The sequence below is a fragment of the Podarcis raffonei genome, chromosome 14 (genome assembly GCF_027172205.1).
Source record: "Podarcis raffonei isolate rPodRaf1 chromosome 14, rPodRaf1.pri, whole genome shotgun sequence".
Taxonomy (NCBI): domain Eukaryota; kingdom Metazoa; phylum Chordata; class Lepidosauria; order Squamata; family Lacertidae; genus Podarcis; species Podarcis raffonei.
The window spans coordinates 39,544,711-39,610,385 of NC_070615.1; the positions used below are offsets into that span (position 1 = coordinate 39,544,711).

General features: G+C 44.5%; 2 protein-coding genes across 8 annotated transcripts; both read right to left on the bottom strand.

Moving 5' to 3' along the window:
• Positions 1 to 647: 647 nt before the first annotated feature.
• CLEC19A (C-type lectin domain containing 19A) lies at positions 648 to 12,588 on the bottom strand. Its single transcript, XM_053364910.1, has 5 exons — positions 11,544 to 12,588; positions 6,438 to 6,603; positions 4,875 to 4,968; positions 3,644 to 3,776; positions 648 to 2,559 (listed from the first exon to the last, which is right to left on the bottom strand). The coding sequence occupies exons 1-5, from the start codon at positions 11,632 to 11,634 to the stop codon at positions 2,480 to 2,482; spliced, it is 564 nt and encodes a 187-aa protein (XP_053220885.1). The 5' UTR covers positions 11,635 to 12,588; the 3' UTR covers positions 648 to 2,479.
• Positions 12,589 to 19,158: 6,570 nt separating this feature from the next.
• SYT17 (synaptotagmin 17) lies at positions 19,159 to 55,496 on the bottom strand. Of its 7 annotated transcripts, none has more exons than XM_053364836.1 (8): positions 55,015 to 55,496; positions 40,032 to 40,049; positions 36,870 to 37,018; positions 31,887 to 32,038; positions 30,786 to 31,405; positions 28,687 to 28,807; positions 26,206 to 26,361; positions 19,159 to 20,653 (listed from the first exon to the last, which is right to left on the bottom strand). In XM_053364836.1, exons 1-8 carry the CDS (start codon positions 55,108 to 55,110, stop codon positions 20,457 to 20,459), a joined length of 1,509 nt encoding a protein of 502 aa, XP_053220811.1. In that variant the 5' UTR covers positions 55,111 to 55,496; the 3' UTR covers positions 19,159 to 20,456. The 7 variants fall into 7 exon arrangements, with proteins under 7 accessions (XP_053220811.1, XP_053220812.1, XP_053220817.1 ...); XM_053364837.1 differs by lacking the exon at positions 55,015 to 55,496 and adding an exon at positions 53,576 to 53,738; XM_053364842.1 differs by lacking the exon at positions 55,015 to 55,496 and adding an exon at positions 53,576 to 53,738 and having other exon boundaries at positions 36,870 to 36,980; positions 40,032 to 40,054.
• Positions 55,497 to 65,675: the final 10,179 nt, after the last annotated feature.

Below are 65,675 nucleotides of genomic sequence, written 5' to 3' on the forward strand. Positions count from 1 at the left end.
GAAAACAGCATATGAAATACATTGCTTGCAAAAAAATGTATACATGCGGCCAAAACTGCTTACAAAAGTGTGTTTATTAGGAGGAATTTGCACGGAAATGCTGGTGATTTTTCATGAGGATTTGTTGCCGTTGTTGCAGATTGCTGCAGAAATGTGGAGAAACAGAGAGAACTGAAATTGACAGGTCCTCCCACCCCTACCTGGAGAGAGTCTTGAGGGCCCGAAAGAAATGCCCAGAGGGCCACATTTGGCCCCCAACCATGGGGTTTTCCCACTCCTGGAGCAGATTTGCCATTGGTCTGGTTAAGCAGTCTTCTTATATCCCCGCCACCCAAAGTTTTCCCCGTTGTCATTAGGTGACCTCTCCCTTTCTCATTGTTTAAGGCCAGGTTCAGGCTGCAAGCCATTGGGATTACATCGAATCATAGCATTGTAGAGTTGGCAGGGACAAGGGCCATCTAGTCCAACCTCTTGCAATGCAGGAATCACAGCGTCTTTCAAACAATAAACGTATGCCTTGGTGAACTCAAAGGCACCTCAAAGGACAATGGCACCTAACAGTGTCCCAGGGTAGACCACAGCATTTTGTTATACTGCAAGGAGACAGAACAGTAAAAAGCTGGAGACACAAATCAGCAGAAAACACGTTAAGTTTCAGTTCATTCATTTAATGTTGATTGTCTTGTTTGGTTAAGGTCTTAAGTGACTGTTAAACCAGGTTGATCTTTTTTATGTTTTAGACAAGCAGAAAGATAAGAAGGATCCTTTTAATTATGAGAAAGAAGCAGCAATCACGTAATAAGGGTGCTTCTGTGGAACATTCACACTCTAAACAGGGGAGGTTGGGTTCCATTTTTCCCCGTTTTGGCTTTTAGCTAAACAAATAAAAGTGTTGCTCCTACTACCTAACAGGACGTGCTATTCCTTCATTTCCCAGCCCTGGTTACACATCATGTCACCACTGGGCTTCAGCCCAGAAAGTCCATTCAGCGTCTGCATTCAGCTGCACCTGAGTATGAGTCAGCAGCAAGAGTCGAGAGGGGCAGAAAGCTCTTGACATTAGCAGTGCAACAAACTGCTATGAAACAACACGGCACTTCTACACAAGGGAAGGCTGATCTAACCATATGGATGTTGATCAATTTTCCATTTGGCCCGCTGATTCATCTCGAAATAATCATGCCAGTGCTAATTGCCATCCACTCCGTCTAACATCTCGACACAGACATAAAAACAGAACTGTTTCCTATTTAACATGGGCTGACTGAGATGGGGGCTCTTGCTTTTTTACTCTGTTTCCCTCCCACCCACCCACCCTGCCACCATGGCTCAAAACTGACTCGTTCATTGGCCCCAATATGAAAAAGTCGCTCGAGACAATCTGATTGTGGTGTGCTTCTCAGCAAGATCCAGGGATTCAAAAAGATGTGGGGAACCTCTGGTCCTCCAGGTGTTCCCGAACTACAACTCCCATCAGCCCTGGGAAAGCATGAGCAACGGGCAGGGATGATGGGAGCTGTAGTCAGCATCATTTAAATGTTCAAACCCTACCCAAGAAAATAAGAGGTTCAGGCAGAAATAGGCACAGTGGTGCACACCCAAACAGCATGGCCAATGATAAGAGAAGAGATGGGAACTGTATTCCACAACACGTGGAGGGTACCATATTGCCTAGTTCTGGGGCCATAAACCAAGAAAGCAAACCTTAATAAAAAAACAAAACAAAACAATAACGACAACCCAAACCCTTCACTTAAAATTAAACCTGAAGTTGGTTTGGAAAGCAGAGTCTGCCAGATGCTAAATTCCAAGTGTGGGGAACTTTTGGCCCTTGGAATGTTGCTGAACTACAACTCCCATCACCCCCAACCATTGGTCATGCTTGCTGTGACTGATGGGAATTGTAGTTCAGCCACACACAGAGGGCTAAAGGTTCTCCATACCTGCTATAATCAATCTCACAATCTAAAAACAATGGCATCGGAAGATGCAGTCTGTTCACTGATGACAGCTGCACTGCATACCGGTGGCAAATGTACCCCCTGCAAAAAATTACCTGGATGCAGCTGGGACCCAGTGAATACACCAGATATGGGGCAGCCGTGGCCCTCTAGATGTTCCTTGACTCCAGCTCCCATCATCCCTGAGCATTGACCAGGTACAGAACATACAAACACACACACACACAAACTTGGTCATGATGACTAGCTGGAGCCTTCATTGAGTCAGATACAGAAATATGTTTATTAGAGGTGAGAGAATTATGCCTTAGAATAGCCTCCCACTAATCTAGTGCTCTTCAGACGGTTTGAACTACGGCTCCCAACCCCAATGGGATTTGGGGTCCAAAACATCTGGAGGGCACGAGATCGGGGTGCAGTGGGATGGGGAGACAGGCTTAGAAAAAAAGTTGTAGATCCATTTCATTCCATGTTGTTTGGACAGAAGTTGAGTTGTTGCTTTTGTTTTGGGCAAACACTTAATCAGCAGCCAGGGATGGGATCTTGCACACAAATGGAAATTCTCTGCTGCAGCTATTGTCATTCCAAGACCTTAAAGCTATGAAAAAGAAATTGGGTGGGTGGGGAGGGAGGGAGGGAGGGAGGGAGGGAGGGAGGGAGAGGGAGAGGGAAAGAGTGAGAAATACGGAGTGTGTTGGGCGGAGTTTTAAACCCCAGTTTCCAAGGAAGGAAGCAATGGCAGCATATTGAAGAGGCAAAGCTTCTGCTAGCTCAAACTCAGAGGCAATGTTCCACTGTACCCAATATGAATAATAATAATCCTGCACACAGGAAAGTAGCATGTCACGGAGAATACAAGACTTGAATGTAATCACTTTCTAACTTTAAGAACAGGTTCTGTTCTTAAGAACAGAACAGAAATTCGCTCACTTTCCTCTCCCCTCTAGCTCCCATTTTCCTTTCGTGTCAAACTTTGTGAGATCACTTCCCCTTTGTGCCCTGACAGGAAGAGAGCATGGCTATATATGGTCCTCGCTGCTAATGGTGGACCTATATTTGGGGGCCCCTGAAGCTTGAACTGTTATGGGGGGGGGCCATCACAACCAGCAACAAGGTCTGAATAACCACTTTTGTATCTGCTTCAGTACTTTTGTGAACTCATGGTTATTCCTCTAGGGTCTTGACCTCTGCTAATAAGGGGGGTGGGGGTAGGATACATTTGCCACAGCAGAACAGCCAACTTACCACAATGTTCCACATTTACAACATCTGTGCCGCTGATTCGCAAACTTTGGGATTGCTGAAATATACACAGCAAAAAAATCAACCCATTTGAGTCATGCGACTCAAATTGGGTCTACTAGACCCCCAAAATTTAAGTAATGTGGACTAAAGTCATTAGTTTCATAGTAGATTTGCCCCTGCTCCCTGCCTGGGTAGACTCTCTTTCTGCTTTTTTCCACCATATCTGCAACATGACAACATTTGCATCTCATAAGCATGTGCTCTGTTGCTGAGTTGTGAGGCACTCAGGAAACAACAACTCTGCTCCATCATTTGTGTGACAGCCACTCAGATATCTGAAGGTGGCAATCATATTGCCTCTTGCCTCTTCTCCTGCCTGAGCATCCCCAGCTCCTGGGAAGAGGCCATCTCTGAGATACATCTACTGTACCACCTACCACTGCTGTATCTGTACCAGATCTGCACACAGTCTTCATCTTCTGGTTTAGAGTGGATCCCGTCGTCTGGTTGATTGCCATCCCAGTAGTTATAGTCATATGAGGAGCCATCTGTCCATTCAAAATTGCTTTCCTACCAAATATATCACCAGGGAGTTAGTGCTAGGGAAACAGACAGGAAATGGCACATATTCGATCTTTGCTGTTAACCAGCATAGATGGAAGCATTTGGAGCAAGGGATGGAGAAGAAATGCCATTCAGTTTGCATTTCAAGGCGAACGCTTTCCAAAGCGATACACAAGCCAACCAGCGGTCATTTTTTCAAAACTTCTCTGAATTTTGACAATGCAGTTCTCGAGCGAAGTCGTGGGTACAAAAACACACGTACAGTGGCAAAGTGTGCATAAACGTGCATGTATTGGTGGAAAAACTGCATTATATTAGGAGAAAATGCTTTGCAATAAAATGGTCAAAAATCACATACAAATGTATGTATTAGGAGAAACCCACATTCCATTGCTGGTGAATTTTCATGAGGATTTTTTAAAAAACAAGCAGATGTGGAAATGTGTAGAACTGAATTTAAGGCTGGAAAATGGAGAAACGGAGAAAAATCAAAATGAGCAGAATCACCTCTTCTTGGTTTTGAGATACCATTTCAGCTGTCATTACAGCTGCTCAGCAAACCTGCACAATTGGTTTTGAAAAGCAAATGCCTTGCCCAAGAAGGCAACTTTGTCAGTGTGTGTGGTACATATTTGTTGACCGAATAAATGACTGTTGTTTCATTTCGAGACCAGTATCTGTATCAATTACAGGTGGGACTTCCGTCATGGGGCTTCTGTATTATCAAAAACCCAGAAACGAGATGGCAAACTGATTTGCGGGCATGAGTCATCTTCGTGTACTTTTTAATGTACTGAAATCAGTTGGTTGGATCCAGGCTAAATTGGCTGAAGATAAATTCAATTAAATCAATGGGGCGTGGTTGTGATTTTAACTTAATTTGCATTAAATCCAATAGGTTTAACCAACCTATTCGCCTAATATACCGTATTGGCCCAAATATAAGCCGCACCCACATCTTTAAAACTGGGGGGGGGGGAGAGGAAAAAAAAGAAAAAATACCCGAATATAAGCCACTACATTCCTCACTGTTCCTGGCTGCAAACAGGCCTGATTTTATGTGCCTGATGAGAGGTGCAGCATCTGGTACAGTTAGGTTCTTACCTGTCTTAGATCATTAAGTCCCATCCAAACATCCGTCGGTATTCCAGGCACTCGGCTGTTTACCAGGTCGTAGACGAATACATTCTCTTCCCAGCTGCCAATAGTCGTATGTAATTAGGAATGCAAAGATCTGTTAATACTTATTTCTTTATTTCATTGCATTTACACCCCACCTTTCCTGCAAGGAGCTCAAGGTGGCGGATATGGCTCTCCCTCTCCTCATTTAATCCCCACAGCAACCCTGCAAGGCAGGTTAGGCTGAGAGGCAGTGACGAGCCCCCAAGGTCACCCCAAGGTTGAGTGCAGATTCAAACCCTTACTTCCCCAGGTCCTAGTCCAACGCTTTAACCACTATGCTGTGCTAGCTCTTTCTTTTTAGTTCTCTATGCTTCTCATTTTTCTAACCTCAAATTTCAGCGCTCTGCCTTTTGCAGCAATGTGCAATTTCAAATTCCTCTCAAAAGTCTTCAGCATTTTAGTGCAACTATCTCCTAATAAACAACTTTTTATGCACTGTTTTGACTTATGCACGCCACTTCTGCAAGACTTTTCTCCTAATATGATGCGTCTTTGTAGGTTATTTTCACTAAGATATTCATCTTAAGCACATGTTGACCTGATATGTGCATTTCTGTAAACACGGGTTGGTTGGAGAACAGCATCGCAAAAACCATGACGGACTTGGGCTAACCAGGGTAAATAGCGATATTGCTGCCAGGTAATCAATGAATCATATAGTTAGGAGGGGGACCTCAAGGTTCATGTAGTCCCACCCTCAGTTGATGCAGGAAGTCAGGACTACATTCTATGCTTAAAGGTAAAGGGACCCCTGACCATTAGGTCCAGTCGTGACCGACTCTGGGGTTGCGGTGCTCATCTCAATTTACTGGCCAAGGGAGCCAGCGTACAGCTTCCGGGTCATGTGGCCAGCATGACTAAGCCGCTTCTGGCGAACCAGAGCAGCACATGGAAATACCGTTTACCTTCCTGCCGGAGCAGTACCTATTTATCTACTTGCACTTTTATGTGCTTTGGAACTGCTAGGTTGGCAGGAGCAGGGACTGAGCAACGGGAGCTCACCCCATCACAGGGATTCGAACTGCCAACCTACTGATCAGCAAGCCCTAGGCTCAGTGGTTTAGACCACAGTGCCATCCACGTCCCCATTCTATGCTTAAAAACTTCTAAAAATCCACCAACTTCCAGTGCAGCCTGTCCCACTGTCAAACAGCTCATACCATCAGGAAGTACTTCCTAAGGTTAATCTAAATCCTTTCCCTTGTCATTTGAAGCTACTGGAGCAACAGGAAAACAAATTTGTTCTGCCTATACAACAGTCCTCTGGATATCTGAGGATAGTATAGTCTCACCTTTCAATTTTTTCTTTTCCAAACGAACCATTTCCAACTCCTTCAACCTTTCCCTCACAGGACTTGGTCCCTAAACCGCTCGCCATTTTTGTCTCCATCCTCTGAACACATCCCAAGTGTTCCACAGCAACAAGGCACCAGCGAAGGATGATGCATTAGGGCAAATGGGGCAACGTTATTGCGTGATTCTTACCTGTGAATGGAAGCTAATTTGGCTGATTTTAGGCCGATGGAGAACTCTGCACAATACAAGTCAGCCTCCGCCCATGTTTTATTGATTGGAAAGTATCTATAGCAAAAGCCTTCATATTCAGTCCAAAAGAGAGGGCAAGAGTAAGAGAGAATTGGCTCTGGCAAAGCTAGAGAGAGAGGAAGGAAATAGGTTAGAAAGGCACATATCTCAATACACTTCCACTTGTCAGATTCACTTGCTATCAGTCCTGGGAGCCCAGAAGATTACAAAGGTCAGGAAAGCCACCTCTGTCTCAACAACGGTTGTCAAAAGAGACGAGCAACAGCTGTCATTTCCATGCATCTTGACACCATTGGCTGCGGGCAATGCAGAGCTGGGAGGGGGAAGTGCTCAGGAGAGGCATGTGGAAAGAAGCCCACAAAAGAGGAGATTAGATAAAACCCACCACGCTGGATAAACAGCCTTGTCCTCCTATCCCCTCTAGCAAATACCACTTCAGCAGGCAACATCATGTCTCTTAACGTGGGAAAGAAGGACCAGAATTGTGTCCCCCACCCATCCCAATGTCCCTGACTCATTGCCAGTTTGCTACCAAGCTAGGCTCCTGGTTCTTGCGCTAATTCACAAAGATCTAACCCACCTTGGTAGCTCAGCTGGTAGAGAGCATGAGACTCTTAAATCTCAGGGTTGTGGGTTCAAGTCCCATGTTGGGCAAAAGATTCCTGCATTGCAGGGGGTTGGACTAGATAATTCTTATGTTCCCTTCCAATTCTATGGTTTTATAAACGGGGATCCAAAGCACCTAAGGAATTCTTGATTCTTTATGTTCTACCTTGATAATTGAGAGTTTCATCTAGCCCCTGAGGTTCGGTCAGCCTTTAACTAAAGACCAAGTTTTTAGTGTGGCAGGACCTACCCTGTGGAACTCCCTGCCACTACAGATTCAGCACAAATCATCCCTGCCTTCTTTCAGCCATCTCCAAAAAGCTGTGCTATTCAGACAGGTCTTTCCAATGTGGATTTCTTTTTATTGCCCGCCGTTTATTGATGTTTGTTATTTATCTTTCGGTGAGTTTGTATACTGCCTGGCTGTGTCTTTTTTAAAAAAAATGAAAGTGTGGTCTATAAATATTTCAGTCAATCAATCAATGAATGACACCACTAAAAGCAGGAAGGGTATGTTTCTGGAGTGTGGCGAAGACATGAGACAGAAAGTTCATTCTCAGTGTTAAATATCAAGAGCAGATTGGGGATACTTTTGGTCCTCCAGATCTGGCCAAACTACAACTCCCATCAGCTCAGCAAGCACAGCCAATGGCCAGGGATGATGGGAGTTGTAGTTCAGCCAAAGGTTCTGCACACCTTACTGGAAGGATGAGTTAGGCCCCAGTCGAAGCTTTCAAGCTGGTTTCCCCCCTTCAAATTCCTCTTCAGAAAACGGCCCATCGTCTGATGGAAAATGAAGCTGTCTGAACCATTCAGCTTGTTGAAATTCTGTACCACTTGCCCCAGTAGGTAACATTAATTTGATTAGCTCCAGTGCACCAGAGGTGCCTGAAAGAATTTTAAGGTTAAATGTGCAAGAGGAGAGAAGGCGAAGCAGGTCAACCCCCTAATTAGCACCTTTCCTGTTCAGTTGCCAATGGCCGCGTTGGCCCAGTCTTTGGACGAGCGGCCAGTAAGCTTTCAACTCCCAGGGCTGAGGTAAATCAAGGATGTCATATTCGCCTCAGGATTTATTTGCTAGCTGTATTTTTAAAAGGAGAAAATAATATAATAGTCAGAGGCACCAGCTTGTAAGGGTGATTGGCGAGGGGGGCCGACGCCACACGTGTGATCTAGCGATGTCCCAACGTCATGCGCATGACGTCAGGAAGTCAGGAGGAGCCAGAGGTGGAGGCAAACATGGCGGCCGCATGGCTCAATGGCCAGCAGCTCCTCCTCCGCCTCTTCTTGGTGCCGCCACTGGCAGGAGGCTGCTTCAAACCTCCTTCCCCTCTGCGGCACGAGGAGGAGGACGGGCGCTCAGCTCCACGTTTATGGGACATCGGGGGGCAGCCCCTACCCCAAAAATATAGGGGCCCAAAAGGGCTCGGCCACTAGGAACAAGCGCCCCTGATGCAGGTTAAAAAGGTCTGCAAAATTTGATGGGTTAAGGCAGTCACTTACATGTCACATAAAAAAACAGGACAAATAGGTATTGATGGAAATAAAGAAGTAGCAATGATATCTATTATGCGTATGTTTATGTGCTGGGCGTGCGGGCTCTGGGAATATGGGGATTCTGTGTGTGTGTGTGTGTGTGTGTCTTCCTGGTAGCTGTGGGGCGCCTCCAAGAGTTTGGGTATATGCTATTTTTATGTATATGCAGGACCCTTAGAACCAAACCCCCGCATAAGATGAGATCATATGGTATTTCAGTGAAGCTCAGATGAACTCACTTTCTCTAGAATATGTTCCACCAACTTCAGTGGCTGAACTGTGCAAACACCGAAAGAAAGTGAAATTAATTCTGTCCATCCTCAGTCACATGGCTTTCTCAGACAGCATGAAGAAATGGGGGAGAAATTTGATTCTGGCCTCATTTGAAGCCAGATCTATTCAATCTACAACTTCCAAAATTTCATGAGAACAGAAACACACCTATCCTTTGAAATTTGCCCTTATCCAATTTTGCAATGTAGATCGCCAATTGAACGATGTTTACAAAAATGCAAAAACTGAGAAATTGGTTGAAAAATGTTTATTAGGAAAAATTTGAAATAAAATCCTGATTAATTTCCAGGAGTTTTTTTCCTCCTTAATTACAAACTGCTGCAAATGTTAGGATAGGAAAAATGAGAAACCGAGAGCCAAAATGAGCAGATCCTTCCATCCCTAAATCCATCCAAAGTAAGGTTGGTTATATTGCAGTGGAGCTCAGAAACTCCTCACCTTTTTCTACTTTACACCCCAGCAGTTGAATCCATAATAAGTTAGTTGTATTTAATTCCCATTCATTTCAGTGAAAATTACCGTATTTTTCACTCTATAACACGCACCAGACCATAACATGCACATAGTTTTTAGAGGAGGAAAACAAGAAAAAAAATATTCTAATCGAAACAGTGGGTGTATTATTTTTGTGGTTCATGCTGTGGCCACAGACATGTGATCTGATAGTGAGTTTGGAGTAGCCCAATGCAAAAATCCTGAGGATCCATGTGGATCCATGCTTTGTAACCACGTTTTAAGTGGGGAGGGAAGGAAAAGCACTCAAGGGACAAGGAGCACGCATGGGGTGTGTGGAGAAGGATGCTGCTAATAATGCTATTTAGCGAGCTGAGTGGGGAGGAGAGAAGGACAGAGAGCCTGCTTGCTATAAAGGAGCCAATCGGACAGGAGCCACTTACACTCGTGTAAGCGGCTCCTCTCCTGTCCCGCTTTGCTCCTTTAAAGAAGCAGGCTCTCTGTCCCTCTCTCCTCCCCACTCAGCGGCTCTTCTCCCTCTTTGCTGTTTCAAAGCGAGCCACGGAGGAGGGAAGGAAGGGGAACCATGGATCCTCTGCTCACAACTGCAGCAGATCCCCCCGCCACCTGTAAGCATTCGCTCCATAACACGCACAGACATTTCCCCTTACTTTCTAGGAGGAAAAAAGTGAGTGTTATGGTGCAAAAAATACGGTAAGTTAATATCATGACTGCCATCCCTTTGATTTAATTGGGTTTAAGTTCAACTATTTTAGCCTGAATCCAACCCATTAATCTGAGTAAGTTTAAAAAACAACAACCAAGTACACTATAATCCCTAATGCCCATAAATCATTTTATCATCTCATTTCTTGGCATTTCAATAACACAGAAGTTCCACAACAACTTAATTATGCAATCAAGTAAATCCACATAATTTGTACAAATAGTGGTCTGGAAATGAAATGACAGTGAATAAGTATACCACAGACTCTCCAACAGTTTAGCTGAGCCATAATGACGGCTAAGATGCTATCTGAACATTAGGGATGAATGAATCTGTCAATTTCTATTTATTGCTGTTTGTCATGTTTCCAATCTTCATTTCAGTTCTTTACACGTCTACATCAGTTTTTTTTTTCATTTTAAAAAATCCTCATGAAAATCGATCAGCATTTTTGTGTGAATTTCTCCTAATATACACATTTTTGTATGCATTTATGACCAATATTATTTTGTAAAGTGATTTCCTCTAATAGAATGCCTCTTAAGGTATATTAATTATGCATATATATATATATATATATATATAGGCATTTTCATGCACACATTAACCTGGTATATGTATTTGACTGGAGAACTGCATTGCAAAATTCAGAGAAGCATGAATTTCAAAAGCTAGCTGAGTTTCAGTTTGCATACTGTTTTGAAAAGTACATAGGTTTGCTTTTAAACTGAATGAATTTTCTTCCCTATTCCTACTGAACACAGGCTGCCACCAGAACTGGATTCAGCGATAAAGTTGGAGCAAATTGTCAATTTCGTCGATAACTTTCCATGTTGCCTTTTCATCAAAGCCTTTTGATTCCTGATAAGCCACCCATAAATCCCAACTTTTCTGACTTAATTACAAAAAACAAAGATCATCTATCAAAGAATGGCATGAGAGAATATGGGACCATGTTTCAACAGCAAACTAACTCACTTTATTAGTTTCAGAGAGCAAAACCTAAGAGAAAATAACTTTAAGTAAAGACGGATTAATTTCAGTGATCAATATAGGAGATACGGGCTGCTACCAAACATATATAGTGGGCTTACAGTGTTCTGATACACTTATGTTAGTTTGGGTCAATAGCTGCTGTGCTACACAGGAAATTTTGACTGGATGTATGCAAATTCATAGGAGTCACTGAACATTCTACCCTTCTGCATATCTTTTATTTTCTAAAGTTTATGCAATTTGTGATATAAATGGAATCTATCTATCTATAGCTCTATTTAGAGGATTTTCTCAAAGGGGGAGGGAGACAAAAACCAAGAAGTGATATTTAGGACCCAAGATTAAACCTCAACCTGATTAAAACCCCAAGCAAAATTACCTTGGCTTCAGGTGTCCCAGTTTTGAGTATTTGATCGTCGGAGATGGGTACTCACCTTGACTGATTTTAATATTGGTGTGTGGGAAAGCCTGGATGGCGAGCACCACCCCAGAGAAAGTAGCGCAGAAATTCCACCTCGATATCATAGCTGGTCGAGAGCAAGTCTCCTCTACGAAGCTGCAAAGAACTGGCTGCTCCGTGTTTTTCCTCCCTTTGTAGTGCTACTGAAGTCACTGGAGCAGCTGCAAAGAGGCTTTGTAGACAACTCCCTCCCTTGTAAGGGCAAACTTTCAACAAGATTTGCACAGGATGCTGGCCGAACGCCTCACGGCCTAACCTCCCACACCACTGGCCACTCTTTCTCACTCCTCCAGATGACCTGATTATTGAGCATCATCTGCTCATGCAAAGCTTGTGCGGCGTTTGGACTATAAGTAGTCTTTATTTCACATCCGTCTCTGGGTAGTTCTGTGACAATGAGCCTGCATCAAATCACCCTCCATTTGCTTGTAAGGTCCTTATGCATCTTCCCATTAGTCATCCACGAGAAGTCCGATTATTTCTGTTGCGCAAGGGCAACAGAGCACCTCAAAGGTGCGGATTCTGTATGCGCTTGAACCCCTTCCTTAACACACTGCCACACAACAACCCAGAGTGTCCCAGACAAAACCAAGTTGAGGTTAAAATGGAATAACTTGCCCTCATCACCCAGCAGTAGAAATGACCTAACAACCCCTTAAGATGATTGCTATGTGACTTAGAGGTAAATCCCAAAGGCGATTCGCAGTTCCAAAAAGCAATGTGCTGGATTTTAGAACATAAAGCCACTTCAAGCTTTCTTTTAAAAGCTTTCCATCTTGGTGCTTTTAAAAAAATACTTGCCAGGACTGTCAAAGGCGGAGGCAGCTCCAAGTCTCAGAACTGCCAGGTCTATGAAGGAACACAGCACAGTGAAAGATATGTGGCAATATACTACATTTTTTAAAAGACCAGTAAGGGGTGTTCCTACAAATCGCCCAATGCACTCAATTTAACATGTCAGGTGGTAGTTGGGGATGAATCCTGTTTATACTTCTCCCATGTTGATGCACACACTGAGAGATGGCATTTCTTCAAAGGTTCCGCCCCCCCCCCGAAAATTTATGAGATTTCTTTTTCCTTTTCTCAGCCCCCAAGGTGTGTGTGTGTGTGTGTGTGTGTGTGTGTGTGTGTAGAGGGGATTGCTCTGCACAGTGTTTTCTCCACTACATTGGGTGGGGGCCGCCATTCCTCTCCCCCCTTCTGAACACACACACACACACAGTCATGGGGCAATGTGGAGACATTGGGGAGGAAACAAAATGGCAGCCAGGTGGCTGACAGAGTTGCTCCTACTACCCAAGAACCAGTGGGGTGTTAGTGGTTAGTATTGGACTAGGACATGAGAGACCAGGGTTCAAATCCTCACTCAGCCATGAAACTTGGTGGGTGACCTTGGAGGTCAGTCCCTGCCTCTCAGCCTAACCTGCCTCACAGGGTTGTTGTGGTGCTAAACATACATTAGAACATCTTTCCTACTGAAACTTCAAACTGTGGCTGTGTCTAGTGGCAACTCATGTGACCCCACCCCACTCCCCAACTGCCAGTCCATATGGGCCCACTCAATCTGCAGAACTGGCAGTTATACAAGTGCCACATAATGTGTGTTTTCCACACTTGTGAGAAATCAATATTTTCGTGTGGCAGCATGTATTCTCTGAAACTCCCCTCCCCACTGATATTACACAGCCTCCCCTAAAAATGCCTCTGCTGTGATATTTTCGATGTCAGCTAAACCATTTTCAGGGGAGGCCGAGCCTATCCACACATATATTTTTGGTATCATTATTTTATTTGGCCATCTGTCAGGGATTCTTTAGCAGTGATTCTGGCATTGCAGGGGAGTTGGATCAGATGGCATCTGAGTTGCTCCAAACTCCAAAGTTCTATGCTTTATTAAAGTTGTTGATTTTATCTATATTTAAAATTATAATGTAAGGTCCTGGAGTGGGTTACAAGTTCTTTATTCCAATATAGATACAAACACTGAACAAAACTGAAGTACTGTGTAACTTTATTATGTCTACTGTTTTTAAGGTTTGTTTTATTGCTATTTTTAAATATTTTATAACATTTTATATAAACCACTTTTTAAAAAATTGAGTGTTATCTAAATAGTGAATAATTAAACACACACACACACACACACTAAAACTCCCTGAATGCAGAAAATTAGCACATCAGGGAGAAAGCTAAGTTAGAGCACTTGTCCCTGACAAGCTGGTTTTTGATATACCGTACATGCATGAATGAATGGATTTATTATATTTATTTATACACTGAATATAGAAAACAAGCATATCAGGAAGTAGGCCAGGCCAAGACCCTTCTCCTTGACATGCTGGTCTTTTATATTTGGGAAGTGAGTGATCAGTTGATTATCCCTGCTACTGCTCCCCTAATATAGAAAGCTAGCCTGTCAAGAAGAGAGTCAGGTTATGGCCCTTCTCCTTGATACACTAGCTTTCTCTGTGCAGGGATTTATTCATTTTTATTTTTATTTTTAAAAAGCAGGAGTCTTCTATTCCACACCTGCCACCTGAAACATTGCAGCTCAGACATAGGTCGGCCATCTCAGTAAGAACAAGGCCACAGATGAACATGAAACAAAAGACTTTGGATTAAGATTGTTTTGGCTGGGAGGCGCTGTGGATTTTTCTATGGTTGATGGATCCCAGCGTGAGTCTATTGCCAAGGACAAGAAGGAATTTACAGCTCCCCCAGGCCAGTAATCCTCAGGCTTCCAACTGGAATGAAAAGGAGAAGAACAAGCTCATGCAATGCCACAGACCTTTAAAGGCAGAATGTTCTCCCCACTGCATGGCTGCGCAGATGCTACGCGAAGATCGCCAAGCAGCGGCCAGAAAGAAACGTGAATGTGCTCCCATCCCTGCACCACCTCATATACTCTCACAGTTCTGGTTTGGGTGAAGGAACACAGCCTCTCTGTATCAAGCTTTGTCCCCAAACAGCCCATCTTTATAACAACATCCTTAGAAGACATGTGTGATGCACAGTGGTTATTAAAAAGGGATTACAGGGGTGACTGAGACTGACAGGTGAGTCAAGGCTCTTTGACTCTGCAACAAGTACAGGACCAAGACTGCCTCGTACCTTCAGGCCCTTGAACCTTTTTTTTGGGGGGGGGACCTTAACCAGGGGCAGTTAACTACAAGATCGCCTCACTGCACATGTGCGGTCACTCGATAGCTTCAATCAGCGGCAGGGAAAATAGGGACATTCCAAGATCAAATCAGAAGCCAGAACGGCTTTCGTAATTCCAGCACTGCCCCTGGAAAATCAGTGCACTTGGACAGTGTGCTATTGTGTCGCTTTGTTCCCCGTTCTTGGATTGCAAATATTGAATGAAGAGCAGGCTATAAATACTGGAAATAAATAATCAATAAAATTACCTTTGAGCAGCAGGTTCGTTTCTTCACGTTCACCAATCTCTACTCAGGCAAGCAGGTGCATTCAAAGGCACATTCCAGCTTGGCAAAAAAACCTGGAGTGGATAGCAGGGCCAGGGAGCAGTGTGGCCTGTCAAGGCTTCCAAGAACCAAACACAGAGGCCCAGAAGGCTGCATTTGACCCTCCCAGGCCTAAAGTGCCCCACCTTCAGTGAAGGGATTGTCAATATGGTGGCCTCTTGGTGGTGTTAGGATTGCAATTCCCATCTTCCCTGATCATTGCATACCTTACAACATTTTCTCTGATGAAAACAGGAACATCCTATTCAATAACAACAACAAAACAACAACAAAAACAACTCTATTATTTATACCCCACCCATCTGAATGCGTTGCCCCAGCCACTCTGGGTGGCTTCCAACATATATAAAAATATAATAAAACATTAAACATAAAAAAACTTCCCTAGACAGGGCTGCTTTCAAATGCTTCTAAAGGTTGCACCACTCCATACCCTCCAATATTTGCATAGCTGTCAACTTACAGATTTGAAAATAAGGGACCAGCAGCCTTGAAAATAAGGGACCAGCAGCCAAAATAAGGGACCTGCAGCCTCACCTGTTCCAGGCACTCCAGTCTTCCTGTCCTCCTGCAGTCTGGTCAAACTCATGCTGGTAGCTTCGAGAACACTGTCCAACCAATTTTGTAACCAGAGGTTCAACTGAATAGAATCTGAATCACATGCACCACAAGGCCTATGCAGCCTCAACTTAAGATGGCTCCCCGCCCTGGCTTTGCACTGCAAAGTTTGCAGCAGAACATGCAACAAAATGGTGTCCAGCATTCAAAAAACCCCTCAGCTTGCATTAACTAGCCACACACAAGGCATTCAAGCTCCACCCCCCCAGTCGTTCTTAGACTTCTTATTGGGTGAGCAATACAGCCAAGCAACACAGTTGGAGCCTCCCTCCTCCCTGGCCGGCAGGGAGGGAGGGAGAGGAGCTGCTTCCTTTGAAATTTAAGGGACATCATTTGAGGGACATCCATCAATAAGGGACAGCAGCGGGACATGGCGCTGGAATAAGGGACTGTCCCTTCAAATAAGGGACACTTGCCAGCTATGCATTTGTCCAATGAAAATAGGGACATCCTAAGGAAAACTGGGACATTCTGGGATCAAATCAGAAACGGGGATGGCGTATGTAAATCCGGGACTGTCCCTGGAAATAGGGACACTTGGAGGGTCTGTCATTGGCCACATTGGCGGCAGGACTCCAGTAACACCTGGAGTTCCCGTTTGCTTTTGCAGGGAAACAAAAATGATTGTTTACAAAGCTATTGTACTACCAACCTTACTGTATGCTTGTGAAACATGGACCACTTATAAACGCCATCTCCAACTCCTCGAAAGATTCCATCAACGGTGTCTCCGAAAAATTTTACACATCACTTGGGAAGACAGGCGAACTACTATCAGTGTACTGGAAGAAGCAAAGATCACTAGTGTTGAAGCAATGATACTTCAACATCAGCTTCATTGGACTGGTCATGTTGTGCGGATGCCCGATGATCGTCTTCCAAAGCAACTACTTTAATTCCGAACTTAAAAATGGAAAGCGTAAAGCTGGTGGTCAACAAAAGAGGCTTAAAGACTGTCTCAAGGCAAATCTTAAAAAATGTAGTATAAACACTGACAACTGGGAAACACCAGCCTCTGAGTGCTTCAGTTGGAGAACAGCCTTTACCAAAAGTGTCATGGGCTTTGAAGACACTCAAACTCAGGATGCAAGGGAGAAACGTGCTAAGAGGAAGCCACACTTGGCAAATCTACACTTGGATCAACTCCAGCCCAGAAACCAATGTCCCCACTGTGGAAGGACATGTGGATCCAGAATTGGCCTCCACAGTCACTTATGGACTCATAGTTAAAACCGTATTTATGGAAGGCAATCTTACTCGGCTACGAGTGATCGCCAAAGAAGAAGAAGAAAAGAAGACGACTTCTGATATAGTACTGCTGGTCTGCAAATGTTTTTTAGTTAACATGATGATCTTTTTGTTTTAGTCAGTGCTTTTTTTCTAAAAAAATGTTTAGGGGTACTCTCATTTTGACTCAAGAAAATCACCATTTTATAGTTCAAATCAGGAAAAATAAATACAGCAAAGATTCACAAAATGTTTAGAAGTATGCATACCCCTGTGTACCCCCAGAAAAAAGCACTGGTTGTAGTTCTCTCTTTTAAATTCTTGAAATCTTTTGTAATCTACCTTAGGAGGGTTTGCCCCTAAAAGATGGCCTAGAAATATTTTAAATATATAAACGTAATGGGGGGAGGGGTCAGCCTGGATGATCCCTTCCAAATCAAATAATCCTGTATCTGTGTGGGTTGAATCTGTAAGAGGAAACCTGCTACATCAGTTTCCTTGTCAAGGTAACAGCCTTAGCCGCTCAGCCAGGTACACATCACCTGCCTCTTGAAAGAGTGAGTGCTGTTGCCATAGAGACAAATGTGGTCATCAGGGGGTTTGACTAGATGACCCTTGTATCCCTTCCAACCCCACAATTCTATGATTTTATAATTCTGTAGCACAAATAACCACAATGCCCCAAGAAACTCACTGCTGAATCTACCTCAAAGGGATATCGTGCGGGCATCCAGAACACAGGTCATCATTCTTGAGATGAGTTGCTTAAAAAGAGCACCACTTCATTCTTATTTGACACAAATAAACAGATCTTTATTTTTTCCATAAATATACCTCCTTAGACAGTATGTTTGGGGTTGGGGAGAATGTACAGAAGCATCTAACAAAATCGACAGAATTTGCTGACTTGTCACGTCCATCCACCGCTTTGGGAAACTATAGTTTTAAAATAAGGAGGAACCAAAACCCCTCCATCGGGCCCAAGAGCCAACAGACACGAACATTTCTGTCAAAGTAAAGTATGCCCGTGCCAGCTTTGATGATGGATGCTGGCACATCAGACATCTGTTGCATGAATACTGCAGCAAATGCTCAGATTGCTGTCTCCATGTGCCATGGTTCCGTGCATTATTTTTTTTAAAAAAGGTTTTACTACTTATAAAAGTTAAGAGCGATATACTAAGTTAATTTTCATACAGGAATATTACACCTTATAAGAACCAAATTTATATTCTTTTTGGGGTCCCAATACAGGTTCTCTTTGTAATTGTACAAGAGTGTTAAGAGGCCTGTGTATCAGACAAAAGGCCCATCTAGCCTAAATTCCCATTTCCCACAACGACCAATCAGATGCCTCTCGGAAATCCCACAGGAATCCCCTCTCCCACAGCGGATCCCAGCAAATGAGCTGTTCAAGTGTTCAATCTCACATACATTCAATTTGCTCAGGTCATCTATTCCAGGGGTGGGGCAACTTTTTCAGACCAGGGGCCACGTTTCCTTCTGAGTGACCTTCCAGGGGCCACATGACCAGTGGCAGAGAGAGGGCAAAGGCAAAGGTGAACAGAACAGTGGGCTAGTTTCTTCACACTCACTCATACCTTTCTCTCATCTCCACCTAGGCACACAAGAAGCATTATCAGAGTTTGAGGACATGTCCCAGCCAGACAAAAGTATAGGAGGCTGCAAAGCAGGGCAGGTGAGCACTGTGACTCAAGAGGGTGTGTGCAGCCTGAGGTTATATAGTAATAATTTATTATTTATAACCCACCCATCTGGCTGGGCTTCCCCAGCCACTCTGTGCGGCTTCCACCAAAATATTAAAATACAGTAGTGCATCAAACATTAAAAGCTTCCCTAAACAGGGCTGCCTTCAGATGTCTTCTAAAAGTCTGGTAGTTGTTGTTCCCTTTGACATCTGGTGGGAGGGCAATCCCCATCCCTGACCTCTACAGTATTACAGAAGGTTCAACCTACTTCCCTACACCTTTTCTGTATGTGGCAGGTAAATACACAGACATTTGCTGACTTTACACTCAAGACCAGTTCAACACACTGAAATACAAAGGGGTGTGTGTGGAGAGATCAACTTGACTATCACATGTAAATGCAACTCACACGGCATTAGGTCTTTTGTGAACGTTGCCACAAAAGGTTCTTAAAATGCGGAGGGGTGGGTGGGATTTGACACAAACAGTTCTCTGAAACCTTCAGATGCCTCCACTTTCAAGTTCAGCCATGGCCTTTAAAATTCTAATGATGTGCCGGGAGTGTGGTGGATCCATGTACATAGAAGTCCCTACTACGGCTGTTTTGCGTGAGGCAAAGCACAAAGTGGAACCTGCCTCCTTCCAGAAGCTGATTGGGCCAGTGGCTGAACCTGATTTCAACACCCTCCACTGACCTTGAGGATGGCAGGTAGACTACAGGGTGCAACTCCTTGCACCCTCAGCACCCACCTCGCTCTGCTGGGTGGTTGGCTCCTCCGTGCCTCCACCGCTTCCAAGGGAAAGGACAACTCCACACGCACTTTGCACTCATGGAACCTGCACTGTGGAAACAAATTGGGTAGCTCACACATCCCAGACCATTGCACACTTCTGGAACTAGCACTGCAACTAGGCTGCCACCCACAATTTCCCTCCTCCAAAATGAGCTTTGTTGACTTCAACGCAGGAGTCTTCAGCCTTTTCAGACCCAGGACCCACTCTTAAGTCAAACATGCACACACCCCAATTCTGGTAGTAGTGCTACCATTTCAACCCAACTTAGATCAGGTTGCAACCAGGTGATGGGTTCCAACCAATCGGCTTTAAGGGGCCTGCTCAAGGGTGATCCAGCTGTGGACTACAGCTTTCATAACAGTACACCAGCGGGTTCTTGAATGATGCAACATTTTACAAAATGCTAGCATGTGTGATTGAGCAGGAAAGAGACGACTGCCTCCATCCCATTCTGCCCGAGGGCACAGCTCCAGACACAGAAGCACACGTTATATCTGATTTGGTTAAGCTAGTACAGTGACAAAGGAAGGACTGGGTTTAGACGTGTTTACACCATACACTCTACCGCTAAAACAACATCCTAGTAATCTACCACACATTCACCACGGATAACACACAGGATCTGATACCTTCCGATACAATTGCTCACACGAGATGTAGAGTATGGTGTAGTGGAGAGGAAACCATGAAGCTTTTCCGCAGCTAACCAGTCTGCTATCTGCACCGCACTATGACATAGCAGGCAACAAAGGATTTCTGAAAATCTATTAGCAGACAACCCTTTGAGCAGCTTCCACTGTCCTACACAACAGCATCACCTTCTGATGTGGATGTAGTGGCTGATATGTGATCCTGAGTAAAACACTCAATGGGGTGGATGAAATAATAGGTAGCACGGAGGCTAATGCAACCATTTTTTTCATTGCCAGTGGCCATTAAGAGTTGCTGTGGATTCCATAGTGATTATGTGCAAGTGTGTGTGAGTTTGTGTGTGTGTATGACTTGTCTTGTATAGATCTGCTCAGTGGCTTGCTAGCAGCATTGGCGTCCTCACGTCACCTCCAGGGAAGCCGGGGAGACGCGGTCGCATTCAGCTCGCGACCGGAGAGTGTGCCACTGCTCCACAGCTGTGCGGTGGGAGTTCAGCATCCGCCGCCAGTGCTTGGATTCCGAAGAGCCTGTGGAGTACTGGCCAATCACAATCCGCCCAATGAAGTCGTTGCTGCTCTTCATGTTGTGGCCAAAGACTGAAGATAACAGAGAGGCAGGGAGAAAGGAAGATGGGGTGGGGGTGAGGGAGTAAAGACTGAAAAAGCAGCTGCAACGCCAACCCTAACTCTCAGATCTCTCCTTGACTGGAACAATTATCTAGAGAGCTCTCTAGCAAGCATAACTGCGCAACCTTGAATTTGACATTATGTGACTGAATCCCACCCAAAAGCACCCAGAGAAAGCAGTGACTTCCGATTGCAGTGGACGGAACTGGCAGAGCTGCAGAAATCATGCCAGAAATTGTCTTCCTTCTTTCCTGTCAATAGATTTGTACCAGGATAAGTCTAGCAGCAATGAAAGAGAAAGGGAACACTGATGAACAATTATCTACCTACAGAAGTGGTACCTGCAACAAAATGATGCAGAGTGGAGTGTTTCTGACCAAAATGCCAGCCAGCCAGCCATGTCCTTTTCCTTTCCATTCCATTCACCACCCTGCCCCCATTTCCCTTCCCCAACAACCAACATGCCGTATCCATTGACCACTGTCTTCATTGAGCTGCATTTAGTTCCAACTCCATTCCTCGCCATGGGATTATTATTATGTTCTTCTTCAGAATATTTGCACTCACGCAAACCTTGTGTGTAATCTGTATTGTTTTGGTAATGAAAATGCTTTTAAAAATAAATTATCAACTAGAAGCATGGGTGTGCGGTTTTATAGTGAGGTTTTAATTCTGTTGTGTGCTGGTTTCAGTTTCACAACAGTTCTTGCCCTTTTACAGGTTTGTTCATTTTGGGTTTTTCAGTTGTTGTTTTATTATTTGAACTGCTGATCTGCTCAAATAGTTTCGACTGAAGATAGAACTGAGACTGCAACACAAAGACTGTTGGAAGTTTGGGTGCAACTCAGCTTGCAAATGAGGTGTTTTGCAGGGGTTAAAACAGACATTGTTAGGGACCTTCAGATTCCCAGACTATCCCTGTATCTTTAGCCTATCAGCTTCCATCTCTATCTTTTTGATGGTAGATTGAACAACTTTTTCTTACCTACAAGCATATGAGACCAGTCTGAGCGAAACTTAGTTGGAGACAACTCTGTTTTTCCATTTAGATTAGTCACTGGGTGAAATGCAAAATAGAGATAGCTTAAAAAGCTAAAGGTAAAGGGACCCCTTACCATTAGGTCCAGTCGTGGCCGACTCTGGGGTTGTGGCGCTCATCTCACTTTACTGGCCAAGGGAGCCAGCGTACAGCTTCCGGGTCATGTGGCCAGCATGACTAAACCGCTTCTGGCGGACCAGAGCAGTGCACGGAAACGCCGTTTACCTTCCCACCGGAGCAGTACCTATTTATCTACTTGCACTTTGATGTGCTTTCGAACTGCTAGGTTGGCAGGAGCAGGGACCGAGCAACAGGAGCTCACCGCGTCGCGGGGATTTGAACCGCCGACCTTCTGATCAGCAAGTCCTAGGCTCTGTGGTTTAACCCACAGCGCCACCCACGTCCCGAGATGTAGCTTAGTTGTGTTTATTCATTTCAATAAGCCTACTCTGAGTAGGTCTAGCATTGAATTCCACCCACTATTTCCAAGTTTGTATCTACATGTATAAATAAACATGGGCCAAATTTTATGAGAATCTGTGCCCTCTCTTCTTTCTGGGTGATGCATATCCTATACTGTACTGTATTATTGTTTTGGAGATGAGTAAGTGGCCATTCTATTGCTCACCTTCCCCACTCTCTTTCTGGGCTACAGAGGCTTAGCAACCAGGAGCACTGCTGCCACCTGCTGGTTCACTTCCCCTCCCCTTGGTAAGGAAGGAGGAGGTTCAGCAGCTCCAGCAGCCACAAGGAAGGCAACCAAGATGATAAAGATGGAAACCAAGCCTTATGACAATTGGTTGAGGGAGTTGGGCATGCTTTAGCCTGGAGGTGATATGATAGCCATCCTCATATATCTGAAGAGCTGTGACATGGAATATGATGATGATGGTGGTGGTGATGGTGATGATGATGATTAAATTTGTATACCACCCTTCATCCATAGATCTCAGGGCGCTTCACCACAGGCAATACAACAGGTTCACAACAGGTTAATACAAGATAAAAGCACAAAACACATAATAAAAACAAGAACAAACAAAGAAAACCCACACTAACCAATAACCCCTTTCTCCCCTTCCCACAAACACATTTAAAAGGTCATCGGATGTTAATCAACCAAAGGCCTGGTTGAAGAACATTTTCGCCTGGCACCTAAAGGTGCATAATGAAGGTGCCAGCTGAACCTCCTTGGGGAGAGCATTCCACAAGACAAGGAGCCACTGCAGAAAAGGCTTGTTCTCATGTTGCCACTCTCTGGGCCTCTTGTAGGGAAGGCACACAAAGAAGGGCCTCAGATGACGAGCAAGCTTGCTTTCTGCTGCTCCAGAGGACTGGACCAATGGGTTCAAATTACAAGAAAAGAGATTCCAGCTAGACATTAGGAAGAACTTTCTGATGTTAAGAGCTGTTTGACAGTGGAGTGGATGGTAGGTTTTTAATCAGGGGTTTTGAAGCAGAGTTTGGATGGCCATCTGTCAGGGGTTATTTGGCTGTGATTCCTGCTCTGTAGGGGTAGGGCGAGACAGCCCCTGGGGTTCCCTTCCAACTCTACAGTTCTATGATTCTAAGTGCTCCCCCTGCTCCAGTCTAATCCTACACAAACTTATTTGCACACAAACATCCTAACACATGTTCCCCCAAAGCTTTCCATTTCACGTAGATTGTTTTCCTGCTACATATTTCAAAAGCCTTTCAATAATTAAACTGTTCGCCTGCAACTGCTCTGCAAACCCAGCCTGCCAATAAAGAGAACAAACCATTGCTGGTCTTGTGGCCTCTGTAACAGCGAATAAAAGCATGGCCGCGAGGCATGAGCACATAACTGGGGAACAAACAAAAGCACAATCTACAGTGTGTACTTATTCCATAGCCTCAGAAGTCTATTCACTCAGGCATCAGTTAGAAACACAGGATCAGTCTTTGTCTTTCCACTCCCAGAGGCAATAGTAATAGTAATATCAATAACAGTAGTAGTCATCATCATAATAATAGCAGCCTAGGAAGTTGCCTTATACAGCACCAGACCATTGGTCCATCTAGCTGTTGTGTTTTTCCCCCAGCCCTACTCAAGCCTGGCCCTGAGAAACTAAATTATTTCAGATCACCATTCACATTTAGATTGCGAATGGAATTCCTTACTTAAGCCAACACTGAGCGAACATCTAGGGACAGCATCCCTACACACGTCTGTAGAGGAGAAATATCTCCTCGAAGGTGTGGGGAAAGCAGGGCTCGCTGAACATGTCAATTAGCTGACTGGCACTGCCAGCGAGTCCCGCTTGCAAAGGGAGAATCAGAAGCTAACATTCAGCTTGCAGCCACAACCTTAACTTATGTCAGGTGCTGGGGGGCAGGTGGTTGTGGGTTGAGGGGAAATTGCCTTGCATGCCAAACAGGAACCTACAGACTGGAGGTTCCCAATCCCTGGTTTAACACATCCTTTCACAGGCCCAGACTGAAGAGCCAAGCCCGAGGAAGTTCTTATTTAAGGCCAGCAAAGCTTCTACTGGCTCCCCAAGTCGCCTGATTCCTGATGGCCCAACTAACTTCAATCTGCAGTCCTGCTGGCCGGAACGCTGTAGAGCAACAAGGCTCAGGCCAGGTAGTCCTTCCACCTGTAATGTGTCCCAGTCTAGTGGAATAAAACACTCAATTCAAGCCTGGTAGGTAACACACCCACAGGAGGTCAGGTGTGACAAGGATCTGGGGAAAGGGAAGAGGACAACCATGAACAGATAAGTCATAGAACTGTAGATCTGGAAAGGATCCCAAGGGTCATCTAGTCCAACCCTGTGCTATAGGAATCACAGCTAAAGAATCCCTGGCAGATGCCGACCCAACCTCCAAGGAGGCCCAACACCCTTTCAGGGTAGTCCATTGCACTTCTGAACAGCTTTCACTATCAGAAAGTTCCTCCTAATGTTGGCATCTCCTTTCTTGTCATTTGAATTCACTGGTTTGGTTCCCACACTCCAGAGCAGCAGAAAACAAGCTTGCTCCATCTTCCATGTGACAGATATTTAAAGTTGGCTATCAAATCTTCTGTCAGTCTTCTCGTCTAGATCCTACATACCCAACAATCGTTCTTCACAAGGCTTAATTTCCAGACCCTCTGTCATCTTACTTGCCCTCTCTTCAGATGTTCCAGCTTGTCAAGTCTGTGGAAGCCCGGGGATGGATTTACCAAAAAACAGTCTAGGAACCTGCCCAGGGCCTGAAACCTTTCTGGGTGGGAACTGAAACGCTCCACATGCCCTCCCCCACAACCCAAAGCTGTGCAAAAACACTAATCATAATATTAACCCAGGTGAAACAATTTCTCTTAATAAAGGCAACTGACTCCAGACAGCTGGTAATGTTTATATATTGTGGGTGAGAGAGCGGGAGGAGAAGAATGTGGCTTAGGTGACTGTCTTTTTCTATTTCAGAATAAGGCCCTCAATGGATTACAGGAACAATTCCTTCCTCCCACAGCGTTCAAAACTATGCATGCTGCCTTTTCCGCAGAGGAAAATTTCTGTACATCATGCTTGCGATTTAAATTGCTGATGAGCATCGCTTTCATTCGGAACTGTTTGGAAACAAGCTAATGGGTTCTCATTTCAGCGTCTCGTCTCAACAGCAACATCTGTTTCTACTAGGGTGGGTGTGCACAGAGGATAAAATCCCTTCAGATCTCAATTGGGTGCTTCTGAGAGGGGGCTGCTTTTTGTGTGAGGGGTTTTGTTATGGTCCACTTCAAAAGAGAGGCGTTTCATTTGAGACCTGAGACAGAACCTTGCTTTCATTTTCTGAAGTTCTGGGCATCGTGGGGCAAGATCAGGGATGGCTGATGTGCTGATTGCCAGATGTTGAAGAGGAAGACAACTCTCAGCAGACTGGGAGGAGATTTCGGAAGCTGAAGAGGCTTCTGTCACACCCTGACCCAACTGTGGGTCTCATTCAAACCACAAGAGGCATGTTTATTCTTTAAAACCATTTTGTTCCTCACTTGTACATAAATGAAGATTTAGGCTGCCAATCCAACCCTACTCACCTGGGTTAAGTCCTACTGAAGCCAGTAAGATTTACTTCTGAGTAGATATAGTAAGGACTGTATTGTTAATAGGGATACTGGAGAATTCCACCAACAACAGGGGAGAAAGAGGAAGTCTGCAAAAATATGTAATTACTCTCTCCCCCATGGTTTTGATGTTTCCTTTAAGTTATGTAAATAGTTACACACCTGATTTAAATAGTAATGCTTCTTAATTAGTGGACAGTGAGATGAATGACATAGTAGTTGATGGAAACAAAGCTGCAGCAGAATGGAGACAGCGTTGATTGTGACCAACACAGGTTGGTCACAACAGAAATCTCTATTTTCTTACAACCCTAACTGTTAGTTGATTGACGAAAAATCACATGAATTAATCAGCCAAAATTCTTCAACTGTGTGGCAGGCCTACAAACCACATTTGAAAGAGATAGGTAAACATACCTGTGAAGACTAAACTGGCACTTTCAAGTTCTTCTTGGGGCACTTTGAAACTGAAGGACTCATTGTAGAAGGGGTCAATGGTAGCCCTCTTGCAAGAAGTCTTCTTTGTTTTCGCCAGTTTTAAACCATGAACAAGTTGGATCTTCACAAAGGGATCTGAACAGAAAACAAGCACAGCTTGATCTTCCAGAGAGGATTTTGTTCATCGGAAATCATTATTTCCTGTCATTGCCCAGTTCACGCATTAAGTTGGCCCAAGTGAACTCCTTGCCCCAATGCAGTCTGGACTCTGACCCAGACAAGGAAGGGACAGCCCATTAAACTGGATTCAGAGAGAAATAGGTGCCAGATACAGCTCTTGACCAGCTCTGAGCCTGGACTCAAGCCGATGAGCAAGGGACCCCTTAATTGGAAAGCTCAGCCCTATTATTGAACAGAGTGACGTAGTTTGCCTCAGGTGGCAGAGTCTGGAGGGCAGGGAGTGGTAGCAAAGCCCTGTATTTGGAAGTTTCTAATGTCTGATGTTTTATTATGTTTTTATATGTGTTGGAAGCCGCCCAGTGGCTGGAGAAACCCTGCCAGATGGGTGGGGTATAATAATAATAATAATAATAATAATAATAATAATAATAATAATAATAATTTATTATTATTATTATTATTATTATTATTATTATTATTATTATGCTCTGTAGACCATGCACTGCTTGCCCTGCACCAGCTAAGCTGGGAATCAGAGGTGGGGAGTGTTGTTGAACCCCGGTCCTGTTTACCGGCTCCCCGTAGGTAATCTGGTTGGCCAGTGTGAAAAGAAGATGCTGGAGCAGACAGGCCTTTAAGAGGATTCTTGTATTTTATAGACAATTTTCATGTATTTTATACTTATTACTGATGAGCATTTTAGGGTTTTTAAATGCTGGTCTTTACACTTTTTACTGTTTGCTTTCTGAAAGAGCGACTAATAAATATAATTAATAATAATAATAACAATGTTCAGAAGCAGTAGTGAGTCTTCATCCTCCCTCTTTTGGCTGTAACCTTCTTTCCCCACTCACTCCTATGAAGATTATATCTGCCGAAAAGAACCTGCTCTCTCTCAAAAAGAACAGCGTAGCTGACCTTCCTTCACCAAGGCCAGCCTTCAGTTGTTCGCAATTGAAAGTAAGCAGGGTACATTTTGACTTCTGCTTCTGAGGAACAAAAATGACTCCTCTGGTGATTCCAAGAATGGTTGGGAAAGGGCAGCTTCTAAACGCCACTTGCCTGCTGATTTTCTCCATACTGAAAGCAAAACATACACACACACAAAATCTCCTCAGGTCTCCCACTTATACAGTATGCAGTCTGGAAGAGGATTGATGGAAGGGGGGGGACAGCTTAAATATAGATCCATGTGCATTTTGCTGGGAGGACTTCAGGCTTTGGGGATCTATTTTGCTTTCTACTGGAACCCCAAGAGCCACAACTGGAGCCAGGTGCATAAAAAAAATAGGGTGGAGGTCACGCATTCAAGAATTAAGAATTAGGGGGCTCTGAGCATATGCTCAGTCCGGGAATATGAGTTGTAAGAATTGAGCTCACAATCCTTTCGCACAGCAATCCACTGCCAATTCTCTCTCCTGCCCCTTCCAGATTTCTCCTGCCCCTTCCAGCAGCTAGGTTGTTGCCATGGTGATACAAGGGCTGAAGGCCATACTGGGGTGGGGTGGGGTTGTGAGGTGAGCTGTGCATGTTGAAGAGGTGGAGGGTGACCGGTAGCTCTGTGCTGAGGACCCCTTGAAAGTGCCCTCTGGCACTATCCCCCAACAAAGCCAGCTGGATTCGTGCCTTTTTGGCAGGCACCACCTCACTCACCACAAAGCGGAAATGTGCCAGCAAGAGGCACAGCTGTTTGGACCTCTCTATTTTCATCTGGGCATAGTTTTGAACTGTTTTTATTGTTTTCCAGTTCATGGTTATTTTTAGGCACCCCTTAGGTAAAATGCAGGTGCCGTCTTTTAAATAAATAACTAAATAAATACATTTCCCACCATTATTCTGTAGAAACACTGACATTTGGATGTGCCGGTGGCATTTCTCAAACCGTAAATGTCTGGTCTGAAAAGGTCATAGAGGTAACGTTCTTCAAAGACTGTGGAAGTCAAAACCTTCTCAGAAGCCTCCTCTGATTCTGAATGCTCCGTCCCGTCCCTCTCAGTACAAGTGGAGGCCGGATGCAGCAGACATTCTCTGCACATGCTCAGAGACACACTACTCCTTTGTCGATTTGCATATCCTGGCACTGAAAATTTCCGCGGGGCGGGGGCTTGGTTCATATTAGGACTTTAGGGCTGGGATTTTTCAGAGCTGCTTTGGGGAACGACAATATCCTGTTCCCTGTTGGAAACATCCACATCTTTCAGAAATCTTATACATCTCAGCAGTACCAGAGCACCTCCGATTAAGTGCAGCAGTCATTATTGGAAAAGCGCCAGTCCATACCTGAACCTTGGCTCATATCTGTTTGAAGCAGCTGTTTTGCTCTAATGATGTCTACATTCAGTCTTCCTGCACTGGGAAGGTAGTTTAACGACAGCAGGAGCTCTCCCAGTTCAACTTCATTCTGCAACAGATGTGCCAAAGAAGGAATCAAACAGGACAACAGGTGGGGCGTTTGAAACAAAGGGCATTACAAGCCATGTCCAAGGATCACAAATGTCCTTTACAGCAGGTGTGGGAAACCTCTGGACCAAGGGTCAAACGCTGGCTCTCCAAGCCCCTCTATCTGGGCAAGGCCCTCTGATGATGAGGGGAAGCACAGTGCACCCTCCGCTGCCATGGAGGGGCATGGCAAAGCCCTCTGCTGCTGCACGGAGGTATGGCTGGACCCTCTGCCGCCATGGGGAGGCCCAGTAAGGCCCTCCACCACCACAGATATATATCGTGATATATCGAGACATTGTGATTTTTAGCTGGTGATATATCACGGTGTTGAAAATCAGATATCGCCCAGCCCTAGCCTGGGCCACTTCCAGCATTTGAGGCCCCTAGCCATAATCAAAATTAAAAATGACAACTCACAAGAAACAGATTAACCTTCCTCCCCCCACAACCCAAACATAAGTGGTTTATTTACATAACCGGCTGATCTGAGAGGATATTGTCTAGGTCTAATTTTGCGCTGCCAGAAAATATATTTTATTAATATTTGTGAATGTTTAAACTCTTCGGCATGACAAAAACTATGTCAGTGAACAGAAGAAAATGATGTATTTTCCAAATCACAAATCTTATTTGCTTAGATTTGCAGCTCTAAGCTGAGAGTGTTGTGTTATGGTCCAATGCTCATAAAAACATGTTATGAAACTTATCAAAGGCTAAAACATTAACAAGTGTCTAAATCTGAGGAGCCACCCCCACCCCCCCTGCTTGAGATCCAGCCCAAACAGCCCCCTGTCCTCCACACACTGTGACTGACCCTGAGCACCACAGAGCATAAGAGATGGAATCACCCAGCCAGGACCTAAGCATGGCGCACAACCACCAGTATATAAAACAGTAAGACACACAGCTATATCCCTCTGGCCCCACATGTCAGACAATAAGAATTCAAAAGTAGAAACCTCGGATGACAGAAAACCATGGAGGAAGAGCGTTTTGCACAAATAACCATAATAAAGCACTACAATAATCAAAGAAGCACTTATTATTAACAGCAACTTAACATTTGTACAGCATTTCCAAGTGTTCAGAACACTTCCCTTGCATTATCAAGTTGCAGCCTTGTAAAGGAAGACGATATTATTATCTCCGAAATTGCAGATGGGGTGGTAGGACTGAGATTGAGAAAGGGTAGCTGGCCTAAGGCTACCTAAGGAGTTTATGACAAAGGCAAAATTTGAATCAGGCCCTGTCTGAATTGTAGCTCACTCTCTTAGCCGTTTCACGACACCAACTGTCATTATAAGATGAGAGTTTGTGGCTACCCTCCCCCCCAATACCCCCCTAAAGAGCCAAGTCTTCACCACATACCCTAGGGTTGGGGAAGCTCTGGTCTTGGGGTACAATGCGGCCTTCTAAACCTCTCCATCTGGCCCTTGGGAGTCAAGCCAAGCCACACCTCCTCCCTGGGCCAAATGTCTTACCAGTCTTGCTCTGCACTGTAATAATACAGTGGTACCTCGGTTTACAAACTTAATCCATTCTGGAAGTCCGTTCTTAAACCGAAACCATTCTTAAACTGAGGCGCACTTCCCCTAATGAGGCCTCCCACCACCGGTGCCCTTCCACCCTTCAAATTCCATTCTTAGACTGAGGTAAAGTTCTCAAACCGGGACACTATTTCTAGTTTTGCGGAGTTCTTAAACCGAATCGTTCGTAAACAGGACTGTTCTTAAACCGAGGTACCACTGTATAGTGATGGAGCTTGTCAGACTTCCCTAGGGAGAAAATCCAAGAGCTTCAAGGCCACAACCAAATACATCTCTGTTCCTTGTACCATTAAACCACTGCCAGTGTTAAATCACAATGAGAAGGAGGGGAGAAAGACCACCCAGCCAAGACCACCAAGAACAGTAATAACAGTCTGTTCTGAAACTTACTTGAGAGCTGGGGACCAGAGCTTTCCACCAATGTCCTCCCTTCACAAGGTCCACATCACTCAAAGGCATTGACACTTTACCAATGACACAGTGGCGTGAAAATTTGTCAAAATCCACTGTGGTTAACAGCAGGGTCCGCCTTTCGGCTTCTAAAAACGGGATGTCAAATGTGTACCTCTCCTCAAAGACCGGGCTTTGGGTTTTGCGCTTCACTCCAGTCTGCTTGGAGTTTTTCTGGTCCGGCAAGAGGCAAATCTTCACGTAAGGATTCGAGTGGGCCATATCCTGCCTAGTGCCATCGTAGGAAATTGGGGGAGGCAGATCCCTCGCCTCAATCACCCTGACAATGAGATAATTGTGCAAGAGGTCGTATTGCGTGCTAAAATGAAGCATGCCCAGCTGATACTTGGCCAAGACTTCTTCGTCCGTCAAGGAGTCCACGTCTTCGCTGTTAGAGTCAAGGGAATATAGTCTTGGCTCAAACTTCCTAAAATAGTCATCTGGAGTATAGGTTTTCCTCAGGATGGACGGTTGAACTATTTCCTTTTTGGATCCTAAAATCCCAAACTCAATAGGTTTTATGTCAATAAGCGGAGAACTTGGACGCCTCAACTCAAGACCTGCATAACAAAGAGCAAATGGTGGGACAAGGCACTAATTCACACTGACTGCAGAGATATAACGTGTTTTTCGCTCTATAAGACACACTCAGACCACAACAACATCATGATGGGTTGTGCTGATTGTGTTTTACCCGCCCCCAGCCCCAATGCGCCTTCCAGACACTCCCCGCTCCCCCACAGGCCACATGTACAGCCACTTTGAGTACAAGCCCTAAATAAATGCTGATATTTCTCCACATAAAGGGGACCCATCTGCATTGCCTCCTCACCTGGAAGCCTCTAATATACCTACATCGCACACAGGGACCCCTTTTAAGACACCCAATGAACAGAGTGGAGGGCAGCCCTGGGGGGCAGCCCCATTCCTCACGGTCTGAGGAGGTATCTCTCTCTCTCTCTCTCTCTCTCTCTCTCTCTCTCACACACACACACACACGTGTCACCAAAATGCCAAAAAGGTGGTTCGTGGCAAACCTACTTGAAATTCGTCTTGTGAGGCTGTAAGTGGATCGGGATGTATCCGAAGACGACCGCCTTCTGTCCAGCGAAACGTCCTGAGGGGTTGGAGGGGGCTCGCTCGTTGTAGTGTTGTCAGAGTCGCCATCCCTGTCGTCGCTTCGATTGCTCACCCTGTTGAAATGAAATATCTTGAACTCTCTTCCAGGATGAGCATTGCATTTCCTCCCTCAATTGAATTAACCTATGGGAGACTTCCGGGGTGGCGCCACCAGCAATGGCAGAATCCCTCTGAACTGGAGGGACTGGCTCCTCGGAAAACGGGTCTTCTCCGCTACGGCGAAGCGGGGACCCTTTCAAAATCACAGGCGGATGAAGCCTGTGACCGTGGAACTCGGCGGGCACCTTTAGCGCCCCCCCAATCCGCTAAGGAACCCACCAACGGGCTCCGAAGTGAGGAGGGGGAAGCGGCGCGGTGCTGTGAGTCAATCGCTACTTCCGAGGAGCGAAGCTGCATAGCTGTTGCCGGAGAGCGCTGCCTTTATCCTGGGACAATTTGGACTCTAAAATAAGCACCCGTGAGTACTAAGAAATTGGACAACTGGATATTCAACAAAGATTTGAGAGCGGGACAGAATCAGACTTTTTAAAAAAAATTATTTGAATTTGGTACGGAACGGGAAGAGCTAAACAGGAAGTCACTCTTCCGTTCTTTTGTAAACAGAATAAAGCAAAGGCAACTTAAACTAGAGCTCAGAAAATCGTTTTTAAAAGATTGGATTTCAACATTTTAACTTGTGAATTTCTTTTTTTGGACTGTTTGAAGTGACTTTAAAGGGAAGAAATTTTCCTCCGTCCTGATCCTGGAGAGGGATGTCAGGACTGACGTGGGAAGCTCATTGACCAAAAACAATTCTTTTTTGGCAGATAGCTAAAAGAAGAGAAACTTTGCGATTCCACTGTTCCCTTTCGTATTTTAAAGGAATATATAAGGACAAAGTATTTTTAAAAAGGAAATTCTGTAGCAAGAATAAAAACAAGTCTTCCCCCTAGGGGGAGTTTGTGAAATTGTAACCAACTCCAGGGAACTGACAGCTGCTACAGAGTAACCGTGGGAACAAGTATTTGACCTTGCAGGACAATGTACTCAGAAGCCTTGGTGTCTGCTTTCTACAAAACAAATGCTCTACTGGAAGAATTACATGAAAAGGTGAACTGTATGGTGACCTTGACTAGAAATCTTGATCAGGCAGTGGGACATTTGGACCAGACAGTGAGAAAATATGTGGAGCCTACCCAGGATTCAAACCAGGAGTGTGTCTTGACAGAACAGGACTTTGAGGCACTAAACCAGGAGTGTGTTTTGACAGAACAGACTCAACAGGAGTATGATATTGTGGACTGGACAAATGAACTTGGGAAAAGCCAGAGCTGGAAAGGGAAAGTTCGGCGTGGTTTGGAAATGGGGGGCTGGATTGACCCCCCTATGTTGGGATGTCTGGACTTTTTAAATATGGCAATGGGCTGTGAAATGTTTGGGACTGTGGGGGCTCCTAACTTTGGAAGGCCCTCAAAACATGCTTTAAAATACTACATGGAATGCAGCGAGGAATACGGAAAAGGATCTGATCTGTCGAGAAGGGTTAAAAACATTGTCAAGTTGGAGCTACCATGAGCAAGAGACGTAGCTAGGCTGGAGTTATTGCGAGCAGGAGATAAGGGAAAGCGCAGTTACAAATATGAAGAAGAGCCGCGGAAGGGCCATGGAAGTGACTTGAGGGCCTCGGACATAAGGTTACCAGGTTAATGGGCTAGGCTGATGGGAACAAGGACTGACAAAACCCGGAACCAGGAGAGAGGGACGTTGGATAAAGATTGGATTTGTTTGTATCTTGTTTTTTTTGTTTGTTTTTTTCAGTATGCTTTACAAAGTTGATGAATGTTAGAAAAATGTTGGAAGAAATTACTCGGTTTTAGTAAAGATGTTTAAAGAATTATGAAAGAATATTACGATTATAAGAAGTTAGTAAGGTCTAGATTTTAGCTTTTTAAATTTTAAAGTTTATTCTATTATAGAAAGATAAGACTAAAACAACTTGGGGTAATGTAATGGAAAGGATTTGTTGAGATAATTTATAACTAGGATACAAAGGAAGGGAGGAGGAGGAGGTCTAAGAAAGAAGGTAATGACAGTTAAGGATCTGAAAATAATGAATTTGTTTTTAAATGTCTTCTTTTTTGTCTTTTTTGTCTTTTTTTTAAGGGTTTGGGATTGTTGTATTATTGTCATTTTTGTGTCTCTTTTTATTTTGAATTTTTTCTTTTTTCTTCTTTTTTACACAGTGGGAAGGGGTTTGTTCTTTTATTATTATTTTCTTTAATGGTTTGCTTTCTTCATTCTGTAATATTTTGAAAATCTTAATAAATATCTTATTAAAAAAAATGAATTAACCTATGAACGTGGCGTTTCAGAACTTCATTGCTATACTCTCTTATTATTTGCACCACAAGCCTGTATGGAGAGCCCTGTTTCTTAGTTTATTACTGCAAATCATTTAATTGTGCACATTCATTATCACCATCATCAATAACATATCATGCCTCTGCCTTGCCCCACCCCACGAAAAATCAGATCCATTTTGTCCTGTTTCTGGCCATATTTTTTAAAAAGGAAAGGGCATAAAAAATCCCCCACCACCACTTTTACAAACAAAATGATACTTATGAGGCACAAAAGACGTGGCCCAAGGGCCACCTCTTTCTTATTTTTAACTTCTTAAAGATTCTAAGCTACTAATATATATTTATATCCTGGCTTGTTCTGAAGCACAGCTTCCAAATTCAAATGAATTCAGGATTAATGGAAGGATTTTTCTGTTTTACAATTGTCCAATTTCTGAGAAATTGTTGGAAGAGTGTAAAAATGGCAATACAATCACACTCAATGCCTCTGAAATTAGACAATAATATATTTTCATTCCTCTCCGCCCCTCATTCTATTTCTCTACTACAGGGGTAGGGGAACCTACAGCCCACAGGCCAATCCTGGCCCACCAGATGCCCAAGTTGGCCCATGATGCCATTCCTCCCAAACCATGCCACCTGTGCATCAGCTGACATCAGGGGGACATTAATTAATGGGCAGGAAGCTACACTGCAAAGTACTGCTTCACCAACATGCTCACCACAGGGAAGTGGTAGTGAAACAGACCCCTGCAGCCAGCAGGATCCTGGGGGAAATGTGCTAGTGAAGCAGACCCTTCGCTCCCTCCACCAGTCAACCTGGACATGTGGGTGGGACCTTGATGACACCATGACACCAGATTATTGACATGTCCACTTCTAAATCCTGGCTCCTTTCAGAAGAGCTCCCAGTTTTTCTTTAATGTGGGCCACCAAAAAAGAAGAACCAAGCTGCAATTTCAGTTTAATCTCACCAAGTATTATTTTTTTAATCATTTTGAACACCCGTGTCACACATTTTGTAATTTGCAAAGCTGAAGAGGACCTACCGCTCTTTGCTACAATTTATCTTTTCCCAACAAAGCAGGAAAGCAAATATTAGAGAGGAAATGACAGGAAGGTGTTGCTGCCATGTGTGCTAAGTCAACATAATTAGATTAGTTGTAGCAAGACAGCCAAGTTGCCAACTCTGTATGGTACAGTAAGAACATCATTATTCTCCGTCTTGAATGTTGGAGATGAAATTATTTCTAGAGTTCTGTTCCAACTCTGAGTCCCCATGCATTAATAGACTGGTAAAACAATGAAGCCTTGCTAGCTGAGAGCACAAGTTACCTTGCTCGCTAAAGGTTTTGGAAAATAAATAGCTTTTGTAGACAAACAAAGGTTGGGTTGTCACTACATGGGGGCCAGGAACCTTTTTCACCTGAAGGGGCACAAACCAGAGGGGAGCGGAGCCAGTAAAAGAAATGGAGACAGTATTGACTCTTGTCTTTGTTTAGCAGGTTACAGTCCAGTCATGGTTTTTATACGTCAGGGTTTTTATACTCTGTATCTCCTGTTTCTACCCTAAAGTTCAGCTGTCTCACCTCCAATGACACCAGCAGCGGGAAAGGTGTAGGTGCACTGATTTTAACCAAATTTCACATAATGGTTCCTGAGGAACAAGGAGTAGGTTTGGATCTATGTTTGGACACAACTGGAAGCCATTTTGAATCAAGATGGTGGACTGAACTTTTCAAAACTGCACTGATTTGGGGGGGTTCTTATAATTCCTGAGCAACACTAGGTATGAGACTCTTACCATGGTATACATAAGAAATTTAGTAAGAGAATACAAATATAAAATTCATCCGAAGGATGGAAGTGGGTAGGAATAACCAGAACACCACGGAATATCCAACACTTCACACACGTTAATGTAGATGACCTCTACTTGACTCAAAAGAGGCATCTCCACAAAGACAAGGCAGGGATGGGCTAATCTGTAAATTTCGATTTCTCTCAGTTCTTCATTTTTCCAATCTTAAATTCAGTTTTCCACATCAGTTTGCAATTTACTTTTTTTAAGCCCTTATGAAAACTCATCAACAATTTAGTGCAAATTAGTCCTAATATACACATTTTTGCAAAGCGGCTTTCCCTAATGATAATGCATTTTTCTATGTTGTTTTCATTAATACACACATTTCTATGCAAACTTGCCCTCAGCAGATGCATTTTCATACAGATTACTTGGCTGGAGAACCACATTGCAAAATTCAGAGAGAATTTCAAAGGATGACTGTGTTCTGGTTTGCGTATTGTTATGGGAAATCCGAATCAGGTAGCTCACCTTTAAACGTGAATTGAATTGAATTTCTCTCACAACCTTAACACAGGGCCAAACGACAGCTTTGCATTTAACATGCATATTGTTGTTTTTCTTTTTGGAAAAAATGCCTGTTAGAAACAAGCAACCAATCCAGATGGGAAGGGATCTTTGTAAAAACCGAAGTGAAAGGGGAACAAGCGGGATCCTAAAAGCAGAATCCAGACTTACAACCAGGAAGGCGTCTGTGCTGGAAAAGGCCCCAGGATTTCCACTTCGTCATCGCTCGACTGGCAACAGCTGCAGTCATAACACTTCTGGCAACAGTTCCGGCAAGTCCATCTGCACAGCAAGAGATCCGAGATTCTAGACAACAGGCCCTGAGGCCGTTGGAAACCAGATAGCAAAAATTACAACCAGTTGGTGGCTGGCAAGCATAAACACTCAGTTGTAATTGAGGTGCAGGGCTTGGATTTCAGCTGGGTGTGCCTGTGTGTTGTTTCTGCTGCTTTTCTTTCCTGCAGCGGACCTGGAATTAATGCCTTCCTATGTAAATGTCTGTAGGAAGGAGCCTTTTCCACATATCAACTCCCTTTTGAAGACCTTCTTTAATTTGGGGGGTGGGGCAGCTCAGTGGCAGAGCAGAAGGTCCCAGGTCCAATCCCTGGCATCTACAGGTAGGGCTGGCAGAGACCTCTGCCAGTAATCCTGGAGAGCTGCTGCCAGCCAGTGTAGACACTACTGAACTAGGTGGACCAACAGTCTGTATAAGGCAGCTTCCTATGTTTACTCCATTGATGTGAAAGAAGTGCAAGTTACTTATCTAAGGGGGTTTTTTTCAACCACCTTTGGCTTTTCCAACCAACCACTGAAATCAATAGTTATAAGTTAATTTCCTGTCCATTCATTTCAATTGAAATACTCTGATTAGGGTAATACTAGACACAGCCCACAGCCCCAACTTAAGATATAAACAAGAATAGTGTGACCATGTGTCCTATTTTGCAGAGGATATTCCTCTATTTTTAAGGGCTGTCAAAAGGCAGTGTTCTATTTGTAGCCATTTCTATTTGGTTGAAAGGAATGGGGGTCCATGCATATTTTTTTGAGTGTCATTGTTCAATACATTCCACAAATACTATAAAAGGAAAAAGCAAAGCCATGCAACATATGCTATCAAATCCATAAGCGAATTTGAGAACGTCAAATTCTTGTCACATATTCACACATCAGTAACCAAAATGAACATTTCTTTTTGCGTATTTTCACCGCAAGTTTAAATGGCTTCATGTCAGTTCTAAATTCTGTACTTCAGTTAAGCTCTAACTGAATTGAGTATCTTACTTTATATTTATATATTTCTATTTATGACTCCACTGCTTAGGTAGGCAGATTTTATCCTTAATTAAAAGAAAAGAGTATTGTTAATCTCTCCTGTTAGGAACATTCTTATGTCTGAGTAGAGCAATTCAAATCATACAGAACATCCATTTGTGGAAATAACAACTTTGTAGTACAACTGTCTCGGCTTCTAATTCTCCCCCACTCACAGCTAGCTTGTCTCTTTTTTTCTTTTGTCTTTATAAAGTGCATTAATTTCACCATTATAACAAGCTCACAGCACTTGTGAATCCTAACGGAGACCTGTTCCTACGCACCATGAAAAAAATCCCAAAGTTAGGATTATTTTATGTAAGTCCATTTCAGTGAACCTGCTCTGAGGATGACTATCAGATATCACCCCATCAAAATCATTTAATCATAATATTTGAAGGGACCATCTGGTTCAACTCCCTGCAATGCAGAAATGAACTAATCAAATCAGTATAAGACACATAAGATGCTTTATTCTGAACTCAACAGAATGAATTTGGGGGTTGTTGTGTTTTGTTTTACAATTAATCATAAGAACCTACGAAGACTTTGCTGGATCAGGCCAATGGCCCATCTAGTTCAGCATTCTGATCTCACAGTGGGCAGCCAGATGTCACCATTGGAAGCCCTCAAGCAGGACCTGAGTACATCAGCCCTCTCCCCGCATATATCTGGGAGAATCAATTTGGGGGAACAGAACAAGTATGGGTAAGTGGCAAGGAGGCACACACTTTTAGGGGAACAGAGTTGCAAGCCAGGGATGAAGAACCTGCAATCTTTCAGACATTGCTGGTCTCCCATCGTTCCTGACCATTGGGCCATGCTGGCTGGTGCTGATGAGAGAAGGAGTCCAACAACATCTAAAGGCCATGGGCTCCTCAACGCTGATACAGACGATGAGGTCCTGCAATGAAACCGTGCAAAGTGGAGTAGATAGTTTGAGCACAGAAGGGACCTGGTTCAATTGCTGGCAACTGCAGTTAAACGTAACTGCATACAACTTGGCTGGGGCTGATGGGAATTGGAGTCCAACAACATCTGGAGGGCACAAACTTCCCCATCCCTGCTATAAGCCATGCAGGAGAAGCAAATATCTCTGGGAGTGTCCCATTCTCTGCTATTCTTGAGGAATGAATGCTCTTCAGACAGAAAGGGCCAGACAGATAGGAAGCTGACATACAAACTCCATCAAACCTTCTCTCCCTCAGTTGTCACCTGGGAGCAGGCTGCTTCAATGGGAGAGTTGGGAAATAAGGCTCACTCCATCAGCTCTGCTGTGACAGACCAGCACCATCAGGACCCTCCTACGCCTAACTGCACTAGCTGGTCATTATGTGAACAGCTATTTAAGAACAGGTGCAGTGCCTGAGATTGATTTTTTTCCTCTTCCCTCCCTACCCCCTTTCCTTGTGTGTTGTTGTTGTTGTTGTTGATGATGATGATGATGATGATGTTTTTAGGCTGTAAACCTGAGGACAGGGGCTGTCTTAATTGATTGTATGTAAGCCACTCTGGAAGACTTTTTGGCTGAAGAGTGGGGTTCAAATGTTCTAAATAAAATAAAAATTTATGCTCTATTTATGGAAAGGTTTCTAGTCAACAAATTATAGAGTGCACAGAGGGGTTTATGTGCACAAGAGACATGACAGGCACACTGGAACATGTGACAATTAACTTTAAAAGTCTGAGGGCTGTAACTGTGCTTTTTAAAGTGAAGATTCCCTTGCAATCCAGATTTGGAATCTAGTACCAGATACTGCACGGAACATCTGCAGCCAAAGTGACTGAAATCAACCTGCCACATGATCAGCAAAGGCAATTCGTGTTTTGCGCTAGAAAAGGAAACTAAGGAAAAAGAATGTGCCCTATAGAAATCAAGATGCACTTTGCCAAGGAAGAGATTGTGCAAGCCAGAAACCAAAGACAGACAAAGCAAACGAGCAGATGAAAAAGCACAACCGTCTCCCTCTGCCTGGGGAGAGGCAAGAGAAGGCAGAATGAGTCACCAGATTAACTCACCTCATTTATTGGTTCCAACTGTCCTTTTAGATATCCATGATGAAGCAAGGGGGAAGAAAATGAAACAGACAAGACCAGTTTAGCAAAGCTCTAATGATCCCCAAATACCTGCCCTCCCTGCTTGGTGCCATGGCTTTGATTTCTAGAAAAATGATACTATTTTCAGCTCTTATTGTCCTACATATTTTACTGAAGTTGAAAAGGATCTCCGGGGGAAATCAATTTATTCTGTGCACTTTCCCTACCAAGCTGCTATTTCTGTTTCCTTCTGAAAGAGCTCACCTGATCCCAAATTTTCCCCTGGGTAGTCAGCCCTGGCTTTGACCAGGCCCCCACAAAGTGAATGTGCTTAAGGCTTTGTTCTCCTGGGTTCTAAGACTACAATCCTTACCTGCTTTGTACTTGTTCAATGCTGGCTTTCTCCAAACTGGTGCCCTCGGGTATGCAACTCCCTTCATACCCAACTATGGACCGTTGTGAGCAGGACTGATGGGTGTTGGAGTTCCAGATACATTAGGAGGCGATCAAGCTCCCCATCTCTGATCTTTAGGCACTGCACCACATACTGGTTCTCACGGCTGGAATCAGGTTGCCAATCGTGCTATTCAAATGCCTAATTATTGAATGCCTATTTGTTATTTAATGCCAGGACACCAGTCACGTTATTTGAAAATGCAGAATGTGCGCTGTTTGGTTGATTTTCATTTGCAATGATTTTATTTCCCGATGTTTAGACAGGATACTTTGTTCAGCAACCTCTGCCTCGATAAGAGCAAAGGGATGGAGTGAGAAGCAGAAATGACGTACCTCAGCACAGAAAATGGGCCATGCCTCTAATTGCATCTTCCGTGCATCTAATCCACGTACGTCACACAAATTTGTGGCCGATGCACAGAAACATTTTGCATGCACACACGTTTTTGTGGCTTAACTGTGGGTGTGTCCAAACCCATCACCTGATCAGATCCGGATGAGCACAATATCATACACCCAAGCATGTCTTCTTAATTTCGGATGAATGCTGGCATTGTGTGTGTGTTTTTTTTATATAAAAAAAGTATTGCAAGTAATTTGATGCATGACTCATGATGCGATAAAATTTGATCCATGGATGGTTCTGCTGAATTATTTCCAAGACTTTGCTCAACCTGCACAGAGACTGCTTACTGAAAATTTAATTCTTGATGGAAAGGCAATTTCAGCCATGCACTGAAAACTCCTATCGATCCCAAAAGAGCAGCAGAAGGTCTACTACGGAGCAAACATTGGAAAAAACCATACAGAAGTATAACAGTGTCTTCACTCAGGAATCTCACTATACCAACCAAACCATGGTTTTATCACAAAACGTAGCTAGAAACCATGGTTTGTGCTGCGTTTCTTTCTCTTGCTTGCCTCCCCCAGGAGTCCCTGGATATTATCCAACAATTGCTCTGCCTTAACCTACTCAGAACAGTGGTGAAGCTCATGTTTTCCATGCAGAAGGTTCGAGGATCAATCCTCGGCATTTCCAAGAAGCTGCCTTATACCAAAATGAGACCACTGGTCTCTCTAGATTAGCATTGCCTACACTGGTTGGCAGCAGCTCTCCAAAATTTCAGCCAGGGATCTTTCCCAGGACTTCCTGGGGTTTGCCAGGAGTTGGCCTGGAGACCTGCTGCTCTACCACTGAGCTACAGCCTCTCTCCTCTGGTACCTGTGGAAACCTGAAACGGTACAAACCAATCTACCACCTCAAGGCCTCACAACCTTATTTCACTAGGTGTGTAGCTTTGAGCTCCTGCTGGTCTTGCCCCCAGCTTCACCAACCTCATTGTGCTGGGTGTGCAAAACAGAGGCCCTGCATATTTTCTTACATCTGGTGGGGAAAACCAGGGATTTTTTCAGCCAGAGCTCACCAGAACTCATTTCTGGTGCCGCTCAGGTGGGCTCCTCTGCAACATTTGGCACCCAGCTTATATATCCGAGTTTCTAACACTGCCCCTGAAGGAAGCCTGCAAGCAGAAACTGAGCACAACAGTCCTTGCTTTACTTATTATTCCCAGTAACTGGCATTAAGAAGTTCTCTCAAATGGGTGTTGCCTGGAGAACCTAGTCTGGAGACAGAAGGACAAAAGCCCTTTGTCTGCTCCCAGCCTTTGTGGAACATGTTGCTCAACTGGAGCTGTCCATGGTCCAGCCACCTTTGACCAGTCTTGCCTGCTGCTTTCCCCATGCCTTCTGGCATCAAACCAGAACATGACACACAGCTCCATCAAGTCCCGCACAACAATGTTCCATTCTAGATCATTATGTACCCTATACAGTATAATGGAAGTTCAAATGCTGTGGCTCCATCAAGTCCCATAAAACAAAACCAGGCTACATCTCCAAAGACATCTTCTTTGAGCACTTAACAAGTTCTTGAGTATGTCAGGAAAGCCAAATCCATCATGAAGCACTTTGGAAGCTCTGCGGGTGACACACAGCGGCCCCAATAACAACATTGGGACATTCTAGCATAGAGCTTAGAGCACTGGGACAGAAGCAGGAAGTATTGGCTTCAAATCACTGCTCAACTAGCAAACCCACTGCTGGGCTGGTCGCATTGCCCTGGCCTCACCCACCTCATGGGGTTGCTGTGAGAATACAGGGGAAGACTGCCTGCATGCCACTCCCCTCTAGGATCCTTGGATAAACATGCAACAAATAAACACGTGGGCAATTAATAAATAATAAATTTTGTGGTACATGTTGTTGTTGTTTAGTCGTGTCCGACTCTTCATGACCCCATGGACCAGAGCACGCCAGGCACTCCTGTCTTCCACTGCCTCCCACAGTTTGGTCAAACTCATGCTGGTAGCTTCGAGAACACTGTCCAACCATCTCGTCCTCTGTCATCCCTTTCTCCTTGTGCCCTCAATCTTTCCCAGCATCAGGGTCTTTTCCTGGGAGTCTTCTCTTCTCATGAGGTAGCCAAAGTATTGGAGCCTCAGATTCACGATCTGTCCTTCCAGTGAGCACTCAGGGCTGATTTCCTTAAAAATGGATAGGTGTGATCTTCTTGCAGTCCATGGGACTCCCAAGAGTCTCCTCCAGCACCATAATTCAAAAGCATCAATTCTTTGGCGATCAGCCTTCTTTATGGTCCAGCTCTCACTTCCATACAGGACCATATAGAAGGCTGATCGCCGAAGATGCTTTTGTGGTACATATATGTACCGAAAATGTCCTCACAGTTAAATCCTAGGCTTATCTCCAGTTACAGTAGGGAGGACTAACCAGTGTAAATTATACCTTTGTACGGTAGGTCAGTTTACAGACACACCTCCCCATCGCCCATCCATCAGAGTTCAATGGCACAAGCAAAAACACAATGGGTGCAAAACAGGAAAGGATGTGGCCAGCGGAGAGCTCTGAGAGCCAGACAGGGAGGTCTGGGGGGCCACACTCACTGCCTTGGCCTGAGGTTCCCCAGCCCTGATCTAGTCTACTGTGGCACAGCAACTGTTTTCCATGCAGATGATCCACACGCTCAATCCCTGGCATTACCAGGTAGCGCTAGCAGAGACTCCTGTGGAGAGCTACTGCCAGTCAGTGTAGACAATATTGAGCTTGATAGACAAACAGCCTGGCTTAATGTAAGGCAGCTCCCTATGTTTCAGTGCTTCACAGGGGCTCAAGGAGGAGGTGAGAAGGCAGCAGCCCTCTCCCGCTTGTTGCTATCCATCGGATGGCATTCAGTACCACGCTGCCTCTGCATCTAAGGGACAGATTCAGTATCCCCTTGGGGTGGCATCAGTGATTCATCTATTGAAACTAGTGTGGGTTTAGGGCATGCAGAGTAGGCTGTAAATGTCACAGAATAAATATATAGCCTCAGATGTACAACAGTTAATTGGGTGGGGAGAGGGAGGAGTCTTGGGAAAAGTCCGCAGTTCGGTATTAAGAGTATCTGCTTTGGACCCAGGTTCCAGTCCAGTCCAGCTGTCTAAAACCTTGCAGAGTTGCTGCCAGTCCGTGTAGGAAACACTGAGATAGGTGAGCCAACAGTGTGGCAAAAGGCAGACTTCTATGTTTCTACGCCGCAGTCTACCTTCCCTGCACCATTTGCAAGGAAAAGAAAATATTCCAAAGATGCCAGAAATGGTTGTGGTTCGGAATTTTCTGCACATGCTCAGGACTACTTTGTTTTAACTGCGTGCACATGAACCTCCACACTCAAAATCATCTTTGGCACAATCTGCTAGTTTCTACGCTACCCTGCAGTTCCCAAAATCCCTAGCCACTGGTCATGCAGGCTCATGGGCACTGGGAGTCCAGCAGCACCAGGCAAGCATCATGTCGGTTCCCCCTGTGCCTGCAACATCTAATCCTATAATTAAGCCTAAACTGTCTGTGGGGAGGGCCATAGCTCAGTGGTAGAGGATATGCCTTGCAAGCAGAGGGTCCCAGGTTCAATCCCTGGCTTCTCCAGGTAGTGCTGGGAATGCCCCCTGTCAGAAATCCTGCAGAGCTGCTGCCAGTCAGTGTAGACAGTATTGAGCTAGATGGACCAACAGCCTGACACAGTATAAGGCAACTTTCCCTTTTCCTACAAACTCCTTCCCAGATGAGATTTGACAGGCCCCCTCCCTGTTGGCTTTCCAAGCACTTAGAAATGACCTTTATTTGCCATTTCATAGAAAGAGAGAAACAGAACTGTAGAGTTGGAACGGGTCACGAGGGTCATCTGGTCCAAACCCTACAATGCAGGAATCTTTCGCCCAACGTGGGTCTCGAACCCACGACCCTGAGATGAAGAGTCTCGTGCTCTACTAACTGAGCTATCCCACTAGGCATTTTAAGAAATTCTTCTGGTTTTATAATTAATTTTAACTGATTTCAGCTTCATTGTACCGTTGTCCACCTCACTTTACAGTGCTTAAAGAGACTGAGGTGTTAAGCAGTATAAAAGGTAAAGGGACCCCTGACCATTAGGTCCAGTCGTGGCTGCCTCTGGGGTTGTGGCGCTCATCTCACTTTATTGGCCGAGGGAGGCAGCGTACAGCTTCCGGCTCATGTGGCCAGCATGACTAAGCCGCTTCTGGCGAACCAGAGCAGCGCACGGAAACGCCGTTTACCTTCCTGCCGGAGCAGTACCTATTTATCTACTTGCACTTTGACATGCTTTGGAACTGCTAGGTTGGCAGGAGCAGGGACTGAGAAACGGGAGCTCACCCCGTCGCGGGGATTCAAACCGCCGACCTTCTGATTGGCAAGCCCTAGGCTCTGTGGTTTAACCCACAGCGCCACCCGCGTCCCGTTAAGCAGTATAGGAGTTGTTAAAATAAATAAATAAAACACATGCAAAACGATACATCTGCATATTGCCTTCTGCTTTGCCACTGCCTCCCCTTCACCTGTTGCTGCTTCCTCTGCTGAATTTCAGGTTGCAATCTCCTTGGGACAGAGAACTGCGCCTCTGGTACTCCATAAAGCACCTTGCCTTATGATAGCGCCATCTAAATAAATCTTCTAGGGAAGAAAAGGGGACCCTGTGATCCTTCAGATGTTGCTGACGAAGGGTCATAGCTCAGCGACAGAACACCTGCTTTGTATGCAGAAGGTCCCAGGTTCAATCCCCGGTATCTCCAGAGGATGGGCTGACAGATGACCCAGCCTGAAATACTGGAGAGCTGCTGCTAGTCTGTGTAGGCATTACTGAGCTGGGTGGGCCAACAGTCTGCCTCAGCATAAGGCAGCATCCTATTTCCATCAGCCCCAGGCAGTGGTCAGGGATTGTGGGAGTTGGAGTCCAGCAACATCTGGAGGGCCACAGGTTTTCTGTCCCTTTTGTAGGGATTGAATGCTGGCTCAATGCAAAGCCACAGTGTGGCCTGGTGTTTAGCAAGTCTGAAAAGGTTGATCTGAGGTTTGAGCAAGTCAGGCCTGCGTTTTCAGAGGAGAGCAGTCTGCTACCAAGCTTAGCTACCACAGACTACAGTGGTACCTTGGGTTACAGATGCTTCAGGTTACATACGCTTCAGGTTACAGACTCCGCTAACCCAGAAATAGTACCTCAGGTTAAGAACTTTGCTTCAGGAGGAGAACAGAAATTGCACGGTAGCGGGAGGCCCCATTAGCTAAAGTGGTACCTCAGGTTAAGAACAGTTTCAGGTTAAGAACGGACCTCCAGAATGAATTAAGTTCTTAACCTGAGGCACCACTGTATAGAGAAGGCAAACAAACCATGAGAGGAAGAATAGAACAGCCCTGCTGGATCAAGTCAGAGGCCCACCGAGTCCATCATCCTGCCCTCATAGTGGCCAACCAGATGCTTCCAAGAACCCCATAAGCAGAACCTGAACTCAAGAGCCCTCTCCCCACCAGTGAGTCCCTTGTACCAACTCAAGGTGACCTAAATCACCAGTGTGCACACCGTGATCCAAAGGGATGGAAAGACCTGCCAATTTTGGCTCTCCCAGTTTCTCATTCTTTTCCCCAATCTTAAATTTCAGCTCTTCACATTTTGCAAAAATTTACACTTGGGAAAAGAAGTCCTCATGAAAACCCACCAGCAGTTTAGGTGCAAATTTCTCCCAATAAACACATCTTTATATGCAGTTTTGACTAGTGCACACATTTCTGCAAGCACTTTCCCAAGATAATGCATTCTTTTATGTTATTTTTACCAATATATAGATTCATTTTTATCTTCACATTCCCCCAAATAAATCCATTTCTGGAAACACTGCTTGGTGAGGAAAGTGCATTGCAAAATGTGGATAAGTGCAAATTCTGAAGGATACCTGTGTTTTGGTTTGCATATTGTTTTGGAAAGTGTCGCTTTGATAGGCTGACCTTTATATATCAATTGAAATGAATTTCTCTCTGGCGCCTTCACTACCTATCTTTAGGTATCAGGCGAAAACATTTCTCTATAACCAGGCCATTGGCAGGTTAAACATTCTATGGCCTTTCAAATGAGTTGTAGGGAGAGGAGTTATTGGTTGGTTTAGTTTTTTGTGTTCTCATTCTGTATTTTTTTGTTGTGAACTGCCCTGGGATCGTCAAGTGAAGGGCAGCATACAAATTTAATAAATAATAATAATAATAGCTCAGTGGGAGAGCATCTGCTTTGCATGCATAACATCACAGGTTCATTCCCTGGCATAGTCAGGTAAGACTGGGCATTACCCTTGTCTGAAACCCAGCAGAGCCTCTGCCAGTTAGTGTAGCTGATACTGAGATCCGGAGCGAGGAACTTTTGACCCTCCAGATGTTGCTGAACTACAGCTCTCATCAGCCCCAGCAAGCATGACCAATGGTCAGGGGTGGTGCAGGTTCAGCAACAGCTGGAAGGGGGGTTAAATGTTCCCCACACCTGACATATCACATTGGTATAAGGCAGGTTCAGAGATGGATTTGGTCCACATGACCGGTTCCACCACAAGGGGAACCGAGCCTAGGGGGCACCGCAGAGCACCACAACCATGACACAGTAAATTGAAGAGGCCGGAAGGTGAGAGGCGGGGCACCACCAAATTTTGGCCTCACATAGGATACCATTGAAATCTGAAAGTCTGCCTTAGAAGAAAGGCTAGCTAATTAATAAATGTTTTCTTTAGTGAATTGAATGCTCACAATAAAATCAGTCAGAAGAATTGGGGATTTCTTTCTTAAAACGTCTGAGGACCCTTTGCCCTCCTTGGAGACAGCTCCTGCTTGATAGTGTTTTTACCACCTTTCTGCTGCAGAATCCAGCAACCTCATCCATTCACCCCAGCAGTGAGTTTGACAGATGGACATCCAACCTCTGCTTAAAAGCTTTCAAGGGTAGAAAGACCACCTTTTTAATACTGTTTTGTTTAACAGTAACCTTAAGCGTCCCTTAAAAGGAGGGGAAACACAGTGTTGCCATCACATAGCCTGCAGCAGGAGTACCAGTTTGGCCCCATGGCCGTGGGTGCCTGGGGCCATGCAGTGTGCATAGCCCTGGCACCCAAATTTGCGGCTGCCCGGCTCCTTCATGGAGAATTTTGTGGGTGCTCAGGCACCCAGGGCCCCAGGGAGTTGGTGCCTATGGCCTGCAGTCAAAAATTCTGGACTGTCACAGCAAAGTGAAATCCAAAAGGAGTTTTCACACACAAATAGGATTCACCTGCTTTACTCCAGAGCCCCGAGTGCAAATTCTGTTCTATTTACATTTCTCTCACACACCTTCTCCTTCAGTTGCAGGTTTCCACAGCATACATGCAAGTTGTCACATGCAACCACATCTCTGGGAGGAGAGGAGGGAAGCCTCATGGAGCACCCAGAATCACTAGTAGACACGTAGCAAGTATTTTTACAAAAACCACCTATCCACATGTCATTATTTATATGCACACATATTTAAAGATCCACAGGGTAGCAGCCATGTACACATTTTAAAGTCATGCACAATACATATATATAAATGTCTGTCTCTCTCACACACACTTTCAGCATGATTTGAGAGACCTATTTCTCACCAAACCCCATTTTTGCACGCAATCATTCCATTAACTTTGAGCAGCATCTCAGGGACTCATTTCCCACCTCCCTCATAAAAAAACACCCTTGTTTTCCCCCCATGGAGCTCTTCCATTAACCTCCAAGTGCTTCTCCCAACCGCCAGAAAAAACAACGGCTTTTATTTTCCTACTCTGACGATTGCTAGTCAATAAAATTGAAAGGAGGAAGGGAGGGCAAGGCAGAATAAAATTACAGCCAGCTACTTTAAAAAGAAATGTATGCTACAGGTTGCAATTTCTTCCAGCAAAGTCAGCAACTCGAAAACTCACAACTCGAGTCGCTCAAGTTTCAGAGTAAAGGGGGATCCTCCCTTTTGCCAGGTAGCAACTAAGGAGAAAACCTCGACAGCTTTTTTTGTATTAAGATTTTTGCCATTGTTTTAGTTCTGTTCCTTGCAAGCAAAGGCTGCCCTCCCTCTGCCTCTCCCCACACCGCAAGCTCGGAGTCTGCAGCCACCGCCACCCCCCAATAATCTCTCTCTCTCCCCACTGGTGCTGCTCAGACCTACCTGTATATACGCCATCTTCCTCGGGTCTCTCACATTAGTCCCCGCACAGGCTGTGCATGGCGTCTGCCCTCAACAATAGAACACAGACGTGCCTGGCTTGCTCAATGAGGACTGTTTGATTGACCATGCCGGCTCCCAACACCGATTCGTTGCTTTTGCTCCTTTTGCATTGGCTTAACTGGGGGTTGCATGAGCTGGATTCCCAGGGGGCTGGCTGGAAGAACGGGTGGTCACTCTGTACCACCTTCGCCGGATGCTTTAATTCAGATTTCTTTTATATCTTTCTCCTTTAACAAGCCACCTTCTAGGCATGGTCAGCAATCTGCCTCCCAGCCTTCTGCCACACCCCTCCCGGGGGGGGGAACCTCTTGATCCCCCGACCTCTCCAGCCAAGGGGGAGGGGAATGACCTTTACAGGCGAGAACCGGGGAAGGGCAAACGAAGAGAGTGGGCGGCTTCTCTCCCTTGCCTGCAGCGTGCAACACGTGCAGCCTTAAGCAGCGGAGGAGAGCAGCCGAAAGAGGAATTCTCTGCAAGGATGGTGAATTTTAATACTGTATATAATATATATATATATTGCACTCGCCGCTAGGGGGAGCGAGAGAACCGCACGCGCGGCTGGAGCAGCAGGCGCTGAACTGAAACACCGGGTGTGACCCAGTCATTTCTATAGGGCAGCCTTCTTCAGACCAAGACATCTCATCAGGTTGCTATAGGCTGGTATATGGAAGTTTTTTTGTTTTTAAAAAGAAGACATAATATAGGGAATAAAAATATTTTAAATCCCAGAATTCAATCTGAAGCATCGTTGAGCCCACCAAGAAATGGATTTCATTATTTAAAGGTGCTAGTGCACAAGAGATTCCTCGTAATGTTTAACCAAAATATCCTCCCCTATAACTTGAGCTCATTAAATCTTGTTCTGCACCCAGCTGTTGCTGAAGGTGGGGTACAGCAGTGAAGAAAGGTGTATCCAGAGCATTGCTATTTTGGAGTGATATTCAGTATGTGTTACTATTAGTATATAAAGCAGGGGATCAGTAAGACTTGTGCGAGCCCCTTACCCCATATATGACCGCTTGGCCATTTTGATCTGTGGAACATAATACTCATTCCACGCTTGTCAGAAATCGTTTTTTCAGTGTGGCAGCTCCTAACCTTTGGAACTCCCTGCCTATTGACATTGCCACCACAGTCCTCTTTACAGTGCTTGCTAAAAACATTCTTGCTTAGACACTGCTACCAATATGTTTTCAGCACCTGCTTAAAACATTTTTTTTGTTTAAGCAAGCCAATGTAGACATATAGACATTGCATATGTTCTATCTCTGTTTAACTACTGTTGATTTTAACAACCTTTCGAATATTTTTAAATACCTGGGTGGGTTTTTTTTTACAGGTGTCAGTACAATCAAACAGTAAATTGGGCTGGATCTGGCCCAATCACCTTCTAAATCTGGCCCACAGACAGGAACCAGTGTTTTTTTACATTAGTACAATGTGTCCTTTTATTTAAAATGCATCTCTGGGTTATTTGTGGGGCATAGGAATTTGTTCATTCCCCCCCAAAAAATATAGTCCGGCCCCCACAAGATCTGAGGGACAGTGGACCGGCCCCCTGCTGAAAAAGTTTGCTGACCCCTGAGCTAGTTTCTAAACACATAACCACCACACCACACCCCTCTCTATCCTCCATCCAGACAAGCAAGATCGATGCATTATTGGAGTTGAAGAAGACATTTCAGCCAGGGTGGAAAACCCACTTGGGGTGCAAAGCGGGGCAAGTAAGGGGATGTAGCTTGGGGAGAATTTTGAGGGCCAGATAGAGAGAGGCCTTGGGGGCTGTATTTGGGGCCCCAGGCCATGGAAGTCAGAAATTTTTGCTCCAGGGTTGGGAGCAAGCAACTTTCTCACAAAAACATAAGAAGAATAGTGCCTGTACATTTTTGCCTCATATCTCAGGTTCCACGAATGCTAGAAACTTGCTCTGTTTTTAAAATGAAAGCTGAGAATCTGGAGTTTACTGGGGTTTATGGGGGCTGGCGGGGGCAACTACCATTCCCTGTGGACTGATGCCCCAGGTCTGAGGCTCCCCAACAGTGCTTTAGAGCAGAGGTTCCCAAGCTTTTTTCAACCACTACCCCATTGGTACATCCCCAGTGCCCCCTAACCTATTAAAATATATATATTCAGAATAATGGTTTGCATGGCCCACTAAGGAAGGTAATCACACAATAAAATTCAAAACTGCAACAATTACCGTATTTTTCCATGTATAAGACTAGGTTTTTTCCCTAAAAAATAATGTCAAAAATTAGGGGGCGTCTTATACTCTGGTCCATCTCCCCCCATTTTCTTAAATCGAGTCCTCCAAAATAGGGGGCGTCTTATACATGGGGGCGTCTTATAAATGGGAAAATAGGGTAATTGCACATTCATTCAACATCTAGTTAAAACTATTAAGTTTAATTCAACAGAACTGATGAACTTGACACAGAGATACCAGCTTTTCAAAGTATGAAACTTTTACATCTCCCCCACCTCTCCCTTGCCTTTTAGCACCCCCAGATAATCCCATCACCCCCAGGGGGGCAGTCCTCCCCACTTTGAGAACCACTGCTTTGGAGCAAAGCAGATGGGACAGAGAGAGGTGCTATAGGCCTAGGCCTCCCTTATCGCTCTTTTACCCCCTTTAACTATCTCAACTTGTCTATGACAACAATGTCATAACTATATGGGATAGCTCAGTTGGTAGAGCATGAGACTTTTAATCTCAGGGCTGTGAGTTCGAGCCCCACCTTGGGCAAAAGATTCCTGCATTGCAGGGGGTTGGACTAGATGACCCCTATGGTCCCTTCCAACTCTACAATTCTATGATACCGAATGTAAACGAACCATGAAAAAGACTCAATGAATTGAATATGGGGAAGCTATATGTACTTTTCCTTGTTTGTTTGTTTGTTTTGTAACACAAGAAAATCCTTAATAAAAAACTAATTAAAAAAACACTCTAAACTGAAAGAATGCTAGGCAGAGCAATCCTACACCCACTTATCCAGTAGTAAGCCCCATTGAGCTCCATGGAACTTACTTCTGAGTAGACAGAATGGCCCTGCAGTTGGTACCGTAAATGCCCTTCATATGTTGCTGGACTCCCAACTTCCATCAATAATAGGCAGCACAGGCAATGGTCAGGGATGATGGGTGTTGGAGTCCAGGAATATCCCATGGGCCACAGGCTCCCCTTCCCTGCCATGGTATTTGGCCCACTTCTGCAGCCAGATTTTTTAAAGCAAGAAAAAGTGTGTGCAGTCTAATTAAAACAATATTCATTGCTTCTGTAATTTACAGTGGTACCTTGGTTTGCATACATTTTGGATTATAAACACATCAAACTCGGAAGTGCGTGTCCCGGTTTGCAACTTTTTTTGGATTACGAACGAATTTTTTTTGGAGGGCCATTGGCGAAAGCTCACCTTGGGTTACAACCTGTTTGGGTTTACAAACAGACCTCCGGAACAGATTATGGTTGTAAACCAAGGTACCACTGTATTTAATTACTTAAAACATTTCTACATGGTCCTCCCCGCCCCCATCTGAGCAGCTCTCCAAAGCTGTTTGGATAGAATGTCAACAGACAGCAGCGACAACGCCATCAAACGACAACTCAGGAAATTTATTAAAGGGATCCAATTATTATGACACTGAGACCTTGCTAGGCCAGAGAAGCACAGGCTCAGTCGCGATCCTATACAGATTTACCTCAGTAGTAAGTCCTAAGCATTTCGGTAGGGCTTCCTTCAGGGAAACAGGCTGTTGAGAATCTGACTGTGGGAATCCTTTGGAGATGGCATGGTGCCAAGTCAGAGTGCTGGTCTATCTAGCTTGGCACTGTCTCTAATGATTGGCAGCAGCTGTCCAGCATTTTAGACCAGAGTCCTTCTCAGATCTACCTGGATGTGCCACATGTTGAACGCCGGACCTTATGAATTCAAAGCCAGTGTGATATCAATGCCAGTAATTTTCAGAGACTGCCTCTAGCAAAACCCGTGTTTTCCACGAACCCAGGAAAAGGGTTTAATCTGAGTCAGGAGACCACAAGCTTCAGCCACACAAATATTGCTTCTGCCAGGCAGATATTTTGAGGGAGAAACGAGCCCAGCGGCTTGGGGATTATGACTAACAATCAAGAGTGGCAATACAAAGACAGACAACGGAACAACAGCATTTTGAAGCTGCCTTACAGTGAGACACTAGTCCAATCTAGCTCAGTAGTGTCTGCACGGACTGGCAGCGGCTCTCCAGGATTTCTGGGAGAGGTTTCTCTCCCAGCCCTACCTGGGAATGCTGAGGATTGAACCTGAGACCTTCTGCATGCAAGGCAGATGCTCCAGCACTGAGCTACTGCCCTGAGTCCCAAAGCTTGTCTCCCTCCCTGCAAAGCTCAGCCACAACACCCCTTACCCTTTTGCCTTCTGGAAACAACTCTATGCAACCCCAGATAAGAGCAAGTACTCACAATTCCAGCTCTCTCAAACACAGAAGACATTTAGATCTATCAGTCCCAGAAACACAGGCAGAAAAGAATGTGGAGACAGGAAATAAGCATGCTGTTCAGGCTTTGCCAAATGCATACTGTATAACTGAGCATGCTCGCACCTTGTCTTTTTGCTCACACACGAGGAGGCAAGTGCCAACAGCAGCTCAACAGCCCCGCCAGGGCTGCTGCCTCCTCCAGCCCCCCACCCCCACCCCCAATGTCAGAATGGAGGAAAGTAGAGCCATGGGTCCCAGGTCTGAGAGACAATGAAACCCATGGAAGTTTGAGGCTGCCTCTCTGTTTGGGCTGGCTGGCCCTTCAGTTAGGGGAAGGGCTGTAGCTTAGTGGTAGGGTACAGTGGTATCTCGGGTTACATACGCTTCAGGTTACACACTCCACTAACCCACAAATAGTACCTCGGGTTAAGAACTTTGCTTCAGGATAAGTACAGAAATCGGGCTCCGGCGGTGCAGCGGCAGCAGGAGGCCCCATTAGCTAAAGTGGTGCTTTAGGTTAAGAACAGTTTCAGGTTAAGAACGGACCTCCGGAACAAATTAAGTACTTAACCTGAGGTACCACTGTATCTGGTTTGCATGTAAAAGGCCCCAGGTGAAATCTCTGGCATCTCCAGGTAGGGCTGGTGACATCCTGATTAGTCACTGAGCTAGATGGATGAATGGTCTGACTCTGAATGATGCCTCTTCCTAAGTTCCCTCTTGTATGCATACCCTGCAAGTGTCCCGTTTTAAGCAGGACATCCTGGATCGCAGAAGCCAATCCCAGCTTCTGTTCGGACCTCGGAATGTCCCGTTTTTCAGTCTAGTGTTCTGCTGCGACCCTGCTGACAATCACCAGAGTGCCAGACTGGAATGCACGCCCCTCCCGACGTCCCAATTTTAGGGACGAAAATGTTAGAAGGTATATTGTACCTTCTCCTAGATGAGCTATCTTCCCAGGTGAATGAGCCCCATAGTGCTAATTCCGCATCTCTTTCTTCCAGTGTGAGATGGAGTCACCAGTTTCTCTTAGGTCAGGGCCAGGGAACATTTTCCAGCTCAAGGGCCACATTCCCTTGTGGGTAACCTTCTGAGGGCCACATGCCATTTGTGGACACGGTGAGAAGCAAATTTTACCTTTGTACAGCAGATTAGTTTCAACAAACCGTCCCACAGCTCCCTCTAGCCTCCATCCAGACAAGCAGGAAGCATGATCAGCATTCTGGGGCACCTTCCAGCCAGGCAAAGCAGAGCCAGAGAGGGGTGTGGCCTGGCAAAAGATCTGAAGGCCATCTAGAGCGGCCTGGAGGGCCTAGTTGAACATGCAACTCATCCACTTGGTCCCAACCAGCTAACCTCCATGCTGCACCTGCTTCCTGCCCAGAACACATCCTTTTCTTCCCAATATTACTCAAGACCTACCTGCATATATCTGCCATCTTCTTCAGGCTTCATCTTTGCCCCCAGCATATCCAGATCCTGGTGTCTCTCTCTGCCCTCAACAGCCAACAAAGACATGATCTGTTCGTTCAGTAAGGATAATCATCTCTCCTCTCTCTCTCACGAACTGGGCAGCCACCTGCAGTCCTCGTAATGGATTTCACTTTAGGGTCCACTCTCTTGTTCCCTGTCGCCCGCTGTTCCAGCATGCAAGGCTCTCTCCTCTTGGAGGGGTGGGTTCCCCCTTGCCCCCAGTCACTGCATGAATCCACAGACACCCATTTCTTCTTGCTTCTCCTTGGCACGTGGCAAATTTCCCCTAGCTTGTATTGGCACCCCAAGTACGGTGGGTTTTTTTTGGAAACTTGGATTCCCTTCTCTCTCCGTGCATTTTTTTTTTTTTAAAGGAGAACTCGGTTTAAAACCCCAAGGATGCATCAGGAGGAAGCATCTCCTGGAAACAGAAGCACTCCATCTGTCTGTTGGCAGATGGAGGAGTTGCCAAATAGCAACACGTGGGAGGGTCAACGCAGAGAGGGAGAGGGAGTTTGAAGGGACATTTCAGCAACCAAACAGGAAATCTTGGCTCCCTGGCAAACTGTCATGGATACAACAGATTGAGAACGATTGGGGTGTTAAAACTATGCAGAGAGGTAACCAATGTGAAATTTACATACAGTTTGATCCAGCTCAACTCATTTAAGTACTGAATTTGTGATATGACAGCAGCAGAAGCCAAATCTACTTGATACTTAGAGCCCATCCAGATGTCTTCTTGTGCATTTTGCGTTCATGAAAGCATCAGGGCAGGTATCCGCAATCCCACACTTTCGATAATCTTTGCACCTGCAAAAGTTTTAGGGTAGGCATGCTGCTTTGTTTGCCAATCAGTGTGTGCCCTGTAACTTCCTGCTGTAACTTTTTACATCACAACCGTTTGTAAAATTTATTTCGTAAAATTCACACATCACTTGATTGCAAAAGGCCTCAAAGTGGCTTACAAAAAAAATACACCAATGAAACTGTTGGTAAAAAACAAAACAACTATTTAAAACATTGAAAAAATTAAAACCAGCAATAAATTAAAAGCACACCAGCATTCCAGATATCTGGATAAGTTTGTCTGAACAAAAATGTTTTTAGCAGGAGCCAAAAAGAGTATAGTAAAGGTGCCTGCCTGGGATTCATAGACGGGGAGTTCCAAAGTGTAGGTCCTGCCACATTAAAAGATTGATAACAAATATGGACCACAAACTGAAGTGTTTGGATTGAGTGAACATATAAACAGTAAGGCGATCTAGCAGGTAAACTGGTCCCAAGTTGTTAGGGCTTTATATACTAATAGTAACACCTTGAACCTGGCCCAGCAGCAAATTGGCAGCCAGTGCAGATTTCTGAGCAGATATGTCATGTGCTGACAAGGGACCATGAGGATCATCTAGTCCAATCCCCTGCAATGCAGGAATTGCTTTGCCCAATGTGGGGCTTGAACCCACAACCCTGAAATTAAGAGTCTCTTGCTCTATGACTGAGCTATCCCACAGACATTCTGCACCAACTCCAGCTTCCAGATCTGGTGCAAGGGAAGCCCCACATAGAGCATCTAAACTATTTCAGTTTGTTTTGTCCCACACTATAGTGAAAAAGTGCCCCCTCCAGGTGGCAATAATGCAGCAACACTCGGGAAGCATTGCAGAACAACTAATAAAGCACAATGATGTGTTGGCTCTCCAGAACAATGTGTGGATGGTCCACCACGAATTCATTATTGCTACATCAGTGGCACGTTGCAGAATATACCGTTTGCTTGTTTATAAGAAGAAACCAGTCTGGAGGGACCTGTAGTAACCTTTGACCTGGAATCTCTTCCTTTTCCAAACCACCACTGCAGTTGTTACTCGTTGTATCGCACTAATGAACATGTTCTGGGTATGACTTATACCCTTGGGGTTGGTCTGGAGGCAGCAGCTGATGCAGAACACAGCAGCTACGTTGATTACGGGGACAAACAGTTGTGACTTCCCCCAAAGAATTCTGGGAACTCTCAGCACCCTTAATGAACGACAGCTCCCACAATCCTTTGGGAGCCATGACCTTATAAAGTGGTATCGCAGCACTTTAAATGTTTGGTGTAACTGTGGCCTTAGTCACAAGGGACGCAGGGCTGGTGGGCTGGTCTCAGGCCTTCTGCCCCACCCTTGCATTTGACCTCTCCTCAGCACCTTTCATCTTTGCTTTTTTTTGCCAAGCAGAAAGGGAACACCTTTTCTCATGGGTATTCACAAACTTTGATTTTTCTTTTTTTTAAAATAATATTTATTACTTTTATAGATTACAAAAAGGGAAAAGAAAAAAAGAAAAGGAGAAAAAGGAGAAAAAGCAAAAGAGAAAAACCCAATACAATACAGTATATAGACAATGCAAAACACAACCTAAACTCAAAACTAAACACATTAAACTAAACTAAACAAAACCCACTCCCTAACCTTAACCCTAAATAAAACAAAACAAAAACAACTTAAAAACATACATCATCCCTTTTCCGTACTCTATCTTTCATTCCCTTGTTTCCTCGACCTCCTCTCACCTCCCTTTTTGTATTCCACTTCTATTAATTGTTTCAGCAAATCCTTTCCATCTTTCTCCATTTTCTATCATATTGTAAATAACATATTTTTTAACCTTCTTTTCCATTAAAACTAAAATACTTATATATGCTTAACTCCTTATAACATTTCTGCTAAGCACATAAAAAATCATTCCACCATTTTTCTATCACTCATTAGTTTTACCATATGTCTATATATAAACTTTAAATTTTCCAATCTTCTTCCATCATCTCCTCTCCCTGGTTTCGGATTCTGCCAGTCCTTTCCGTCAACTCCATAAAGTCCATCAACCTGGTGATCTTATGTCCGAGGCTCTTAACTCTTTTCCAAGTCCCTTCTGCAGGTCTTCTTCATTTTCTTTAATGCTAAAGAGCAAATCTCGGGGAAACTCCAACCTATCAATACTTTTCTTCCTTCTGAACAGGTCAGCCAAATTTCCATAGTTGAAGCTAAAGTCCATAAAGTATTTCAGGACATATTTCAAGATTCCTCCAAATCCAAAGGCCCCCAAAACTTCAATCTCCTCCAAGCCCAAGTCCATGTCCCAGAAGTCAGTTAATCCCTGCATAGAGGGATCTTTCCAACTTTCCTTCTTCAGTCCAAGCCGGGATCCAATCCTCAAAGTCTGACTTTTCCTAGATTCAATCATAAAAGGCCTCAACTTATAGTCCTCAATTTGCTTCTGTAAAGCCACGGATCCCGCTTGTATTACTTTATGTTCAACAACAGCAGCTTTCTCCTTCTCCTCCTTCTCCTCCACAAACTTTGATTTTTCAAAACTATTTGTATGTGTGTATACACACCAGGTTTTGTTTTGTTTTAAATAAGCTGTTAGTTGACACTATTGCTTAACACAGAGAAGGGTAGGATTTCCCACTAGTTCCGCTCTTTCTTGTGGACTAGAAGAGTGCTTTCAAAGGAGCCAGTGCAGCACCTCTGGGGACCGGATTGCGGAAGGGTGACATCTAGAGGGGAAAATACTGAGCTGCACAGAGCTGAATTTTCCCAACTCCCACTTTATACTGAATGGAGGTAGCGAACCACCAGGTCTGGTTCCAGGTTTAAGGGAGCTGTGGGCAAAGTGCCATCTAGTGGGGCCCTCCCTCCTCTTTCAATGGGCTCTGGAGGGCATAGGTGGTTGTGGCAGCCATGCTCCAAGCAACGGTTGGGTCTGTTGCCACCCTTCCTCAGAGGGGATGAGTGAACCTACCAGGTTCAGTTTCTCTCAGCGTCTCATTTTTCTAGCCTTCAGTTCAGCCTCCACATTTCTGCAGCAATTTGGGGTTTGCTTGCTTGTTTTAAATCCTCGTGAAAATTCACCAGTATTTTATGGCAAATGTCTCCCAATAAGCACACTTTTCATGCAGTTTTGACTGGTAATACGCATCTTTGCAAGCCATTTCCCCTATCAGGAGGCACTTTAGTATGCAATTTTCACCAGTGTTGTGCATACATTTCCTTAATATATTATTACACGCCACCCAATCTCTTAAGAGTGAGAGGCTCCAAGCTCTTTGCCCAGGGTTTGGTTTCCTTGGAATGAAGGTCAGCATAGTCTGTGGTGTCTTTAGGATAGATGCTTTTACCTACATAGCCTAAGCATAGGATGGAGTGGGGATCCAAAGAGTCTAACATCATCTAGAGGATTATAACTCCGATGAACCCCAGGCAGCATGGCCAGTGGTTTCGGATGGTGTGCCTTGTACTTCAGAAACATCTGGAAGGTTCACCATCACTGTTTTAGCTCTTCCTTGCCACTTGTCATTCCCTCAATTCCTGATGTTCAGACTCAAGCGCTTATACTTAAGCAGCCAAACCAGCACCAGCAGGGCCTGTGCGTCTCATTTTGCCATCTGAGGCAAAATGGGGAGTGCCGCCCCACCCTGCCCTGTTGCTGGCAAGATCTTTCCACCTCAGGTGGCTGCTTCATTTTGCCTCATGGTTGGGCCAGGCCTTAACACCACCCAAGCACTCATATATTATTATAATTATTATTACATTTATATACCACTTTTTCTTCCAAGGAGCTCAAGGTGGTGTACATGGTTCTCCGCCTCCCCATTTCATCCTCACAGCAACCCTGTGAGATAGATTAGGCTAAGAGATGATGACTGGCCCACAGTCACCCAGTGAGCTTCATGGCTGAGTGGGGATTTTAACGCTGGTCTCCCAGGACACAGTCTAACACTCTAACCATTACACCACATTGTTCCAGCAGCTCTTTCTGCCCAGCACTGGGTTTTTTGAGCTGGAGCCGCTGGAACCATATTCCAGCCTCAGCTGACACCTATCAACTCCTTTTCCTCCAAAGGTCTCCTTGAGAGGAGGGTCTCACTTCTCAGGACCCCTTTAATCCCAAATAGTCCTTGTTTGTGGTCAGGTGCTTCTTTGGGTTTCCATCTGCCTTTCCCTTGGGCTTGGGACCTGTTTGGCCTCAGTGTCACTCTGGGTGCAGATCACCCCCTCCTTGGCATCGCCGCAGGATCCCGACTCCTCAGCCCCATATGAAGACTGATCCAGAGCTTGGTGTAAGGCTGGGGTCTCCAGGTCCTCCTCTGATGAAGAATGCCCTGGCTGTGACACGACATTGATGGACCATTAGTCTAATGCAGAATTACAGGTGTAAGAAGGCATCTGTTTTCTTTTCAACCAATGTTTGCTGCATGCAGTGCTGTTAACAACAACAACAACCAAGCTTATTCATCTTGTGGCATAATTTTATGAAATTAATCACATTACCATTATGTTATTCTACCCCATTCTGACCAATGGAAAGAAAACAAAATGGCGGTGGACGGGAGGGAAACATAATCAAACACGTATTGTTTGTCGGCAGAAACAGCAACAATAGACAATACTGATCGTATTCCTGGGTTAGTTTCCATTCTGGACATGGGATGAATACAATGAACACCATTTGTCTCCACATGATTTCTAACGCGTGCACACTCTCTACCCTCCATTGAGACATGCAAGAAGCATGATCAGAGTACATGGACATATTCCAGCCAGGCAAAAACACTTGGCATGCCCAATGGAGCCAGTGAGGGGATTGGCCTGGAGAGAGACCCAAGAGCCAGAGCCAGAGGCCTAGAAGGCCGCATCCAGCCCTTGACTTGAGGTTCCTTGCTCTTTTTCTAGTATCATACTATCCTCCTGCTGATTTTCTTTTCTGCTTCTTGAATTCTGCACATTAATAAAGCAAATAACAAGTTGGCCACATTCTGTCCCCTTCCTATGTCCTTTTAATGATGTGTTTTAAACCATGACCCAGTTTTACCACAGAAGCTGCCTTAGCGTTGGTCCAACTTCCGAGATGGATCTTGCTTGTTATCAGGCCATCCGCCACATCCTAATTGGAGGTGCCTGTGTGTGTTTTTGTTTAATCCTCTTTTCTTTCAGCAGCACAGTAAAAAGTATCTTAAATACGGTTTCCAAACCACAGGTGGCCACTTCCCTGCATTCCCTTTCATAAATCGCAGTGATTCGTCTCTTTTTCATATTGCCATTCCCCACTTACTGTGCTCTTAACTGTTCTCTCAGTGGAGACAAGTTCAAACAATTCATGACTCACACTGAAAATCCGGCACTCGTTTGATAATATAAATATGTGGAGCATCAACCACAGGCAGATCACTGCCTCATGGCAAATATCCCAAAATGTAACCCATCTTGTGCACAGATAAAAGCAGGCTTCCTCAACCTTGGCCCTCCAGATGTTTTGAGACTACAATTCCCATCATCCCTGACCACTGGTCCTGCTAGCTAGGGATCATGGGAGTTGCAGGCCAAAAACATCTGGAGGGCCGAGGTTGAGGAAGCCTGGATAAAAGGATTGATCTTCAGTGATTCAGCAATGTCTTGTAGGAATAAGAATAAAAAATACCCTGCCCATCTGTCTGGGTTTCCCCAGCCACTCTGAGCAGCTCTCAACAGAACATTAAAAACGCGATAAAAGATCAAACATTAAAAACTTCCCTAAACAGGGCTGCTAACTTCCCTAAACAGGGCTGCTTGCAAGCCTCATGTGAGTGCCCAAACCTTTCCCCTTGGACTGAGTCAGAAACATGTCACAAGTTCCACAAAGAAACCAAATCATCTTAGGACAGTAAGACACTGAAGCAGCTTCTGAGGTAAAACCAAGTCACGGTTTCAAAGCCATCATGACAGGCCCAGGGGACAAATGCAACCCTCAAGGCCTTTCTCTCCTCAAGACACACAGCTACACAACCGCTCTCCAGCCACACCTCTTACTGACCCCACTTTTCACTCTCCTTCCGTATTTTTGCCTGGCTGGAATATGTCCCTCAACTCTGATAACAGACTGAAGGTTTTAAATAATCATATTTTCTTTTTTATGTAACCGGCAGATGGAAAATCAGAAGTTATTCATTTGTAACTTTGGTTTCTCTTTCTCTTTTTCCTTCCCTCATTTCTAGAAATGAAATGCCAATAAAATAAATATTGTTTTCAATTATTTTAAACTGGTGTATATCAAGCCTGCGTTCTAACCTTGACTCCCCACTCCGCACCCCGACTCTGTGCTACAAATTAAAATAATATATTGGTTTTATTTGTGGCACTGTTGTTGTCGTCAGTGTTTTAACGTTGCAGATCGGCATGGGCTTTCTGCCTTACTCCTTGCAGATGGATGCAAGAATGTCTTTGAGTGATTAATATGTGAGATTGGCTCCTTGACAAGAGCCATGAATTACAAGACCATCTGTCAGGCAGTGAGAGTCATCTCCAAGGAACGCCCCAGGATATTTGACGTGTTCGGCACCAGCCTAGCAAAATGTCTCTGAATCCTATAAACCCTGTTAACCCTAGTAATGGGCGCAGTAGGTGTTCCAGATGTTGTTAAACACAAATTATTGGATGGATTATAGTGTGTGTGTGTGTGTGTGTGTGTGTGTGTGTGTATTTCCAGAATTGGAATGAAATCAACTTTAAAAAACAAAACCAAACCAAGATGCATTAGGCAGTGGCTAGACAACTATCTCAAGATAAACAGAGGAATGATTCATTTCCTTTATAACAGCTGATCTAATGCTTCATTTATTCAGGAAGTTGAATTTCTAGGTTCCACGCCAGCAAGATCCTCTACAACTGAGCAGAAGGACTCCATTGAGGGCACGTAATGCCATGTGGAAAGAGGCTTGCCTATTCAAAACATAAAACAGCCAAGGGGCAGACAATAAGTAGTAATGGTAGTATTTTATTTATGAATCCTCTTTTCCAAGCATCTCAAGGGGATTGGCAAACATACCACAGCCAAAAATAGTTTTGGGAACAGTGTGAAAACAATAACTAAAGTTAGTTTTTAAAACAATAAAGAATGGACATCCAAAGCACACCTATATGTTAGAATAGAAACTATCAGCCCAATAGAAACTCGCATGGCAGTAATAGAAGCCAACTCCTAAGGGCTGAGGTCCCTTCGCCGCTGCCCCCCAAAAATAGTTGAGGGGGTCAGGCCCCCTCAAAGTTGATGGGCATTGCCACTCAGATGGTGGGTGTGTACCATGTCATGTGATCGATTATGCAGGTGGGGCTTACCTGCCCCCTCAACCATTATTTTATTCAAGTTGGCACCCCTGATAGCAATGCCCTCAGTTCATATTGCTTGCTTCCGATATGGCGAAGTGGACTACAACTCCCATCATCCCTTGCCATTGGCCATGCTTGTTGGGGCTTAGGATCATAGAATTGGTTTAGGCTACTCAGGCTGGCCTGCTTTGAGGGAAGGCAGAAGGGAGAGAGTCCAGGCCAACTTCTGATATTGGCCTGAGAATATTTTACAGCGTTCGTTCACTCTAACATTTTAAATCGTAAACTGCCTTGACAGAAAGGTAGTTATATTACAGTGCATAGTTAAATAAATTATATAAAACCCCAAGTTGCTTCCCTCCTTCCCGCCCCGTCATCCAATTGTCACTGATAAAAATAAAAAAGGCAAGCCCTTGTTGCCAAAAATGCTGTGTTGATTGAAGCTGGTGACATCCTTGTACCAGCCCATTTATATGTTGTGTTGTGCTTCCATCTGGTAACTGTTGAGGGAATGTCTTTGGCTCTAACAAAAATACCCAGTCAAATTTATTCTTGTCGAGACAATTAGTCATAACAAACAATATGCCACTCACTCTAAGCTTTTGATAAAATAGATGCATCAAGGGGGGCGGAATTGTTTTTATATAAATATATGAGAACAAAATGAAGGTGCTTTGATTACCATTATTACATGCATAAGGAATCCACACACCCCCTTTTAATATTTGGAACTATGGGAATAAAAAGCATTTTTACGTTGACTTCAGACCCAAGACCCATTAACTCAATAGCTCTACTTTATCTCTGGCCACATGAATTTCCCCAAAGAATCTTGGGAACTGTAGTTCAGGGTGCTGAGAGTTGCTAGCAGATCCCTATCCCAGTGAAGGCTGGTCTGTTAGGGAAAGTTGGGCACTGTACCAAGCTCAGTCTACTCTCAGCCAACTACCTGCCTCCTTTCTTACTTGGAAACCAGTCTAGGGAGCACTTGATATATTTATGCAAAGGTGTCATGGCCCTCTGTCCAGATTCCCTTAGGTGCCTGGCAACACACCTACCTCTGACACACAAAGTTGATGGGAAACTGTTTTGAGCGGAGAATAAGAAAAAGCAGTGAGGCACAATCTGCTGTGTGTTCCACCTGCAGAAGCTTTCTTGAAGTGATTAGACTTTCATGCCACTCCTGTTCAACGGCCCTCTGTGAGAAAACTTCCTGTTGCAGCACGTTCACCATTGTGTGCAAGGCATCTTTTGGCATGCAAAGAATCAAGCCCAGGAGGCTTCAAACAGCTGTTTATTGTTAATGGCAAGATTCAAATACAATCAGCTTTTTATTGGAAAAAGTGAGCACATTATTATTATTATTATTATTATTATTATTATTATTATTATTAGCAACTTCATAAACAAGAAAAAATCATGACATTTAAAAACTTAATTAACATCTTAACACCACTTTTCGCTCCTCCAAATTTTAAACAATTAAATAACACTGTGCTTTTGCATCTTCCAATAAGCATCAAACCACACTTGGTCTGATAGATAACTAATAGCCATTATCGTACCACAATTGTCAGTTGTAAATTTAAGGTTTTGTTTGCATTATTTTGCAACAAGATGCAAAACCTGAAAGAGGAATGGTTTCTTCTGGGGGGGGGGTACATAAAAACTATTTCACTACGTGAATGGGGAGAGGTATCAGCTCCATGTCTCCCACCTTTGGAGTTGCTTACCAAAGATTATGATTTTGGGAAAAGTCACTAGAGCCAGATTGTTACTTCTACACAACTCTAGAGGTATAGGAACACTTCCGGAGTCCAGACTGAGTGAGACTATGAATGAGAAAATTATAACCAACACCAGCCATGCCTGCAAGATGTACGGTACTTATAATACTGCAAATATGAAATCAATTTTGGAAATCAGTATGCAAAAGTTACTAGTGCCTATGTTAATCATCCGTGGCACAAAGTGGACCGGGTAACTAACCTTTGTAAATGTTTACATATGTGGTCACCTGGAGGCAATCACTGCTCACCACAGGAGACTAAGGAAGTGACTGCTTTGCAAGACTATCTTATAATGAAATTCTATGTATGTTTCACTCTGATGTCCTGCCGTGTTCAGTGGGGCTTACTCCCAGGTTAAGTGTGTACAGGTAAATGCATTTGTATCCCTCGATGGTTGAGAAACAAGAGCCTGGGCTTAGATTCTAATGCTTCCAAAATATGATGTGCAGGGTGGAGGGGTAAAAAAAGAAGAAGCCACACAGCAGTGTCCAAAATGATGTGCTTCTTTGCCTGGCTCTTCAATTTAGTCTCTCATTAGACTACGAGACTATTTGACAAACAAGCCCTCCATCCTGCAGCTTTCTCAACCCACCCATAACAACTCCTAATGATGAATTTCTGCAGAGATGGAGAGATGACTCACACTGAACGGCTGGAGAGTAAGGCATGCAAAAACAACAGCGGGAAAATGAAT

Bases quoted from the DNA above. Each gene is read 5' to 3' on its own strand.
- CLEC19A (XM_053364910.1), bottom strand. From the start codon at position 11,634: ATGATATCGAGGTGGAATTTCTGCGCTACTTTCTCTGGGGTGGTGCTC. The intron at 6,604-11,543 runs GTGAGTACCCAT...CTCTCTCTCTAG, and splicing joins CAATATTAAAATCAGTCAAG to CTTTGCCAGAGCCAATTCTC. The intron at 3,777-4,874 runs GTAAGAACCTAA...TATATTTGGTAG, and splicing joins GACTTAATGATCTAAGACAG to GAAAGCAATTTTGAATGGAC.
- SYT17 (XM_053364836.1), bottom strand. From the start codon at position 55,110: ATGTCTTTGTTGGCTGTTGAGGGCAGAGAGAGACACCAGGATCTGGAT. The intron at 28,808-30,785 runs GTAAGTTTCAGA...CATCTGTTGCAG, and splicing joins CTCTGGTCCCCAGCTCTCAA to AATGAAGTTGAACTGGGAGA. The intron at 20,654-26,205 runs GTATGTTTACCT...TGTTATCTTCAG, and splicing joins TGCCAGTTTAGTCTTCACAG to TCTTTGGCCACAACATGAAG.